At 51.0% G+C, this 70,257-nt stretch overlaps 1 protein-coding gene across 2 annotated transcripts; it reads left to right on the plus strand.

The window, feature by feature from the left end:
- Positions 1-7,345: 7,345 nt before the first annotated feature.
- On the plus strand, positions 7,346-37,047 carry AHNAK (AHNAK nucleoprotein). 2 transcript variants are annotated; one of them, XM_055415747.2, is made up of 5 exons: positions 7,346-7,506; positions 17,223-17,326; positions 17,626-17,782; positions 18,204-18,391; positions 19,303-37,047. In XM_055415747.2, exons 3-5 carry the CDS (start codon positions 17,626-17,628, stop codon positions 36,199-36,201), a joined length of 17,244 nt encoding a protein of 5,747 aa, XP_055271722.2. In that variant the 5' UTR covers positions 7,346-7,506; positions 17,223-17,326; the 3' UTR covers positions 36,202-37,047. The 2 variants fall into 2 exon arrangements, with proteins under 2 accessions (XP_055271722.2, XP_055271723.2); XM_055415748.2 differs by lacking the exon at positions 17,223-17,326 and having other exon boundaries at positions 7,348-7,506.
- The last annotated feature ends 33,210 nt before the right edge of the window (positions 37,048-70,257 follow it).

A 70,257-nucleotide genomic window follows, 5' to 3' on the forward strand; every position in this document is an offset into this window, starting at 1 on the left:
GAGTCCCTTTCGTGACGTGCTAGGGAGGCTCGCGCAGGAGCTGGCATCCCCGCGCCCAGGGTGCGGCTCAGGCCGGCAGGCGCTGGGGTCGCGGGGTGGAAAGGGATGAGGGCGCTGCGAGTGGGTCGAGAGCTGAGGACAGGGCAGGGTCTTGGAGAAAAGGGATAGGATGGGGGAAAGAGGAGTAATCCATCCGCTTACTGGACAGATTCTCAGCGCCTCCAGAGAGGGTGAGAAACTGGAGAGGGGCCAGGGCTCAAGAGGTGCCTTTGACTGCAGATAAAATCTTTACAGAGGCTTGAGTGTCAATGGGAGGCCGAGCCTTGGTTTAGCTTGTAGATAAACCAGTAGATACTGGTCAAAGCAGCTATTTATTTTAGCTTTGTTGGTGCTTCTGCTTAAGTCACTTATTAAAAAGTCAAAAGCCTTTTAAGTTCTTCCAAGAAAGACCTAGATTATCTTTTTCTTATGTCCAGGTTGGAGCTGGAGCTGGACAGCTGCTCGCACTGGGTCGGACCCATCCCACCAGCTGCCCACATGCCCCAAGTGTGCCAGTTCCCCTTTTGAAGGGTGGGGGAAGGGTCTAGAATGTTGAAGGGAGAGGCATGAAGTGCTTTGAAGACTCCACCCAGTCATTTCTGAAACTGATACCGTGGTTTTCATGGCAACCTTTCATGGCACGTCCTCAGAATGCAAACTTTCCCTCCAAACATCAAATGGGTTTTCCTGGGTGAGTGTGGCTTCCCTGGTTCACCCCATCAGCGGTACCTCCAGGACACTGTAACCTCCCCCACGTGATTTGATCGGTTCTCTGTATGTCCGAATGTCATTCTGGGGTATCCACTGTCTTTGCCTAATGCTATGGAGCTAAAATATTGGCGCTCCAGAAAGGTTAGAGAAACTATGCCACCTGCTCTTGTCTGTTTGCTCTAATCAGGCTGGCATGGCTCCCAGAGGAGGCTGTGTTTTACTCCAGTGGACTGACTGGGGTGTCCCAGTACCTCAGCACCCAAGGGATGGGTGGAGTGGCAGGTGATGGCGGTTGCTGGAGAGCAACCCTATATTCACTTGAATCTCTTTTAAGAGGGAGAATGTCTTGGGCAGTTAGGGCTGGGTCAATGGCAAAGGTATCCTTCGTGACCCTGGATCTCTAGACGTTCCCGGATTTTTTTCATTCTTGTAGCCCCCTCCCCTGCTGTCACCGCCCCCTTTTGTTTTCCTAATTTCCTCGGGATTCCAAAGACAGCCTGTTGACCTTACTTTGTTTTATACAATGGGCAGGCTTTACGCTGAGCCAGAGCTGGATGGTCATTCAGGGTTTGGGGCTATTTCTGATCAGATCTCCCGTGGAATGTGCCTCCCTCTACTTCCAGCTGCCCCCTCCCCTCCGCAGCAGGAACAGCTGTCATGTGAGGGCCTCTCCCGCTGGCTCAGCCCTTTTGCAATCATCTGGCTGGCTCTGCCAGGATGGGGGTGGATAGTGAGGATGGGCAGAGCCAAGGGGTAAGCGAGGGGACATGGCAGGGCAGGGGAGCCATTGGAGGGTAGGGAGGCCTATGGAGTGGAAGGCAGAAGGGTTGCCAAGGCCAGGCAGGAGGAGTGGGAGCCGGGTCGGGGAGGTTAGGGCACTCATCAAAGGGACGCGAGGGCCCACACTGGGATTGGAAGCTTTCTAAGTTGTAAGGGAGAGTTGGTTATAGCGGGACCTTGGCTGGTCATTCTCCACGGAGATCTGCATTTCCCTGACTCACAGGGGAGCCGCGGGGTGCCTTCCTGCCTGTCGCCCTCTGTGCGGGGAACTGAGTCACCGAGTTGCCTGGGGTGTTGGCTGCCCTACGGTGGCCTTGCCTGTGCCCCGCCCACTCCTACTGTTAGGACAGGGGTTAGCAAACACACCCCTTTTATCCCACTGCATTCAATAGAGACTCCCCATCTCTTTGACTCAGTCTTACAGAATGTACCTCCGGGAGACCACAGCACGTAGTCCCTTTCTTTCACCCAAGAGGAAACTGGAGTCCAGAGAGGGGAAGTGACTTATCAGGGGTGCATGCTTCTCTTTCCACAGTTCTTCCAGCCACTCAACTGAGTCACTTTTGCTCCCCCAAAAAAAGAGCAGAAGGGTGCTTCCCCCAGAAGTGGTGGACAAAGCACACTAGGTTTCGGAAGCCAGGAAGAGGGTGGTATCAGCCCGAGTAAGGCTCGTGGAAGTGGAGCAGGTCCTAGGGCAGGGTCAGCCCCAGCGATCCAAGTCCCTGGGGCGGCGGGCAGAGGGCACAGGGTGTAGCAGAGGCGGGACTTCGAGTGACAGGAACCTCAACTATGTGGTGACTCAGGCTCTGGGCAGCCTAGGCCCTTCCTTCCCCGCTCAGTCTGATCCCCTTAAACTGGACTTGGGAAGTGTAAGCAGAGGACAGAGAGAGAAGCCCGGGCTGGTCTCCCCTTCCCCGGGGAACTGGGGGGAAAGCAGAGGAATCTGAAAAGTGTGGGAGAAAGGCAGAGTCCAAAAAAGGGGAGAGGAGTCTGGTGCTCCCCTCTCCCGGCGCCTCCCTCGCGCTCCCCGCTCCCTGCTGGGGAGGGGAGCTGGCTGGGGCGTTGGCTGCTCCGTTCATTCCAGCTCCCTCCCTCGGCTCCTGTTTACAAGTCCGTCTGCCCAGTCCCTAGCTCAGCTTTGGGCTTTTTTTTCTCTCCCTCCCTCCCTCGACAGCCTCATTCAGTCCTGTTTTGCTACTTCTCTCCCTTAATCCTGGGTCCCCATTTCCTGTTATCCTTTTGCTCCCCCAGCATCCTAGCCCCAACAACGCAGGGCCATCTAGGAATCCAGTTGTCACTGTGCGTCCTCCCGCCCCGCTCTCCCTGCTCCCTTTTCACCCCCTTCACTTGCCTGGACAGCATTTCTTTGCCTTCTTACCTCCCAGTCTCTCTACTCAGGGCCCTGGGTCTTGTCTCTTGTTCTCTAATCAGCTTTAACTTGGGTCTGCTTGGGCCTGAAGATCCCAATTAAGACTGAGTGTAACGGGAGGGTTTCCGGTATCCCAGCTGTCTGATCCAAGCAATTCAGGAACTCCTTATTTGAAGCCTGAGTTTTAAATACATGCTGGGATTTGAATTGAGCTGGAGAAGGATGGGTTGACTCAGCTTCCTATGTTGAGTTTGAGTTTGGAGTTTGAGAATTGCTCAGAAAATAATGTTTGGATCCCAGAATCACCCAATAAGCTTGCTGCTCCACTGGGGAAGATGATAGATTAAGAATCAAAAGTGAGAGAACTCCCTGGTGATCCAGTGGCTAAGACTCTGCTCTCCCAATGCAGGGGGCCCAGCTTTGATCCCTGATCAGGGAACTAGATCTCACATGCCAAAACTAAGATCTGGTGCAGCCAAATAAATATATATTTTTACAAAGAATTGAAAGTGAATGGAGAAGGGCTTGGTGCTTGGCAGGGATGTTCATGTCTGAGCTGGTGTGTTGTACGGGGTGGGGAGGAGGATCTGGGAAATGCCCCGTGACTCAAAGAAGGGGTGACAGTAATTTCTGTGCTCCTAACGCTGACATGCCAAAGGGCCCTCGACTGTTTTCAAAGAGATCGCGAACAGACTGCACCTTTCACTTCCTTCCTGGGATCAGAGTTTAAAAGCCATGATGACTCGTAGAGCAGTCGCATCTTTTCTTCCTCATCATGCACTGATTTCAGAGAAGGGGACTGTGGGGAGAAGGGAAGGGAAGGGGAATCCCCTGGCATGGGGCCTGCCCACAGAGCGCCCCTTTGCGGTTGCTATGGAAACAGGCATAATAAGAGCAAAACAGAGGCACGTTGCCTGGCAACACAGGAGCCCAGGGTTCATCACACACATACTACCTACAAATCAGGGAACCCCCGGGGAGGGAGTGGCACTCTGGCAAAGCTGGGGTATCCCAGTGATGACGAGTCCTAGAGCTGACCTTGCTTTTCCAGTGGGTCTGGAGGACTGTGTGGTGTGGAATGCTTCTGAAGGGCAGTGGAGCCCCAGCGGGAAGGCTGAAGTCCTCTCAGATCCCTGGGTAGCCCTTACTTTGATGGGGAAATCTGAAACAATGTTCAGATGGAGGGAACTCCTTTTAACTAAAAAACAGCGGGTCTTTGTAGGAGGAGTAAGATATGGGTGTAAAAGATCTGGAAGAAAAGATGACATCCAGTTTTTCCAAAGCATGGACTCACAGTACAAGGTAGGGTAGCATCAGAGGCTAGATCCTTCTGGACTGAGCACCTGGGGGCAGGGATTCCATCTTGTCAAGGACTCTGTTACCTGTACCACCGCCACCACCATCACCTACCCCTGGCCCAGTGGTGGGCCCAGTAAATGTTTTCTCAAAGCTGCATGAGAGAACTACACGTGGGGGCCGAGAGCGAGGGGAACCTTGTAGGGTACAGGATGCTGTTGTATAAAGAACAAGAACTTTGGGGGGACTTCTGTGGGCCATTGGTTAAGACTCCAAGCTTCCAATGGAAGGGGCACAGTGCAGGTTCGATCCCTGGTCAGGGAACTAAGATCCTACACGCGTGGCCAAAAATATTATTTAAAAAAAAGAAGAAGAACAAGGGCTTTGGGGCCAGTCATATCTGCAGTTCATTCGTTCATTCGTGTATTTTTTTAGCCAAGTGTTCTGGCCTGATTGCTAGGTGCCAGCCACTGCTGTCGACACAGAGTACACAGCAGAAAACAAACAATGCCTGCCCTCCTGGAGCTTAGATGCGGATGGGAGCTTTGAGTTCTGCTTCTGAAGGTTATGTGATTTTAGGTAAATCACTGCCCCTCTCCCAGATCATTTCCTTCCTGCGTGTGAGGATTAAATGGGCTGACACACAAGGTGCCTACAGCAGTGTCAGACAAGATCACCATGAAGGGAGCTCTTGGGGAGGAGGGGTGAAAGGTGGGGGCTACAGCAGTAGGCAGAAGGAGAAGGGGTGGCCCAAATCTCTAACAGTGTTGTCTCCAGTTGCACCATTGAAGACTGTTGAAAATATTCCCTTTCCCTGCCAGCTTTGGTGCAGCAAGTAGGATCATGGCTTTTTAGGGGGCAGAGTCTAGTTTACCCCTTCTGTATCCTCCTCGCCTGGAAGGGAAGGGGGCAGGCGCCACTCCCCAGGGCCACCTCCCACCAGGTATCCTGACATTCCTGCCCCTGAACCAAGTACCTGGACAGTAATCCCTACTCTGCAGCTGCTCCCCAGACCGGCCTCTCCTGCCTTCTTCTCTGTTGACCAAGAGGGTGGCCAGAACAAACAATGGAGCTGATAAGTTGGCTCTGAGCCCAGGACACCAGCCTCTGCTCTTTCACTCCTGAGGGGCTGAGGGAGTCCCAGCTGAGTTGAAGGCGCAATATCCACACCCTTCCACACTCTTCCTTTCCTGTTCCAGCCCCTCCCTCCAAATTCCCACGGCCCTTTGTGCAGACCCCCTATCTTGGTGGCATATGTCATATCATAGCTATCTTTCTGAAAAACCTAGCTGTTGATCAGCTCCCATTTTAACATGCATTGGAAACCCTCACACTTTCAAGGAACCAAATGATCCATTCTGTAAAGTTAAAACTCCTCTGATAAACTGTTAACTGTGGTTATTTTTGGGGAGAGGGACTAGCTTGGGGGTGGAGGGAATCATCTACTTTTTACTGTTCTACTTTTCTGTACTGACATCCTTCACCCTATAGAGGTGTTGATTTTATCTATGAAACAGCAACAAGGATTAATCTGACTTGTAGGGTCACAGGCCACTTTATCTGTATTCTTGGTCTATATTTAAAAAACTGAATACATGTTATTTCATATGAAATAAAATTTAAAAAACCATTGATACCGGAAATAATTAGTTCTTGGTTTTTATTTTTTCAAAGCATCCCACAAGTTGAATTTTTTTTTTTTCTTTAAACAAGGTAAGTGCTGGGAAAGAGGAGCAGACCACAGAGGAGGTGGAGGTGATTTGAAAAGTCTGGGTTTCTGACTGTGTGCTTGTGATACAGGTGGTGGAACCACCTCTGCTCTGGGTTTGAGTCACTGTGTGTGTGTGTGAGTGTGTGTGTGTGTGTGAGAGAGAGAGAGAGAAAATATGAGAGATTGCCGGTGCCCAAGTCTGTGCTTTGACTGTGTCTCTGCGTGTCTGTGCTGGTCTGAACGTCTGCACACGTGTCTCCACCTTTCTGTGTCCATTATCTGCCTGCCTGCCTGTCTGTGGTTCCCTCCCCCATGCCTGTACCCTATGCGGGTAACTGGACCTGGGACACAGCCCCCAGGGCTGGCAGCATAGTTGGCTGTTGGGTATTTTTAGCCTGTAAACATGTTTGCCATTTCAGAGGACAGGGCCGCTGGTCTCAGCCCCAGCCCACTCAGGATGGTACAGCGGGCCAGGTCTTCTCAGGTCTCCAGCCTGGGGTCTCACTTCCCCAGCATTCCAGAGGAAAGGAAAACTGGCTCCACGTGGGCAGTGGGTGGCCATCCAGAAGGGAGGATAAGAGGATTCATAGGGGAGAAGAGAATGAGGGTGAAGCCAGAAGGTCCCCCGCACCCCGTCATTAAACGTTTAATAAAATCTCCGTGTAGTTAGAAGTGGCTGTGGGAAATGGCTGTAAAATTGGAAACTCAGCGTCCAGGGAGTGGGGCGGTGGAGGAGGGGGTCCGAGTAGAAACGGGGAGAGGAAAGTGGGAGACAGGGAGGTAGGCAGCGCGGACTCTGCTCCTCCAAGGGGTGCAGGCCTGACTCCCGTGTCGCTGCAGCGGCCAGAGCGGCACGGTGGCGCGTGGGACGCTGGTGACCCTGACTCCAGCAGGTGGGACCAGCGTCTCCAGGCCGGTTCTGGGGGCGGGCAGGGGATGAGGGGCGCCCAGAAAGAGGGAGGGCGAGAAGTGGGCGCAGCTGCGTGAAGACCCAAGTGAAGAACCTGGGACCTAGGATTAGAAGTGTAGTGGGCAGCGTTGAGAGAAAACTCTAAGGCCCGCGTCAGGCTGGATCACTCAAGCCCCTCCAGCCGCAGTCCGAACCCCTTGGATCCTCCCTGCAAAATGGGCTGATTCGCAGGTCCAGCTTCCAAGAGTTTCTTGCAGAAGAAGCCATCCGCCTAAGTCAGGGGGCAAATCCAGGCCCGGCGGGGCCGGGGTGCGCAGTGGATGGGGGCAGGGGAAGGCAGCACCTCGGGTGTGCCGCGCCGCCGGGTCCCCGTGCGCCCCGTGCCCTCCCAGCAGCCCGCTCTCGGGTCCCTGCAGGGTCGGCCCGGCTCGCCCGTCCCAGCCCAGCTCCGGCCCCGCCCGGCCCCGCCCTCTCCACACAGCTCGGGGCAGACCCGCCCGCTGGAGCCGGAGTTACAAGAGCCGCCTCCGCGCGCAGGGGCCCGGCCACTCGGAGCAGCTCCGCCGCGGGGACTGCACCGCCCGCCCTGCCGGACCCGCCCCGACCGGGGCTCGCCGCCTGCAGCAGCCGCAGCACCGCGACCTCGGGCCCAGCGCCGGCTATGGCTGTGCCCTGGGGCTGAGCGCGCAGGTAGGGGCGGCCGGCGCACCTTGGCGCGATCGGGGAACGCGGCGCCGGGAACGCGGGAGGGGAGGTGGGTGGCAGGACTTGGGCGAGGCGCTTTGGGTGGGTGTCACTGTGAAGGCTCAACTTGGAGCAAGGTGGGAAGCCCCGGGCCGCCACCGGGAGGCCAAGCGTAGTGCCCTGGGAGAGGAGCTCCGCCTCCGGAGTTGGGGCGTTGGAAGGGGCGCAAGTTGGGCAAAGTTGGAAAATCGCTCCGAGGCGCGGTCAGTCTGTCTCTCGAGGGCTGATCGTTGTCCCTGCTGCACGGCCGGGCTCCGGTTCTTGGCCCGGTAACCCCGTCCCACCCCCTCCTTCTCCTTGGGGCGGTGGCTCGGCGAGCTGCTCCGTGCCTATTCCATGTTTACTGGAGAAGTTTCCGAGATCGCGGCGCGGCCCGTCGGCCCCTCCCGGCGCCCCTGCGCCCCCGCGCCGCGCACCCCGTCCGCCGTCCCTCCCCGCGCCCCACACCTCCGCCCCTGACTTCGCGTCCCGAGTCCTCCGGGCCCCACCCAGTTCTGCACCACCAGCCTCTCCCTTTCTGGCTCCCGGCGGCCCCTCAGCCTCCCTTCGGCTGCCCCACCCTAGCCTTGCCCCTCTGTGTTCCCAGCTCCAGAAAAAATCCCTTCTTCCTCTAGGGCGGCGGAGCCGGGAAGTTTGCAGCGCGCCCCGCGGCGGGCCGGGTGCGAGTGGGGGTGGGGGATATAATTGGGGAGATTCTTGCACTGGGGATGGGCGGGCAGTGGGGCTGTGCAGCGGCGCGGCCCTCGGGACCGCCCCTTCCCCTTCAGAGGCGGCGCTCTCTCCCCAGCCCCACTCCCAAACCCGTCCGGGCGGGATGGCCCCCGCCCCAGCGCCTGGCTCGGCGCCAGCAGCCTGAGGAATGTGGTGGTTGGAGCCGGTGACTAATTCAAACCAGAACTCGGGGAGGAGTGGCGAGGGGTGAAGGGGCGGGGGGCGACGGGGCTTGTGCTGGAGGCGGGGGCCGGAGTCCGGCGGGCGTAGGGGGAGGAGGGCTCAGCTCCCCTCCCCGGACCCCTCGGCTTCCGAGGCGCGCTCTAGGGGCGACGGCGGAGGGGCGAGGTCCTGCTGGGGAGTTGGAAAGTCTCCGGGCTTAGGGTGTGTTCGGAGAACTGTGTTATATAAGGCTTTCCCATGCCGGGAGAGGGTGTGCAGTGCGCGAGGGCTGGCCCTCCGCTGGCGGGCTCGGTGCCCCCTGCAGTGCCAGGGCCCCGGGATGCGGGGGCGCAGCCCTTTGGCGTCGCTGGCCACGAGGGACACGTGGATCTGAGCAAGGCTGACTCTGCTCCGTGGGTGGGAGGGGAGCCGAATGGGCAGATGGGGCATCTAACTGGACCCCTGCACCACGTGGGGAGGGCACTGGCGCTTCTGCACGTTGTGGCCCTGGAGAACTGTGAGCCTCGTGTGTGCCTTTCGCAGGGCGTGGCTGCCACCCGGGAGGTGGTGAGGTGCTGACCCCAGGGAGCCTGCTGCTGGGTGCCCTGTTCTGCGGAGTGGATCTCTGAAAAGGCACGGTGGGATCCTCCCCGTTGCCAGTGAGGTCCTTAGAGCAGGTCCTGGACCTTTGGAAGAAAAGGGACCCAGATAGTTACCTCCGGGTTTTGAAACAATTTCCTCGACTAGGATCCAGCCTCTGACTGCAGGGATCGTGTGCCCTGTGATGCTTAGCCATATGAGACCATGAGAGATTGATTTTGGGTGATACAGTGATGCTGTGGAGGGCTGGGGTGATGGAAGAAGGCAAGGGAGTCAGAGGAAAGGAGAGAGAGGTTGAAGATGCATTGGAAGGCATTTTAGGGCCCCCTCACCAGGGCTGGGTCTAAGTTCGGGGAGTAGATTCTCCTTTGGTGCTCCCTCTCTTCTGCCCCCAGAAGGGAAATCCCTGGGGCAGGGTGTGGCACTCACTTCCTTTCTGAAGCTCAGTGGGGAAGCTTCCTTCTCCTTGGCCCCCAAGGATGATGGGTTGGGCTAACCCTTGATTGGGGTGTGTATGCAGAGTGCGGAGAGAAGGGAGCCCGAGGCTGAGGGGTGAGCTGGGGGGAGAGGACGGGGAGCGGGGTGGGGGCATGAGAGGTGGGCTAGCAGAGGACCAAGGGTCTGGAGTATTGGCAACAGGGTTCGGAGGGTGTCTGAGGCCCTCCCCAGAGCCTTGTCCTTAAAGGTTATACTCAGGGACATTGTTCAGGGAACCAGGACATGTAGGGAACCACGTTAAGTTAGGTGGGGTTTACTGCAGATGCTGGGGGGTCCGCTGCAGTGATTTGGGGGTCCTTGTCGGGGCAACTTTGTGAAGAGCTGAGGACTTGAACCAGCCAGGCTCCAGTTGAGGGGGACGTGACTGCAAGTCCAGGGCTCAAAGTGGGACCCAAAAGAGTGACCCCTGGGAGACCTGTGAAGGGAGACGGCCATCATCAGTCAAGGGCAGGGAATGGGCTGGGGGGTCCTGGGGTCACCTTCGTCCCAGGAAGTCCTTGACTGGGGGTTCCCCAGGCACCACCGACCTGGATTCCTAGGCTCAGTTGGAATGGGCTGGCTGGCCCTGGCCGAGCATGCCACCCCGAGCCTGAGGAGCTGGTTTGAGAGGTTGGGGCGAAGCTGTGGGAGTGGAGGAGTGTGTGGGTCTCTGGGGCGTGGCCATCACCTTCCTCAGCTCTTGGGAACCGCCTGGGGACAGGCAGGAGCAGACTGGGAGAGCTAGTCCGACTCCTGCTGGTAACTCTCCCCTGCTGACTCTCCCCTCCCCACCACACCCAGGAAACCCCAGCTTCTCTCTCTCCCTGGAGCTGGGCTGACAGGGGGCATGTGCCCGCGAGGCAGGGAGGTCGCCCCTGGAGAGGGGTGGGAATGGGATGTTTCACCTAGTGGTCGCTAGGGCTTTCTGCTCTCCCATTGCCCCCCGATGGGCTTTGTCCAGGCTCCCAGGGAGCTGGCATTTCCCCAGGCTCTGACCATCCCGCTGGTCTCCCAGCCTTCCTGAGCTGACTGGTTTCCTCCAGGCTTGAGTGAGCCTAAGAGGCACAGCGGAGGGGGGGGGGGTCTCCTGGGTGGGCCACAGTGGGCTCAGCAGGAATGTGTGTGTTGATGGAAGCCCTCTTCCTCCCTTCAGTCTCCAGACGGCCAGCTGGGCTGTTGTAGGGGAGGTCCCAGCTTTCATGGTGGCCTTGAGACTCTGACTGCTCGTGTCAGAGCGGAGGAATAAGTGTTGTTACCTGTGAGAGGGCGTCTCTGACTGGCGTGCCAGCCATGGGACTCTACCTCAGTGGTGGTGGAGGTTTCATGGGGGCTGCGGGGGCTGTAGGGAAGGACTTCAGTGAGTTTCTCCGTCTTGGATGGTTCTAGGCCCTGGAGTTTGTGTCCAGAGCCTGAGGGAGGGTGAGCACAGGCCTGGGCGTGAGGCCGTGGCTGATGGAGACTTCAGGGAGGGGCATCCTGCCCTGTCCCCCAGGGGCCAGAGCGGAGGTTCTAGGGGAAGGGGAAGCGCCTGGCTGGGCTGGGGGTGGCTCTTTGGCAGCTGGACCGAGCGACCTGGCCGCGAACCCCTGCACTAGCGGAGCCCGGCCGCTGGGCGGAGAGCTGGGCCTTGGTAGCTCCCAAACTGTAATCTATCCCCCAGGGCGAGACTGGGCGAGGGAGTGAGCTCACCCCTTCTCAGCTCAGCAGGGCTCTTCCGCCCCCACCCTACATCCCTAAGCTGGTGTCTTCATCCTATAGCCGTCCTGGGTCAAGGCCCACTTTCTCTGGAGAGGTGGCCAGGTGTGGGGACTGCCTGCACGGGGAATGTAAAGCTGCCCAAGACCCCCGCCCCCCAAAATCCCCCCAGTCCCACAAGGAAGTCCCTCTGGGTCAGGGAAGGAAGATAGAATCTGTCTTCTGGCTGGAAGCTTGAACTTGGAGCGCTGGGGCTAGGGGAGTGCGAGGGGCCAGGGGACAGAGGTGGAAAAAGACTGCTGGGCCAAGCCCTGGAAGCAGCTGGCCCCCAGGGGTGGGAGTGGGGAGCTGCCCTGGAAGCCGAGGTGCGGGGAAACTCCAGCATGGTGGTGAGGGGCCAGGGAGAGGGACTGGAGGGGAGGCGAGGGCTGGGTGATGAGGCTGGAGAAACTTCTTCCTGGTGGGAGGTGTGGGCAGGGCCAGCGGCCCAGGCAGCCAGGGAGGAGCTTGCAGGTGCAGGCAGACTCTGGACACCAGGTTAACAGAAGCAGGCTCCCTCCATGATGGACAGGGCCTGGGGCTGCCCAGACTGGTGTCTGTTGTGAGCTGCTGGAGGCGGGGGCTGTGAGCCTGCTCTGGGCTGCGAGGGCCTGGGGACTCAGGAGTGTCTCCGCATGCATTGGGTGGGTCGTCTGTTGGCCTTGAGAGTCTTTGATCATCTCGTCAGTGCCCATATTGCCCATGTCTTGCAACATGTTGGTCAGATTCTTGCTGATAATTCGACCTCCCCTACACACACACCCTATCCTAGTTGAAAGTGCCCCTGGGGGTGCGCTGCCCAGAATCAGCTGACCTCAGAGTTCTTGGTGCCAGCATAGACTCGGGAGATAATTGCACTGTTCTACTCCATTTAGAATGGGACAGGTTGTTTTTCCAGACCGGGGTCTGGCAGCTGCATACATGGAAGTCTACTTGGAGGTTTTAGCACCCGGAAGAGGGGCCACCCGTCTCTTCCTCCTTGTCCTCTGACCTGGCCTCTGCCTGTCATGGCTGTTCCCATTTCCCAGTGAGTGGGAGTGTTTTCCTTAACCTTCTGGGGCCTATCTCCAGGTGGGCCTGCCTCTTGGTCTTCACCTGCTGGGGTCCAGAGAGTCTCCAGGTGAGCTGGGTTCTGGACAGCTCGGGACTTCTGAGTCCTGGGGACACAGTGCTGATGAGCCTAGAACCACAAGGGCCCTCAGATCCTGGGCTTTGGGATACCTGGGGCTCTGCGCATTCTGGGATTGCTGTCTCGGAGCTGGCTGGGGATGAGGCTGGTGTGTGGGCACAGAGGCTGGTGGCCGCTCACCTTTCCTCCTAGCTTGTGATGCTTGATGGCATCACTTCTTCCTGGGGGTCTCCCGCCCCTACCCGAACCTCAAGCCCTCTCTTTCCTGTGTTTTAACGTCCGCTGAAGCATCCTGGCCCCACTCTGTGGGTCTCTCTTTGGATGAGTCTGGAGGCCTGTCCACCTCCCTGTGGGTGTGTCTCTCTGGCTCTCACTGGGCCCCCCTCCACGTAGATCTCTCCCGCCTTTGTGTCTCCCTTGTGCATCTTTCTCCGTGGCTTCTCATCCTCTGTCCATGTTTATTCGTGTCTTCATCCCTTTCCCTGGTTAAGACTGTTGGCCTTGGAGTCAGAGATCCCCGGGCTTGCATTTCACTTCTGTTTCATACTCGGGCAAGTCATTTAACCTCGGGGCCTGTTTCTGCACTCTAAAATAAGGATATTAATTCTTAATCACATGGGATTGTTTGGGAAAGAAAGGGGACCCCAGGCATGGAATGAGCACAGTCCTAGGGCACTGTGGGAGCTTGGCAAAATTCTTTCTCTTCACCTGGGAGGGGTTGTTTCTTTTAATGTGGCTCTTTCTCTTCCTCTTTACTTCCTGGTGAGTGTTCACGAGAGTAGATGGCCTCTCTGGGTGTGTCTCTCTTTTCTCTGAATATCCCGGCCCCTGGCCCTTGGCTATATGTGTGATCGTGGCTTTCTGGCTGGTGGAAGTCTCAGCTCTGTTTGTGAGTCATCTTGTTCTCACCTTGGGGTACTGCTTCCCCGGGGCCTGTGTGTCTGGTGGGTCAATTTGCCCGTGTGCTGGGTAGAAGTTTCACTGCTGTCTGTGTCCTCCCCATTGCGGGCTGGCGTGCTTCTTTCCATCTTGGCATGTCACCTTCAATGTCCTGCCTGTGGCAGGCATATGCACAAACTCGGGTCCCTCTGCTATGTGTCTTGACTTCAGGTGTGGTGCGTGCAGGCACCGAGGCGTACGGAGCTGACTCTCAGGGTGTGTGTGTGTCTCAGTTCCTGTCATCTTGACACTGACCCTGGCTGCAAGGTTGTCTTTGACTGCTGCAGCAGTTAGACTGCGCCCCCTCCCTGGCTGTGTTCACACTGGCTCTTGGGCAGAAGGGATTTCCTGGGACCAGTGGGAGAACATGCCCTTCTGGGGGGTCACAGCTGGCGGGGACTATCTTCCCTGGACAAAGGGTCTGCTTCCTGGTCTTCTCCTGGGTCTGCCTGGGTTTTGGCCCCCCCAGGGCAGAGATCTGCAGAGATGGCAGGGACAGAACCCTGCTGCACATCCTCTTTGTGGTTTTGAATCATCAGGGCAGCTTCGTTCTTCTTTCGCTGCTTCTGGCCTGAAGGCAACTGCACTGTGTCCCTGCAGCCTCAGATGTGTGTCCTCTCTGCCTTGAAGCTGGATCGTCCTTGCCACATCACTCCTTTTTTGCCCTCCAGGCAGCCCTCTGCCTTAGAGGGTCTCCACTCCAGCCCTTACCGTCATGAAGGTTACTGTGAGCTGGTGTCAGGTGCCGGTGGGGAGCTGGCAGGCCTGGGCATTCTAGGGCCCCAGCACTCCCCCATTCTCAGGGCTCTGGACCTCAGTCTCCCCATCTGTCAGTAGCAGGCAGTGCTGTCCCACAGAACTTTCTGCAGTGGTGGCAGCTTTCTGTATTTGCACTTGTAATATGGTAGCCATGCATGGTTGTTGAGCTTGTGAAATGTGGTTCCTACAACCTATGGGCTAAATGTTTAATTGAATTTAAGTTAGGGCTTCCCTGGTGGCTCAGATGGTAAAGAACCTGCCTGCAATGCAGGAGGACCCAGGTTCAATCCTTGAGTGGGGAGGAGCCCCTGGAGAAGGGAATGGCAACCCACTCCAGTATTCTTGCCTGGAGAATCCCACGGATAGAGGAGCCATATGTGGCCTAAGGGTTCTTCCAGCTCCAAGGGCTTCAAGGGCTTCTGACACTTGAGGAGTGTGTAGAATTCCTCAAGGCTCCAAAGACTCTGCTTTGGGCAGCAGCAGGATGGATCCCCTAGCCCCCAGGGAAGCTGGCTTCACCTGACATGTGGGAGAAGAAGGAAGGACCCCCTGGGTTTGGTACAGGCCCCAGGGGGAGACCATGGGCTGGGACCCAAGTGCAGAAAATAGGCCCTTGCTACTGTGGCCTCGAATCCCCTGTCAGCACCCCTGTGTCCCGCTAGGTCAGATGGCAGGGGAAGGGAGGGGAGGCTTGCCTGGCTGTGCCAGGAGGTGAGGCCTGAGCCAGGGCAGGCAGGGTGGTTGGCAGCCCCACCTGGCTGGGAAGCCAGAGGGTGCCCCGCCAGGGTCAATCTTCAGCCTCGAGTCCAGTGTCTCCCCCTTCTCACGGGCTGTGGTCGCTTCTCCACTCATGATGTCCTCCTCATTAGCCCCTGGGGTGGAGGCATGTGGCTGATTCCTTCTGAACCTCCCACTTGGGCTTCCGGGGGCTCCGGGGAGGGGCCTCTGGGCCAAGCAGCTGGCAGGGAAGCCCATTGCCTCTTCCTGGAGCCCCAGCCCCTCTGGCACCCAGGGGTCTGGCCCTCGAAGCCGGTTTTAGGTGTGACCCTTGGCGTGTCTGGAGCTGTTGCAGCTGCAGTGACTCACTGGGGAAGGAGGGAGGGTGGGGCCGAGATGCGGGCGAGGGTGAGCTGGCTGGCTCTCTGCCCCCCTTGCTGGCTGCTGGCTCAGCACCAGGATGTGAGGCTGAAAAAAGGGGCCCTGCTCAAGGAGGAAGAGAGGGTGCAGCGCACTCGGTGGCTTCGGGGAGCTGCAGAGCCCTTGGGTGGAAGCCTTTTCCTTCCCTTCCTGGTCTGGCTCCCCGCTGTCTGCCAGGCTGGCTACTGAGTGCTGGAGGCTGGGGGAAGGCACCGCTGAAGTCCCAGCTCTTGCTGTTTCTCTGTGGGAAGGGTCAGCCGGACTTCCGGTAGGAAGGGAGGAGGTGATTGCCCCAGCTGACACCTGTGCCAGCAGGCTGCCCGCTGGCCTCCTGGCTGGCACCTGCAGTGACATAAATACCACATGAGCGAGTACAAGTGGTTGGGGAACAGGGTGTCTGGCTGTCTTCATCGGTATTATGATCTGCCTGACGTTGGAAGTCCTACGTGTCCATGAATTTCTGTCAATCTTATCCTCAAAGGCAAACTTGGTACCTTCAAGATCCCATTTAGATTTCATCCCCTCTCCAGAAGGCTCCCAAACCTTCTGGAACATTCTGAGGCCAGATTAGTCACGCCCTGAGCACCTTGCTCATAATTTATATCTGGGACAGGAATTTTTTTTTTTTTTGGCTGTGCCATGTGGCATGTGGGTTAGTTCCTTGACTGGGGCTGGAACTTGGCCCCTTGCATTGGGAGCTCGGAGTCTTAACCACTGGGCCATCAGGGAAGTTCCAGGAACTAGGTCTTTTAACTCTCCATATGTGACCTGTGGAGTGCGTTTGGAGGATTCAGCGGTGACGTTAGGTAATAGCCTAGTGGAGCATGTAATTCAGAGCTGGGCTGAGGGCCTCCGTCCCTCTCTGGTTTTCTCTGCAGCAGTCTGTAATGATATGGGACCGATCGGCCTCATGTATTAATTGATTGGTTGGCTGATTTCTGGATGTCCGCGATTTTCGACTTTGGGCGAAACTCTCCACGACTTAATAGCACCCCATCACAGTTTCACAGATGAACTTCTGGGTGGCTGCTGCTGCCATTTTGTGTGGGTGGCTGGAGGCTGGAGGCCCTCCTGGTGTCTCCCCGGGTGCCCCCGCAGCCAACAGCTGTAGCTGGAGGGTGTCTTTGCTCCTCACCTTGGGGACCTGGCTCCGGGCCCAACCGGGGCAGCCCAATGGGCCCTGACTTACCACGTGCCTGAGATGGCACAACTGGACTGCAGCCTCTCGGGCTTGGGCCAGTGCTGAGGGGCCCGGGGCTTCCGTTGCTCAGCCTCTACCTGTAGCAGGGCCCCTGGAGCTCCAGCTGGCGAGTGTCCCCCTGGACCCAAGGCCGGGTTAGACAGGGTGACCCAGCATCACTGACCTTTGGCCACCACCAGTCCAGCTTGCAGGTTGCCCATGACCCCCAGGGCTGAAAGCTCTGAGGAGGTGGGGGGTCTCACACCGGTTAGAGCTGCACGCCTGATGTGGTGTGTCGAGGGAAGAGTTAGGCTCAGAGCCCAAGCGTGTTGCTCTCCTATGGTGGACCCCGGTCGGCTGGCCTCTCTGAATCTCAGTTTCTCCATCTGCTTCGTAGGGCAGCAACATCTCCCTCCTGAAGCTGTTCGGAGGGACCCAGTGAGGACGTGGATGTTGGGAGGCTCCCATGGGCCAGAGCTGTCCACTCATGCTCTTTCTCCTTCCTTCGGTCCTCATGGGGATCCCTTATCGTCTCCATTTGCACAGATCAGGAAATGGAGGTTCAGAGAAGTTAAGTGACTTGGCCTGGGTCACACAACTGGTGAGACGCCGAGCCAGGACTGGAATCTGAGTCTGGCCTCTTCCAAAGCCCCTTCCCGTGATCCCAGCCTTGGAGCGTCACGTGTGAGCGGAGTTGATGACAGTAGCGGGGTTGGGGTTTTGGTTTGGCCCCAGCGGACAGGACATCCAGCCATCTCTCTTGCATAGCAGTCAGGGCGGGGCTGCGAGCGAGCCAGCTGTTGAGTGAGAACCTAATGGTGACCTTTCCCCTAGACGGTGTGACCGAGATTCCCAAGAGAGAGATATCCTGAGGAGAGAAGTGGAAGGAGGGGCGGGCTCCTGGCAAGGCGTCGGCTCCTGACCCAAGTCCTGTGAAGGTCAGGAGGAGGGAGGAGGAGGTGACCGGGTGGGGAGTGGGGAGGGTAAAGACCTGGATGTGGACTGTAGCAGGGAGCCTGGGGCAGGGAGGGGCGTGGAACGGGGTGAGGGGCTGGTTACCTCCGGTGTGCTTGCATCCATTAACCCATTTCCGATTTCTCCCTTGGGAGCTCGCCCACAGCAGAAGCCGGCACCTTGGAGACAGTGCCCCACTCCTGGGGGTGATCCCTGGCTTCCTCATGCCCCCCGTGGCCTCGTGCCCCCAGTGCCCTGAGCTCTGTTTCGTTACCCCATCCAGATGGAGAAGGAGGAGGAGACGACCCGGGAGCTGCTGCTGCCCAACTGGCAGGGCAGCGGCTCCCACGGGCTGACCATTGCTCAGAGGGATGATGGCGTCTTTGTGCAGGAGGTGATGCAGAACTCCCCTGCGGCCCGCACTGGGGTGGTCAAGGAGGGTGAGTCTTCTCGGGGTGTGGGCCGGTGCTGGGGTTAGCGGGCAGGCTGGTGGCGGGGAGGGCGGGGGGCAGCACAGGCGGGTGGGTGGCTGTGGAGTCCCCGGTCTCAGTGGCATCAGGATGGTTGGTACCCGAGCCCTGCCCTCCCCTGCCCGCTCCTTGTTGCTGGTTCATTCACAGTCCTCGTGGGAGGTGGTCCCGTGGGTTGGAGATGTTGTGTGTCCTCTGTTCCGACTCCACCACCCAGGAGCTTGGCCACTTTGGGCCAATTAGTTTTCCTCCCTGCCTCAGTTTCCTTATCTCTACCATGGGTGTGGTAACCTGTGAGTCAGTCCAAGGGCCCAGCACAGAGTGTTGGGTTGTGGGTTGTTTCCCCGAGACTCTGGGTGGCCTTACCCACGTCTTGCTCCTTCCTGCTCAGGGGACCAGATTGTGGGTGCCACCATCTACTTTGACAACTTGCAGTCGGGTGAGGTGACCCAACTGCTGAACACCATGGGCCACCACACCGTGGGCCTGAAGCTGCATCGCAAGGGGGACCGGTCCCCTGAGCCTGGCCAGACCTGGACCCACGAGGTCTTCAGTTCCCACAGCTCCGAAGTGGTTCTGGTGAGTTCCTGGCTGGCCGGCTACTCCCTGAGCTCCTCTGGCCACTCGGCTCCCTTTCCTGGGCCTCGCTTGTCCTTCCTTGCTTTTCTCTCCCACTCTTAGCCTCTGCTCTCTGTCGAGCCAGCCTGTTTCTCCTTTTCACGTGTGGCCGCTCCTGCTGCTAAAAAGTCTTCGTTGGTCTCCTCAGAGGCCCCTGTGTGTGGGGACTCACTGATCAGTGTGGTCCGAGGTGCTGGGAGGCAGGTCGGCTACTTTGTGAAGATCTTTGAAAATTATTTTCTCGGTGCCCAGCTATGCCTCTCAGACATCATTTTTCTGCTTCCAGAGGCCTGGACTCATCTGTGAGTCAGAGGCTGGGCAGCGAAGTGCCTGAGGGACGTTTCTTTGCTCCTTCTGATGGCTTGTTTATTTAACAAATAATGAGTCCCTCAAAGTGGAAGTGTTAAGCCCAGCACAACCGGGCTCCACGGATGCTGTCCGAAGGGTCCCTGAAAGGACTGCCCTCCGGATTAAACGAACAAGGCCAGGCAGTTGAGAGCTGAGAACTGAACTAAGTCAGCACAGAGCTGGTCGCCGGGGGGCGTCTGAGAAACCTGGTGGGCTGACTCGAATCTAGAATTGGTTGTGAATCCTTCTCCCAGGCCCCAGTGTCCAGGAGTCTACTGTCCTCAGTCTTTCTCATGGCTTTTGCTTGCCAGAGTTTCCCCAAATAATTTGTTTTCTTCCTGTGATGTGGCTGTCAGACCCTCTCTTTAGCTCCTCATGCTGGGTCTCAGAAGGCTCCGTGGCCCTCCCTAATGGTCCCGGCTTCTTTGGGGAGCAGGCGACCATGTTGTCAGCTGGGCTGTGGCCGGGCGTCTGTCACTCACGCAGACTCTGCTGCAACCTGTACGGGGCGTGTGTTTCTGCAGAGCGGGGATGACGAGGAGTACCAGCGCATCTACACCACGAAGATCAAGCCTCGGCTGAGGTCAGAGGATGGAGTGGAAGGGGACGCTGGGGAGACCCAGAGCCGCACCATCACGGTGACCAGGAGGGTCACGGCCTACACTGTGGATGTGACAAGCCGTGAAGGTGCCAAGGACATTGACATCAGCAGCCCAGAGTTCAAGATCAAGATCCCACGGCACGAATTGACCGAAATCTCCACTGTGGATGTGGAGACCCAGCCTGGGAAGACAGTGATCAGACTGCCCTCGGGCTCAGGGGCTAGGTCTCCCACCACAGGCTCCACCGTGGACATCCGAGCAGGGTCCATTTCCGCTGCGGGCCCAGAGTTGCCAGGGGCTGGCCACTCGAAGGTCCAGGTCACCGTGCCTGGGGTAAAGGTGGGAAGCCCGGGTGTCAGTGTCAATGCCAAGGGCTTGGACTTGGGTAGCAAAGGAGGGATCCAAGTCCCAGGGGTGGACGTTTCGTCCTCTCTTGGGGGCGGGGCAGAAGAGGGACAGGGCCCATCTCTTGATGGGAAAATTAAATTTCCCACTATGAAGGTGCCAAAATTTGGGGTCTCAATAGGGCCTGAGGGCCAGGCCCCCGAGGCAGGGTTGAGCGTTTCCCCCCCTGAACTCTCTGTGGGGCACAAAGGTGGCAAACCAGGCTTGACCATTGGTGGAAGCATCCAGACCCCTCAGCTCGAAGTCAGTGCTCCCTCTGCCAATATTGAGGGGCTTGAGGGGAAGTTGAAGGGCCCCCAGATCACTGGGCCATCCCTTGAGGGTGGCCTAGGCCTGAAAGGTGCCAAGCCACAGGGGAGTTTAGGGGTGGACATCTCTGTGCCCCAAATTGAGGGCAGCATCTCTGGCTCCAGGGTGGAAGTTCAAGCTCCTGACATTGACATTCATGGGCCTGGGGGCAAAGTGAATGTGCCCAAGGTGAAGGCCCCCCAGTTCTCTGTATCAGGTTCTAAGGGAGACAGGCCTGGCATTGATGTGACACTGCCCACAGGGGAAGTGATGCTTCCTGGGGTCTCTGGGAATGTCGACCTGCCTGAGGTTGCTTCTGGGAGTCTGGAAGGGAAGTTGAAGGGTCCTAAAATCAAGGCTCCTGAAATGACTATTCAGAAACCTAAAATCTCCATGCAGGATGTGGATCTGAGCCTTGGGTCCTCTAAACTCAAAGGAGACATTAAGGTTTCTGCTCCTAGGGTGCAAGGTGATGTTAAAGGCCCTCAAGTGGCAGTTAAAGGTGCCAAAGTGGACATAGAGTCACCCAGCCTGGAGGGAACCGTGACTGGCCCCAAACTTAGTGGTCTTTCTGGGAAAGCAGGAACCTGCAGGATCTCTATGGCAGACGTAGACTTGAATGTGGCTGCACCAAAAGCGAAAGGGGGTGTTGATGTTATGCTTCCAACAGCAGAGGGGAAAGTCGGTGTCCCTGAAGTTGATGTCAAAGGCCCCAAAGTGGATGTGAGTGCCCCAGATGTGGAAGTTCATGGTCCGGACTGGAATCTGAAAATGCCCAAGTTTAGCACTCCAGGAATCAAAGGGGAAGGGCCAAATGTAGATGTGAGTCTCCCCAAAGGTGATGTCAGTATTTCAGGGCCCAAGGTCAATGTAGGTGCCCCAGATGTCAATATCGGGGGCCTGGCAGGCAACCTTAAAGGCCCTGATGTTCAGCTGCCTGAAGTGAGTGTCAAGACACCAAAGCTCTCCGTGCCAGATGTGGATTTGCATGTGAAAGGCCCCAAAGTAAAAGGAGAGTATGATGTGACAGCACCAAAACTTGAAGGAGAGCTGAAAGGCCCCAAAGTGGACGTCAGTGTCCCAGATGTGGATGTCCAGGGCCCAGACTGGCACCTGAAGATGCCCAAGATGAAAATGCCCAAGTTCACTGTTCCAGGGTTCAAAGCAGAGGGCCCTGAAGTCAATGTAAACCTGCCTAAGCCTGATGTGGACATTTCTGGGCCCAAGGTGGATGTCAGTGCTCCAGATGTGAGTATTGAGGGACCAGAGGGGAAACTGAAAGGACCCAAGTTTAAGATGCCTGAGATGAATATCAAAGCACCAAAGATTTCCATACCAGATGTGGACTTACACTTGAAAGGCCCTAGTGTAAAAGGAGAATACGATGTCACAGTGCCAAAGGTTGAAGGTGAGATGAAAGTTCCTGATGTTGAACTTAAAAGTGCCAAAGTGGACATTGATGCTCCAGATATGGATGTTCATGGCCCAGATGGGCACCTGAAGATGCCCAAGATGAAAATGCCCAAGTTCAGCATGCCTGGCTTCAAAGGAGAGGGCCCGGAAGTGGGTGTGAACCTGCCCAAGACTGACATTGACATTGCTGGACCCAAGGTGGATGTTGAAGGTCCAGATGTGAATATTGAAGGACCTGAAGCAAAGCTAAAGGGTACCAAGTTTAAGATGCCAGAGATGAATATCAAGGCCCCCAAGATCTCCATGCCTGATGTAGATTTGCATATGAAAGGTCCCAAGGTAAAGGGAGAATATGATGTTACAGTGCCAAAGCTGGAAGGGGACCTGAAGGGGCCCAAAGTAGACCTCAGTGCACCAGATGTTGAAGCTCACGGTCCTGACTGGAACCTGAAGATGCCAAAGATGAAGATGCCCAAATTTACCATGCCCAGCCTTAAAGGAGAGGGCCCAGAATTGGATGTGAATCTGCCCAAGGCGGATCTCGACATTTCTGCACCAAAGGTAGATATTAGTGCTCCAGATCTGAGCCTTGAAGGGCCAGAAGGAAAGCTGAAAGGCCCCAAGTTTAAGATGCCTGAGATGCACTTCAGAGCTCCTAAGATGACCCTGCCAGATGTTGACATGGATCTCAAAGGACCCAAAATGAAAGGCAGTCTCGATGTGTCTGCACCAAAAATAGAAGGTGAGATGAAAGCTCCAGAGGTGGACATCAAAGGCCCCAAATTAGATGTTAAAGCACCAGATGTGGAAGTTCAGGGTGCAGACTGGAGTCTGAAGATGCCCAAGATGAAAATGCCTAAATTCAGCATGCCCAGCTTCAAAGGCCAGGGCCCAGATGTGGACGTGAACCTGCCTAAGGCTGACATTGATGTCTCTGGGCCAAAGGTGGATATTGAAGCCCCAGATGTGAGCCTGGAGGGGCCTGAAGGAAAACTCAAGGGCCCTAAGTTTAAGATGCCTGAGATGCACATCAAGACTCCCAAGATCTCCATGCCTGATGTGGACTTAAACTTGAAAGGCCCCAAAGTCAAAGGGGATGTGGATGTGTCTGTGCCCAAGATAGAAGGTGAAATGAAAGTGCCAGATATGGACATCAAAGGCCCCAAAGTGGACGTTGATGTTCCAGATGTGGATGTCCAGGGCCCAGACTGGCACCTGAAGATGCCCAAGATGAAAATGCCTAAATTCAGTATGCCAGGCTTCAAAGGTCAGGGTCCAGATGTGGATGTGAACCTGCCCAAAGCTGACATTGATATCTCTGGGCCAAAGGTGGACATTGAAGCCCCAGATGTGAGCCTTGAGGGACCTGAAGGAAAGCTCAAGGGTCCTAAGTTCAAGATGCCTGAGATGCACTTCAAGGCCCCCAAGATCTCCATGCCTGATGTGGACTTAAATTTGAAAGGCCCTAAAGTCAAAGGGGATGTGGATGTGTCTGTGCCCAAGATAGAAGGTGAAATAAAAGTGCCAGATGTGGACATCAAAGGCCCCAAAGTGGACGTTGATGTCCCTGATGTGGACGTTCAAGGCCCTGACTGGCACCTGAAAATGCCCAAGATGAAAATGCCCAAGTTCAGCATGCCTGGCTTCAAAGGAGAGGGCCCTGAGGTGGATGTGAACTTGCCTAAGGCTGACATTGACATCTCTGGACCCAAGGTGGACATTGAAGCCCCAGATGTGAGCCTTGAGGGGCCAGAAGGTAAGCTCAAGGGTCCTAAGTTCAAGATGCCTGAGATGCACTTCAAGGGCCCCAAGATCTCCATGCCTGATGTGGACTTAAACTTGAAAGGCCCCAAAGTTAAAGGGGATGTGGATGTGTCTGTGCCCAAGATAGAAGGTGAAATGAAAGTGCCAGATGTGGACATCAAAGGCCCCAAAGTGGATGTTGAAGTCCCAGATGTGGATATCCAAAGCCCTGACTGGCACCTGAAGATGCCCAAGATGAAAATGCCCAAGTTCAGCATGCCTGGCTTCAAAGGAGAGGGCCCTGAGGTGGATGTGAACTTGCCTAAGGCTGACATTGACATCTCTGGACCCAAGGTGGACATTGAAGCCCCAGATGTGAGTCTTGAGGGGCCAGAAGGAAAGCTCAAGGGTCCTAAGTTCAAGATGCCTGAGATGCACTTCAAGGGCCCCAAGATCTCCATGCCTGATGTGGACTTAAACTTGAAAGGCCCTAAAGTCAAAGGGGATGTGGATGTGTCTGTGCCCAAGATAGAAGGTGAAATGAAAGTGCCAGATGTGGACATCAAAGGCCCCAAAGTGGACGTTGATGTCCCTGATGTGGACGTTCAAGGCCCTGACTGGCATCTGAAGATGCCCAAGATGAAAATGCCTAAATTTAGCATGCCTGGCTTCAAAGGAGAGGGCCCTGAGGTGGATGTGAACTTGCCCAAGGCTGACATTGACATTTCTGGACCCAAGGTGGACATTGAAGCCCCAGATGTGAGCCTTGAGGGGCCAGAAGGAAAGCTCAAGGGTCCTAAGTTTAAGATGCCTGAGATGCACTTCAAAACTCCAAAGATCTCCATGCCTGACATTGATTTAAACCTCAAGGGCCCCAAGGTGAAAGGGGATGTGGATGTTTCTCTTCCCAAAGTCGAAGGGGATCTGAAAGGGCCAGATGTGGACATCAAAGGCCCCAAAGTGGATGTTGATATCCCAGATGTAGATGTTCAAGGCCCAGACTGGCACCTGAAGATGCCCAAGATAAAAATGCCCAAGTTCAGCATGCCTGGCTTCAAAGGAGAGGGCCCAGAAGTGGATGTGAATCTGCCCAAGGGTGACATAGACGTCTCAGGACCGAAGGTGGATATTGAAGTTCCAGATGTGAACTTTGAAGGTCCTGATGCAAAAGTAAAAGGTCCTAAATTTAAATTGCCAGAAATGAATATAAAGCCTCAGAAGATATCCATGCCAGATGTTAGTTTGCATTTGAAAGGCCCTAAAATGAAAGGAGATTATGATATTACAGTTCCAAAAGTAGAAGGAGAGATTAAAGCCCCTGATGTTGACATCAAAGGTCCAAAAGTGGACATTAATGCACCAGATGCAGGAGTTCATGGTCCAGACTGGCACCTGAAGATGCCCAAGGTGAAAATGCCCAAGTTCAGCATGCCTGGCTTCAAAGGAGAGGGCCCAGAAGTGGATGTGAACTTGCCCAAGGCTGACATTGACATCTCAGGACCCAAGGTGGACATTGATGCCCCAGATGTAAATATTGAAGGTCCAGAGGGGAAACTAAAGGGTCCCAAATTCAAGATGCCAAGCATGCATATACAGACGCAGAAAATCTCCATGCCTGATGTTGGACTTAATCTGAAATCCCCTAAACTTAAAACTGATGTAGATGTTTCTCTTCCTAAAGTGGAAGGAGACTTGAAAGGTCCTGGAATTGATGTGAAAGCCCCAAAAATAGATGTGGATGTTGGTGATATAGATATTGAATGTCCAGAAGGAAAACTTAAGGGGCCCAAGTTTAAGATGCCCGAGATGCACTTCAAGGCTCCCAAGATCTCCATGCCCGATGTGGACTTAAACTTGAAAGGCCCCAAAGTCAAAGGGGATGTGGATGTGTCTGTGCCCAAGATAGAAGGTGAAATGAAAGTGCCAGATGTGGACATCAAAGGCCCCAAAGTGGATGTTGATGTCCCAGATGTGGATGTCCAAGGCCCTGACTGGCACCTGAAGATGCCCAAGGTGAAAATGCCCAAGTTCAGCATGCCTGGCTTCAAGGGAGAGGGCCCTGAGGTGGATGTGAATCTGCCTAAAGCTGATATTGACATCTCTGGACCCAAGGTGGACATTGAAGCCCCAGATGTGAGTCTTGAGGGGCCAGAAGGAAAATTGAAAGGCTCTAAATTTAAGATGCCTAAGTTGAATATCAGAGCTCCCAAGATCTCCATGCCAGATGTGGACTTGAATTTGAAGGGACCGAAACTGAAAGGAGAGATGGATGTTTCTGTGCCAGAACTAGAAGGTGATCTCAAAGGTCCGCAAGTTGACATCAAAGGCCCCAGTGTGGATGTGGAGGTGCCTGATGTTGATCTGGAGTGTCCTGATGCAAAGTTGAAAGGCCCTAAGTTTAAGATGCCTGAGATGCACTTCAAGGCCCCCAAGATCTCCATGCCTGATGTGGACTTACACTTGAAAGCCCCCAAAGTCAAAGGGGAGGTGGATGTGTCTGTGCCAAAATTGGAGGGAGATTTGAAAGGCCCCAGTGTGGATGTGGAGGTGCCTGATGTTGATCTGGAGTGTCCCGATGCAAAGTTGAAAGGCCCTAAGTTTAAGATGCCTGAGATGCATTTCAAAGCTCCCAAGATCTCCATGCCTGATGTGGACTTAAACTTGAAAGGCCCCAAAGTCAAAGGGGATGTGGATGTGTCTGTGCCCAAGATAGAAGGTGAAATGAAAGTGCCAGATATGGACATCAAAGGCCCCAAAGTGGACGTTGATGTTCCAGATGTGGATGTCCAGGGCCCAGACTGGCACCTGAAGATGCCCAAGATGAAAATGCCTAAATTCAATATGCCAGGCTTCAAAGGTCAGGGTCCAGATGTGGATGTGAACCTGCCCAAAGCTGACATTGATATCTCTGGGCCAAAGGTGGACATTGAAGCCCCAGATGTGAGCCTTGAGGGACCTGAAGGAAAGCTCAAGGGTCCTAAGTTCAAGATGCCCGAGATGCACTTCAAGGCCCCCAAGATCTCCATGCCTGATGTGGACTTAAATTTGAAAGGCCCTAAAGTCAAAGGGGATGTGGATGTGTCTGTGCCCAAGATAGAAGGTGAAATAAAAGTGCCAGATGTGGACATCAAAGGCCCCAAAGTGGACGTTGATGTCCCTGATGTGGACGTTCAAGGCCCTGACTGGCACCTGAAAATGCCCAAGATGAAAATGCCCAAGTTCAGCATGCCTGGCTTCAAAGGAGAGGGCCCTGAGGTGGATGTGAACTTGCCTAAGGCTGACATTGACATCTCTGGACCCAAGGTGGACATTGAATGCCCAGATGTTAACCTTGAAGGACCAGAAGGAAAGTTGAAAGGTCCTAAGTTCAAAATGCCAGAGATGAACATCAAAGCCCCCAAGATCTCCATGCCTGACTTTGATTTACACCTGAAAGGTCCTAAGGTGAAAGGAGATGTGGATGTTTCTCTGCCTAAGGTGGAAGGTGACCTAAAGGCCCCTGAAGTTGACATCAAAGGCCCCAAAGTGGACGTTGCTGTCCCAGATGTGGACGTTCGTGGCCCAGACTGGCACCTGAAGATGCCCAAGATGAAAATGCCCAAGTTCAGCATGCCTGGCTTCAAAGGAGAGGGCCCAGAAGTGGATGTGAACCTGCCTAAAGCTGACATTGATATCTCGGGACCCAAGGTGGATATTGAAGGCCCTGATGTGAGCCTTGAAGGTCCTGAAGGGAAGCTCAAAGGTCCTAAGTTCAAAATGCCAGAGATGAACATCAAAGCCCCCAAGATCTCCATGCCTGACTTTGATTTACACCTGAAAGGTCCCAAGGTGAAAGGAGATGTGGATGTTTCTCTGCCTAAGGTAGAAGGTGACCTAAAGGCTCCTGATGTTGACATCAAAGGCCCCAAAGTGGACATTGATGTCCCAGATGTGGACGTTCACGGCCCAGACTGGCACCTGAAGATGCCCGAGATGAAAATGCCCAAGTTCAGCATGCCTGGCTTCAAAGGAGAGGGCCCAGATGTGGATGTGAACTTGCCCAAGGCCGACATTGATGTCTCAGGACCCAAAGTGGACATTGAAGGCCCTGATGTTCATCTTGAAGGACCAGAAGGAAAGTGGAAAAGCCCAAAGTTTAAAATGCCTGAAATGCATTTTAAAACTCCAAAGATATCCATGCCAGATATTGATCTTAATCTGACAGGTCCAAAGATAAAAGGTGATATGGATGTCACGTGCCCCAAGGTAGAGGGAGATTTTAAAGGACCTGAAATTGACCTCAAAGGCCCCAAAGTGGACATTGATGTTCCTGATGTGGATGTTCAAGGCCCAGACTGGCACCTGAAGATGCCCAAGATAAAAATGCCCAAGATCAGCATGCCTGGCTTCAAAGGAGAGGGCCCGGAAGTGGATGTGAACCTGCCCAAGGCTGACATTGATGTGTCAGCACCCAAGGTGGACATTGAAGGCCCTGATGTTAACCTTGAAGGACCAGAAGGAAAGTTGAAAGGTCCTAAGTTCAAAATGCCAGAGATGAACATCAAAGCCCCCAAGATCTCCATGCCTGACTTTGATTTACACCTGAAAGGTCCCAAGGTGAAAGGAGATGTGGATATTTCTCTGCCTAAGGTGGAAGGTGACCTAAAGGCCCCTGAAGTTGACATCAAAGGCCCCAAAGTGGACATTGATGCTCCAGATGTGGACGTTCACGGCCCAGACTGGCACCTGAAGATGCCCAAGATGAAAATGCCCAAGTTCAGCATGCCTGGCTTCAAAGGAGAGGGCCCAGAAGTGGATGTGAACCTGCCTAAAGCTGACATTGACATCTCAGGACCCAAGGTGGATATTGAAGGCCCTGATGTGAGCCTTGAAGGTCCTGAAGGGAAGCTCAAGGGTCCTAAGTTCAAGATGCCAGAGATGAACATCAAAGCCCCCAAGATCTCCATGCCTGACATTGATCTTAACCTGAAGGGCCCCAAAGTGAAGGGAGATGTGGATGTGTCTTTACCAAAGGTGGAAGGTGAGATGAAAGTTCCTGAAGTGGATATTAAAGGCCCCAAGGTGGACATTGATGTCCCAGATGTGGATGTTCATGGCCCCGACTGGCACCTGAAGATGCCCAAGATAAAAATGCCCAAGATAAGCATGCCTGGCTTTAAAGGAGAGGGCCCAGAAGTGGATGTGAACCTGCCCAAGGCTGACATAGACGTCTCTGGGCCCAAGGTGGACATTGATGTTCCAGATGTGAACATTGAAGGTCCAGATGCAAAACTGAAGGGTCCCAAGTTCAAGATGCCAGAAATGAATATCAAAGCTCCTAAGATCTCCATGCCAGATCTGGACCTTAATCTTAAAGGCCCTAAAGTGAAAGGAGAGGTGGATGTTTCACTTCCAAATGTAGAAGGTGATTTGAAAGGGCCTTCTCTTGACATCAAAGGGCCGAAGATAGATGTAGATGCACCTGATATTGACATTCATGGCCCAGAAGGCAAATTAAAAGGTCCAAAGCTGAAGATGCCTGACATGCATGTAAACATGCCCAAGATCTCCATGCCAGAAATTGACTTGAATTTGAAGGGCTCAAAACTTAAGGGAGATGTTGATATTTCTGGGCCCAAATTGGAAGGTGACATTAAAGCTCCCAAGTTGGAGGTAAAGGGCCCAGAAGTGGACATTTCTGGTCCTAAGCTGAATATTGAAGGCAAGTCAAAGAAATCACGTTTTAAGCTTCCCAAATTTAATTTTTCAGGCTCCAAAGTTCAGACACCTGAGGTAGATGTCAAGGTCAAAAAGCCAGATCTTGATGTAACAGGTCCAAAAGTTGACATTAATGCTTCTGATATTGAGGTCCAAGGAAAAGTGAAAGGACCCAAGTTCAAAATGCCTTTCCTAAGTATTTCATCTCCTAAAGTGTCAATGCCTGATGTGGAGTTAAATCTGAAAGGTCCTAAAGTCAAAGGAGACTTAGATGTTGCAGGTCCTAATTTAGAAGGTGAACTTAAAGGACCCAAAGTGGATATTAAGGCACCAGAAATTCATCTGGATGCACCTGATGTGGATGTTCATGGTCCAGACTGGAATTTGAAAATGCCCAAGATGAAAATGCCCAAGTTCAGTGTGCCTGGGTTAAAAGCAGAAGGACCAGATATGGCTGTGGATCTGCCGAAAGGAGATATCAACATAGAGGGTCCCAGAATGGACATTGAGGGCCCAGACGTCAATGTGGAAGGTCTAGACGGAGGCTTAAAAGGCCCCAAATTCAAGATGCCTGACATAAATATCAAAGCTCCCAAGATCTCCATGCCTGATGTTGATTTAAACTTGAAGGGCCCCACGGTGAAAGGTGATGTGGATGTTTCTCTGCCCAAAGTTGAAGGTGACCTCAAGGGCCCTGAATTTGACATCAAAGGCCCGAAAGTGGACATTGATGTCCCAGATGTGGACGTTCACGGCCCAGACTGGCACCTGAAGATGCCCAAGGTGAAAATGCCCAAATTCAGCATGCCTGGCTTCAAAGGAGAGGGCCCAGAAGTGGATGTGAACCTGCCTAAAGCTGACATTGACATCTCAGGACCCAAGGTGGATATTGAAGGCCCTGATGTGAGCCTTGAAGGTCCTGAAGGGAAGCTCAAGGGTCCTAAGTTCAAGATGCCAGAGATGAACATCAAAGCTCCCAAGATCTCCATGCCTGACCTTGACTTTAATATGAAGGGCCCCAAACTGAAGGGTGATGTGGATGTATCTTTGCCAAAAGTAGAAGGTGACCTCAAGGGTCCTGAGGTGGACATCAAGGGCCCAAAAGTAGATATTGAAACTCCTGATATTAACATTGAAGGTTCAGAGGGGAAATTGAAGGGGCCCAAATTCAAGATGCCAGAGATGCACCTAAAGGCTCCCAAGATCTCCATGCCTGATATTGACTTAAACCTGAAAGGACCCAAAGTAAAGGGGGATGTGGATATTTCTCTGCCGAAGGTGGAAGGTGACCTCAAGGGCCCTGAAGTTGACATCAAAGGCCCCAAAGTGGACATTGATGTTCCTGATGTGGATGTTCAAGGCCCAGACTGGCACCTGAAGATGCCTAAGATAAAAATGCCCAAGATCAGCATGCCTGGCTTCAAAGGAGAGGGCCCGGAAGTGGATGTGAACCTGCCCAAGGCTGACATTGATGTGTCAGCACCCAAGGTGGACATTGAAGGCCCTGATGTTAACCTTGAAGGACCAGAAGGAAAGTTGAAAGGTCCTAAGTTCAAAATGCCAGAGATGAACATCAAAGCCCCCAAGATCTCCATGCCTGACATTGATTTACACCTGAAAGGTCCCAAGGTGAAAGGAGATGTGGACATTTCTCTGCCTAAGGTGGAAGGTGACCTAAAGGCCCCTGAAGTTGACATCAAAGGCCCCAAAGTAGACATTGATGCTCCAGATGTGGATGTTCACGGCCCAGACTGGCACCTGAAGATGCCCAAGATGAAAATGCCCAAGTTCAGCATGCCTGGCTTCAAAGGAGAGGGCCCAGAAGTGGATGTGAACCTGCCTAAAGCTGACATTGACATCTCAGGTCCCAAGGTGGACATAGACACTCCCGACATTGACATTCATGGTCCAGAAGGAAAACTGAAGGGTCCCAAGTTTAAAATGCCTGACTTGCACCTCAAGGCACCCAAGATCTCCATGCCTGAAGTTGACCTGAATCTGAAGGGCCCCAAGGTAAAGGGTGATGTGGACATTTCTCTGCCCAAAGTTGAAGGTGACCTCAAGGGCCCTGAAGTTGATATCAAAGGCCCGAAAGTGGACATTGATGTCCCAGATGTGGACGTTCATGGCCCAGACTGGCACCTGAAGATGCCCAAGGTGAAAATGCCCAAGTTCAGCATGCCTGGCTTCAAAGGAGAGGGCCCAGAAGTGGATGTGAACCTGTCCAAGGCCGACATAGATGTCTCCGGACCCAAGGTGGATGTTGATGTTCCAGATGTGAACATTGAAGGTCCAGATGCAAAACTGAAGGGTCCCAAGTTCAAGATGCCAGAGATGAACATCAAAGCTCCCAAGATCTCCATGCCTGACCTTGACTTAAATCTGAAAGGACCCAAAGTAAAGGGGGATGTGGACATTTCTCTGCCTAAGGTGGAAGGTGACCTCAAGGGCCCTGAAGTTGACATCAAGGGCCCCAAAGTGGACATTGATGTCCCAGATGTGGATGTTCATGGCCCAGACTGGCACCTGAAGATGCCCAAGGTGAAAATGCCCAAGTTCAGCATGCCTGGCTTCAAAGGAGAGGGCCCAGAAGTGGATGTGAACCTGCCCAAGGCTGACATAGACGTCTCCGGACCCAAGGTGGACGTTGATGTTCCAGATGTGAACATTGAAGGTCCAGATGCAAAACTGAAGGGTCCCAAGTTCAAGATGCCAGAGATGAACATCAAAGCTCCCAAGATCTCCATGCCTGACCTTGATTTCAACCTGAAGGGCCCCAAAATGAAGGGTGATGTTGATATCTCTCTACCCAAAGTTGAGGGTGATCTCAAGGCCCCTGAGGTGGACATCAAGGGCCCCAAACTGGATATTGATGCTCCTGATATTAGTATTGAAGGCCCAGAAGGACAACTGAAGGGGCCTAAATTTAAGATGCCAGAGATGAACATTAAAGCCCCGAAGATCTCCATGCCTGACTTTGACTTAAATCTGAAAGGGCCAAAGGTAAAGGGTGATGTGGACCTTTCACTGCCTAAAGTAGAAGGTGATCTGAAAGGGCCAGAGGTGGACATTGAAGGTCCTGAAGGGAAGCTCAAAGGACCCAAATTTAAGATGCCTGATGTCCACTTCAAAACCCCACAAATCTCCATGAGTGACATTGATTTGAACTTGAAAGGACCTAAGATGAAAGGAGATTTGGATACTTCCATCCCTAAATTGGAAGGAGATCTGAAAGGCCCAACAGTAGATGTTAAAGGCCCTACACTAGACATAGACACTCCCGACATTGACATTCATGGTCCAGAAGGGAAACTGAAGGGTCCCAAGTTTAAAATGCCTGACTTGCACCTCAAGGCACCCAAGATCTCCATGCCTGAAGTTGACCTGAATCTGAAGGGCCCCAAGGTAAAGGGTGATGTGGACATTTCTCTGCCCAAAGTTGAAGGTGACCTCAAGGGCCGTGAAGTTGATATCAAAGGCCCGAAAGTGGACATTGATGTCCCAGATGTGGACGTTCATGGCCCAGACTGGCACCTGAAGATGCCCAAGGTGAAAATGCCCAAGTTCAGCATGCCTGGCTTCAAAGGAGAGGGCCCAGAAGTGGATGTGAACCTGCCCAAGGCCGACATAGACGTCTCCGGACCCAAGGTGGACGTTGATGTTCCAGATGTGAACATTGAAGGTCCAGATGCAAAACTGAAGGGTCCCAAGTTCAAGATGCCAGAGATGAACATCAAAGCTCCCAAGATCTCCATGCCTGACCTTGACTTAAATCTGAAAGGACCCAAAGTAAAGGGGGATGTGGACATTTCTCTGCCTAAGGTGGAAGGTGACCTCAAGGGCCCTGAAGTTGACATCAAGGGCCCCAAAGTGGACATTGATGTCCCAGATGTGGATGTTCACGGCCCAGACTGGCACCTGAAGATGCCCAAGGTGAAAATGCCCAAGTTCAGCATGCCTGGCTTCAAAGGAGAGGGCCCAGAAGTGGATGTGAACCTGCCCAAGGCTGACATAGACGTCTCAGGACCCAAGGTGGACATTGATGTTCCAGATGTGAACATTGAAGGTCCAGATGCAAAACTGAAGGGTCCCAAGTTCAAGATGCCAGAGATAAATATCAAAGCTCCCAAGATCTCCATGCCTGATGTTGACCTGGATTTGAAAGGATCCTTAGGCAAGGGTGATTTTGATGTATCTGTTCCTAAGATTGAAGGGACTTTCAAAGGCCCAGAAGTAGACCTTAAAGGTCCAGGTCTGGATGTTGAAGGCCCTGATGCCAAACTCAGTGGCCCACGTTTGAAGATGCCATCACTGGATATTTCTGCTCCTAAAGTAACTGCTCCTGACATTGATTTGCATCTGAAGACACCCAAAATTGGAATTTCTGGTCCCAAATTAGAAGGTGGTGAACTGGACCTCAAGGGACCCAAAGTTGACTTAGAAGCTCCAAGTTTAGATGTACATGTGGAGAGCCCAGATGTTAACATTGAAGGGCCAGATGTAAAAATTCCCAAATTTAAGAAACCCAAGTTCGGGTTTGGGGCAAAAAGCCCCAAAGCTGACTTCAAGGCACCTACACTTGATGTGACAGTTCCTGAGGCAGAGCTGAACGTTGAGGCTCCTGAAATTAGTGTTGGTGGCAAGGGCAAGAAAAGTAAGTTTAAAATGCCGAAAATTCACATGAGTGGGCCTAAAATGAAGGCCAAGAAGCAAGGATTTGATTTGAATGCTCCTGGGGGTGAAATTGATGCCAGTCTCAAGTCTCCTGACATAGATGTCAATGTTGCAGGGCCAGACGCTTCACTTAAAGTTGATATGAAATCTCCCAAGACCAAGAAACCTATGTTTGGGAAAATGTACTTCCCAGATGTAGAATTTGACATTAAATCTTCTAAATTTAAAGCTGAGGCATCTCTCCCTAGCCCCAAAATGGGGGGTGAAATCCAGGCGCCTGATCTGGATATTTCTTCACCAGGGATTAATGTGGAAGGTCCTGACATCAAGCTGAAGGGTCCTAAGATCAAGGCGCCAGGTGTCGATGTCTCAGGGCCAAAGATAGAGGGTGACTTGAAAGGCCCCAGGGTGCAGGCAAATCTGGAGGCACCTGACATCAACATTGAAGGCCCAGATGCTAAAGTCAAAGCACCATCATTCAGCATTTCTGCCCCTCAAGTATCCATCCCTGATGTGAATGTTAGCTTGAAAGGACCAAAGATAAAGGGTGATGTCCCCAGTGTGGAACTGGAAGGACCAGATGTAGATCTGCAAGGTCCGGAATCGAAAATTAAGTTCCCTAAGTTTTCAATGCCCAAGATCGGCATCCCTGGTGTGAAAGTGGACGGTGGGGGAGCTGAGGTCCAGCTACCCTCTCTTGAAGGAGGCTTGAGCGCACCAGATGTCAAGCTTGAAGGGCCTGATGTGTCTCTCAAGGGGCCAAAAGTAGACTTGCCATCAGTGAATCTCTCTACGCCAAAAATCTCTGGACCTGACCTTGACCTGAACTTGAAAGGACCAAGTTTGAAGGGAGATCTGGATGTATCTGTTCCCAGCATGAAGGTGCATGCCCCCGGGCTTGACCTCAGAGGTGCTGGTGGAAAGGTGAAGGTGGAAGGTGATGGTGTGAAGGTGCCTGGAATCGATGCCACAGCAGCGCTTGACATTGGTGTGCCGGATGTGACCCTGAAAGGACCAAGCCTGCAGGGCGACCTGGCCATCTCTGGTGACATCAAGTGTCCCTCGGTATCAGTAGGTGCTCCTAATCTAAGCTTGGAAGCACCCGAGGGTGGTATTAAACTTCCCAAGATGAAGCTGCCCCAGTTTGGCATCTCCGCTCCAGGGTCTGACGTGGACATCAATGTCAAGGGGCCACAGATGACTGGAGAACTCAAGGGGCCTGGTATGGACATGAACCTCGGAAACCTGAACCTGAAAGGGCCTCAGATCTCTGGCCCTCAAATCTCAATGCCAGATGTGGACTTGAACTTGGAAGGACCAAAAGTGAAAGGCAGCCTCGGGGCCAGTGGTGAGATGAAAGGCCCCACGGTTGGTCTTCCGGGCATTAGTGTTCAAGGCCTGGAAGGAAACCTCCAGATGCCTGGAATGAGGTCATCTGGATGTGATGTGGCGCTGCCAGGTGTGAATGTGAAACTCCCAACTGGGCAGATTTCTGGTCCTGAAATCAAAGGGGACCTGAAAGGTTCAGGGATAGGTTTCCGTGGAACTGCTCCCGACATTGGCGTGAAAGGGCCTTCATTGAACGTGGCATCTCCTGTGTCAGATTTCGGTGTCAGCTTGAAGGGCCCGAAAATCAAAGGAGGCGTGGATGTTTCAGGAGGTGTCAGTGCCCCAGATATCAGCCTGGGCGAAGGGCACGTGAGTGTCAAAGGTTCCGGCGGGGAGTGGAAAGGACCCTCTGCTCTCAACCTGGATGCACCTACGTTTGCTGGAGGACTTCATTTCTCAGGACCAAAGGTAGAAGGAGGTGTCAAAGGAGGCCAGGTTGGACTTCAGGGTCCTGGACTGAGCGTGTCTGGGCCTCAAGGTCACTTGGAAAGTGGATCTGGAAAAGTAACATTCCCCAAGATGAAGATCCCCAAGTTCACATTCTCTGGCCGGGAGCTGGTGGGCAGAGAAGTGGGAGTGGATATTAACTTCCCTAAAGCGGAGGCCAGTGTCCAGTCTGGCGCTGGAGAGGGCGAGTGGGAAGAATCCGATGTAAAACTTAAAAAGTCCAAAATCAAGATGCCCAAGTTCACCTTCTCCAAACCTAAAGGGAAAGCTGGCGTCGCCGGCTCACCAGAAGCATCCGTTTCGGGGTCCAAAGGGGACCTGAAGAGCTCCAAGGCCAGCCTGGGTTCCCTGGAAGGCGAGGCCGAGGTTGACACGTCTTCACCCAAAGGCAAATTCTCCTTATTCAAAAGCAAGAAGCCAAGCCACCGCTCAAATTCCTTCAGTGACGAAAGGGAGCACTCTGCCCCTACCACCCCCACGGGGACTTTGGAGTTCGAGGGTGGGGAGGTGGCGCTGGAAGGCGGGAAAGTCAAAGGGAAACACGGCAAGCTGAAATTTGGTACCTTTGGTGGATTGGGGTCAAAGAGCAAAGGTCATTATGAGGTGACCGGGAGCGATGATGAGGCAGGCAAGTTACAGGGGAGTGGAGTGTCCTCGTCCTCTAAGAAGTCCCGACTGTCATCTTCTTCTAGCAACGACAGTGGGACTAAGGTTGGCATCCAGCTTCCCGAGGTGGAGCTGACAGTTTCCACAAAGAAAGAGTAGCCGGCCTCTGTGTGTGTATATATCTGTATAGAACTCCATCAGCCTTGGGTGTGTTTGTATATAAACTCCAAAGAGAAACACGCCAACAGCCTCAGCAACAGTGCAAAGATCTGGCCTCTGCCAGGGGCAAGTGCTGAAAAGCCAGCTGCCTTTAGGCTCCTCCTCGAGCTTTGCAGATAGGTTCCAAGTTCTTCGTCCAGCCCACGTGCAAAATCAGCAGTATTTGCCTTCAGATTTCAGGTTTTTTTTGTTTTCTTTTTTTGCATTGAATGCTGAGAGCTCCTGTTTACTAAGCCAGCTTTTGTGTTTATTATCTTCATTTTTACTGAACGTTGTTAGTGTTGGAGTCATGGAAACCCACTTTTTTCACTGTCATGACTTTTGGGGGCTTTTGTTAGTAAGGGTGGGGTGGGGTAGAAGGCAGTAGAGGGGGGCCAGACCTTTATTTCTCCTACAGTTGGATCTACTCAAACAGCAAACACCCAAAAATGGCTGAGAGGAGCCGGCCGGCGGGGTGTGTGGGTGTTTCTAGAACTGTGTATCATTGCTTTTTGTTTCCCCAGGGGTGGCGGCCGGTCCCAGCCTGTTCGGTGCTCACGGGGGAGAGGGAATTAGAATCTCTTGGTAAATTGGGCCACCCACTCACTCCACACGAGGGCCTTCCATTCTGTGTGTTGTAAGAGAAATGTTTTCTTCGTGATCGCCACGTTCCTGATACTAGTTCTGATTTCCTTTAACAAATGTTATTGTGATTAAGAAAATTTCCAGCACTTTAATGGCAAATTAATTGAGAATGTAAGAAAATTGATGCTGTCAAGGGCAAATAAAGCTGTTTATTAACCCGGATATCCTGTGCCTTTGCATTCTGTGTTGGGAGGATGAGGCCTGGGGAGGCTGCAGGCCCGGTCCTGACAGGTCAGACTGGCCACTGAGTGGCGTTGCTGGTTGCATTAGTGGGTAGTGGGAGGGATTCTTTGCTTCTCGAGTCTCACAATGAGGCTGGTTGCACCACCGCTGAGAAATCGAGAGAGGCTGGGCATGTTGGCAGCCCAAACCTCAGGACCTGCCCGCCAATTTGGCATCCTCAGATAGGAATATACCATACAGAAATGATTCAGACATGAATGGATAAAAAGGCCTGTTAGAGTGACAGAAAAGGATCTGGCCATGGGTCACAGGCCTGCCCGCTATTCTTGACCTGGCTGCAGGTTTGCTGACTGGCCTCATTACCTGCCATCCTGGGCCTCGGTGTCCTCTCATTTGAAATAAGGGTGCTGATCTCATGTCACATATCTTCATGATTCCTTCTAGGCCACGTGAGGGCTAAACTTTATGAAAAATATATTCTGACAAAAGTCCCCCCGCTCCTTTTCTTTTTGGTTACCCCATGCAGCACTGTGGGATCTTAGTCCCCTGACCAGGGATCAGATCCGTGCCCCTTACATTGGGAGCACAGAGTCTTAACCACTGGACCACCAGGGAAGTCCAAAAGGCCCCTTTTGATTTCTAGTTCTGTGGACAATACATGGTGGAGGAGCCTCCTAGAAACTGGTTTCTGACATCTGTCATTGCTGGGCAGAGGGCAGTGCCTTCTTAGATCGAAATGATTGAACCAAGCTCAGCCCCCTGGCCATGTCTCAGAGTTGCCATCTTTCTGCCAGCGGAGGCAGCTCTGTTCCTCTCTGGCCACCCCCGGAGTGGAGATGCCGGCTCCCACCCCTCCCACCCTCTCCAGAGCCAGTTTGTCTGTGGGTCTCTGTGCAGAGCAGTGGGGTCTCCTGCCCAGAGTGAACTCCACCTGCCCTTACTTGGATTGCAAGTGGGCCTCGGCCAGCTTCACCCATTGACACCTCAGCCAGCAGAGTCTGTGTCCTTGGGGGTGGTTTTCGGAGCTCAAGGGTGAGTCTAGGTTTTGGGAAGGATAGGTAATAAGGGAGGCACTTGATTGCCTGTGGTTTTTAAATTTTTTATTTTTTTAAGTATTGCTGATTAACAATGTCGTGTTACTGTCAAGTGTACAGCAAAGTGAATCGGTTATACACATATATTCTTCTTCAGATTCGTTTCCCCTATATAGTTCCCTGTGCTATACATTAGGTTCTTACTGGTTATCTATTTTATATGTAATAGTGTACATCTGTCCATCTCAAACTCCTAATTTCTCCCTCCCCTCCGTGGCTTTTTTAAAGCTGCTTTTGTGAACTGGGCAAGAGTTTCTTCACCTGTTAAAACAGGGATAGCATCCACAGGACCAGAGTCTGTTCGGGTATTTGAGTTGTCAACCCACTCCAGTGTTCTTGCCTGGAGAATCCCAGGGATGGGGGAGCCTGGTGGGCTGCCGTCTATGGGGTCGCACAGAGTCGGACACGACTGAAGCGACTTAGCAGCAGCAGCTGTGCAGGGACACCACATTTAAGCATGTAGCATTCGTGTCACAGCTGTGTTTGTTTATTGGGAGCATGAGGGTGGGCATGGAGCCCTAGAGAGGCAGGCGTGAGTCTTCGCAGACACTGAAAAGCTAGAGTGTACACATGCCCACTGGCACACCCACCTATACGTACTTGTCTTCTATCCTAACTGGGTCTGGGCATCACACAAGTGTGCTTCTTACAATCACAGCTCAAAAACCAGTGCTCAATTCTTCCTTCATTCTCAAGCTGACACTGGTGTGGGGGTGGGACAGAGTATGCATGCTACCTGAGATATGTGGCCCTGGTGTTTGGAGGGAGGTTAAGAGGGTGACAGTGGGGTGCCCTTGTGTACACAGCCAGGGGGATGCTCACTGGGATGCTGGAAAAATCTCCTAGGCAGAACTAAGCATGTTGTCTAATAATATAGCAATTAAAAAAATTTTTTTTTTCTCTTGAGGAAGGGGTGATGTAGGCTAGGGTGGCCCCCATTGTCCATTCACTCAACAAGTAGTTTTTGAGCATTATGTGGTTAGATGCTGTCCCAGCCCCACCTGGTCTCAGAATCCTCTGCCAACCTCCACAGACCTAATGCTGTGATGGATGTGGGATACTGGTCTGCTCTGAACACTGGAAATATACACACTGGTAAGCGAGGCTTCTACCAGGGATGATATGGGTGATGGTGATGAGGCCTGGACTTTCATGGCGAGATCTTATTGGCTGGGACAGTCAGGGGTGGTGGGTCAGATGGATGACGAACATGGCAACAGGCCAATCAAAAGTGAGAAACTTCTCAGCCACCCTCCTCCCACATCAGGCCCAGGGTGGAGGCAGTAGTGGCCCCAGGATGGGATCCGTCCCCTCTGCAGTGACTGTGACCACAGATGAGGAGGCATGTAGGAGGTGCCAGGGGCTGGAGAAGCACACGGAGGGCCCATCCCAGCAGACTTTTCTTGGCTTGTCCTGCCCCATCACTCTGAGTTCCCCCTTTGCACTGTTCGTCTCACCTTCTCACCATTCACCCCTGCCCTCTCTCAGTCCCTGATGGAGATGGTCCAAGGTATTCCCCAAAGTCCTGCGGGGCCCAGGTCCAGGAGGTCTTCACACTCTGCGGTCCCAGTGCCGGCATTCTCCAGGAGTGGCCTCAGGAGACTTGGAGGGGGCGGGCCTGGGTTCCTCGGGGTCCTTGGTTGGAGCTCCAGGGCTGAGTCACAGCCCAGGGCCTGCAGCCTGTCAGTGTACCTGGCTTTAGGCGGTGTGACTGACTGTGGATGTGGTTCAGGGGACACTGGAAAGTTCACATTTTGAAACGCATCCCATGCTCACAAAAGACAGTAAATATTTTTCAGCTACTCAAACACATTTCCATATGTGTCAGGGGCCCTCCTGGAAATGTAGTTGAAGATAGTTCAGCTACAGAGACTTTAAAGGGGGCTCTTTATGCAGTAGTGGGCCAGGACCAAGAAGTCAACAAGGGGTGTGAGACCCCCAGGGGCAGCAGGAGGCTGGTGTTACCCCTGGACCTGAAGGGGCCCGGGATGAGATGGTGTTCCTGGAATCCAGCCATGCAGGACCACAGCATCTGCCAGAACTGCCTGCCATGAGAAGCAGGAAGAAACACCCTGAGTTTTCTCCCTGCTGGTGCCTCGTGCTGGAGGGCAAGCGAGCCCAGGTGTTACAGGTAGAGCGATCAGCCTCCTGGAGGCACAGGGCAAGGCAGAGACACAGGAAGAAAGGGTCTGAGGGTGGAGGGCTAGATAGAGAACAACCAGGACAATGTCTTCATCCTCATTTTTATGTTGGGCGAGTTTGACCTTCTATATATTGAGATTTCTTTGAAGAGCCACAATTATGTGGGATACATCTAAGATATGATCATGAAATACTATGGCCGTTTTCCTTTTAAGCACACACAGTTATACTTGGGAGATGCTGCACTTACTTCTGTGAAAATTTTACTGTTAATGTTTTAGGCCTCTCTCTTTAGGAAATGCTCTCAACATCACTCGTGCATTTAAAAAATACCAGTTTCCTTGGAGAAGTACAAATCTTCCTTCTCTTGAGGGCTGCAAATAGCCAAAGGGCCTGGAAGATACTCCAGGGCTCCTAGGACAGAATCCTGAAAAGAACACTGGGCCTGGGAGTCAGTGGGATTCTCCAGGATCCTGAAGAAATGAAGCTCCTCCCGCCGCAGGCTCCTTGAGCCTCGGTTTCCTTATTTGTAATGTGGATAAGGCATATATTCTCTACAGCCCTTGCCAGTTCCAAGAGTCTCTGATCTTTACAGAAGCAAGGCTGCTTAATTAGGTGGATAGGGCTGTTTGGGGTCAAAAGCAAAGCATGATTATAATGTAGTGCAACTAATTTTCCCATGTGGCCAGTAAATTGTCTCAAACGTTTTGAGCAACAGCACTGTTGAAATGCTATGTTCGCAGTGTCCCAAAGTCAAAGTATTGCACCCCCAAGACTCTGCATGTCGCTGGCACATGTGTCTCATTTCTTGAGTACCATCTTAGCTCTTTGGCATCACGCTTTAGCTGTGATGTGAGAGGTGCAGCTAAACATGTGACTGATTTTTTTTAAGTCGATTTATTCACTTTAAACCTATACGGAAATTGCAAGAATGACACAGTGAATATCCATATAACTGAGGCTTCGCTGGTGGTCCAGTGGTTAAGACTCTGGGCTTCCACTGCAGGGGGCATAGGTTCAGTTCCTGGTTGGGGGAACTAAAGATCCCACATGCCACGGTGCAGCCACACACACACAAATATATCCATATAACTTTCATTTAATTTCCCAGTTTCACCTTGTTGGTTTTAATCTCTTTCTCTCTTTAGATATTATAATTATTGTTGTATCTGCTGACTCATTTGAAAGTGAACTGCAAACACCATGACCCTTGACTCCTAAGCCCTTCAGCATATATGGACATTCTCTTCCATAACAATATCAGTGCCAAATTTAGGAAACTTAGCATTGTGGGCTGCCGTCTATGGGGTCGCACAGAGTCAGACACGACTGAAGCGACTTAGCAGCAGCAGCAGCATTGTTATTTATTATCTGACATATTGCCCATGTTTAAATTTTGCCAGTTGCCTCAATCATTACAATTTCCATCCAGCAATGAATATTTTCCCACTGAGGCCTCAACCATCCATAATCCCACGTGACATATAATCACCATGGTCTCTTTAGTTTCTTCGACCTGGAAAGAATTCCTCCTCCTCTTTTTGCTGTCATTTGGACACTGATTTTCGAAGTATAAGGGGCCAGTTGTTTTGCAGAAACACGCCCCCAGTGTGGGTTTGTCTGAGGACGTTTCTTCACGCTTTGGTTCAGGTTTTGCCTTCTAGGGCAGAGATCGCACAGAAGTGGAGTAAGGTCCCCGCTCAGGACCCTCAGGACTCAGGTCCCTTGATGAAGGAGGAGATTGCCTAGTTTCTCCATTGTAACAGTACCGTGCTTTTTTCCCCCTTTGGAATTAACAAGTAAACCCAAGTTTTCAAGAAAAAAGTCCAAGTTTGGGCAAGTTTATTTTGCAAGCATACTTGAAAGAGCTGGTGGCCTGCACGCCTTGGCCTTGGCAGGCTCTGCAGCCGGGGTTTGGAAACCGGAGTTCTGGCTTCGGGCTCTGCAGCACAGAGCAGCTCTCTGTCCGTCCTCCCAAGGACAAAGAATTCGGTGCATGAATGCTTGCCATCATGAGGTGGGAATGCCAGAGTGTTTACCAGCCTCTGAATGGCCGGGTGTCAGGCATTTCATTCCCAAGGCTGACCGATCCCAGCAGAGGCGCTGCCCTGCATAGGCCGAAGCACTTGTGTGCGGAACATTCTGCTGAGCATGGTGATTTCAATTCCCTTTAAAATCCTCTGTTGTTTTCCGCCACAAACATGAGGCCTGGCCTTCATGGAAAAACTTGCCAGCAGTGAGGCCAAGGATCAGAAAGGGTTAAGGATGAAAAGACCTTCTCTAGGGACAGGGCCTGCTGGCCCACAAAGTGCCCCTCTCCTGAGATTTCATGCTGGCTTCTCCCTGTGCTTAGTTGCTCCAGTCATGACTCTTTGCGACCCCATGGACTGCAACCGGCCAGGCTCCTTTGTCCATGCAGATTCTCCAGACAAGAATACTAGAGTAGGTTGCCATACCCTCTTCCAGGGATCTTCCCAACCCAGGGATCGAACCCAGGTCTCTTGCATTGCAGGCAGATTTTTTACCATCTGAGGTACCAGGGAAGTCCCCTAGCCCCTGGCAGGAAGGCTGCAGAAAGGTGAGGTTCAGAGAAGTGAAGTAATCTGTCTCACCTCTTATGGCTGGAAAAGGTGACTCTGTCTAGGTCAATCGAGGCTTCCTGATTTTTAAAAAATAAACAAAACAATTTTCCCCCTTTCCTGTGATGCCACTGCTGCTTCTCTGAGGAAGTTGGGAATTAATTCTTTTTCTGAGGAGGTTTTAGGAAATGACAGCTGTCTTTCAAATTTTGTAGGGTCTTGACCTTTCCAGAACTGAAATGTGTGTGCTAAGTCACTTCAGGTCTATTCTTTGTGACCCCATGGACTGCAGCCCACCAGACGTCTCTTTTCATGGGATTTCCCAGGCAAAATACTGGAGTGGTTGGCATGTCCTCTTCCAAGGGATCTTCCTGAGCCAGGGACTGAACCCTGGTCTCCTGCAGCTCCTGCACTGCCGGCGGGTTCTTTATCTCTGAGTCACCCAAATATTGTGTGCAAAGCCCTTTTTCTCAAGGAACCTGCAGTCTAGTAGAGGAATAATAATAATGATGATAATGATAGCCCTCAGTTCTGCTGCTTCCTAGCTGTGTGATCTTGGGCAAATTACTGCAACTCTCTGTGCCTAGTTCTCTTATCTATAAAATGGCAATGATATGTTATCTCTCTCATAGCTTTCTTGTGAGGATGATGTAAGTTGACACATATAAGGTGTTTGGCATATAGTAAATACTGGAAGTGTCAGCCATTTCTATGGAATACTTAGTGTTAGGCATTGTATATGTACTGTATATGCTTTATCTCTTTTGATTTCTACAACATCTCTCTAAGGTGGGTATTGTTTTCCTCACATCGAAACTGAGGCTCAGAGAGGTTAAACAATTATTTTCAGGGTAATACAGCTAGTAAGTGGCAGAAACTGGAGAACTCGGGGCAGCTTGGCTGGTTTCTGGTCCAGCCCAGAAAAGGCTCTTATTCATCTAGGGAGTAAGAGGAGGCTCCAGGCTTCAAAAAAAGTCAACTCTTGGTCTGGGTTCAACCTCGTCAGCAGCTGCCAACCCCTCCCACCCAGTATTACCCTAGGTCTTTTCCCCTTTGGAGTATTCAGAGTATTCACTCTTCTGGATGATAATAAACAAGGGAGAGTCCACAATCAAAGCGTTTGCATTGTAACTGGCCCCACCCACTGTCCCTGACCACAGTCCAGGCAGCCTGGAAGCCCCTTCCACCACCCTCTCCAGTGGAAGGGTTGCCCCCAGCTGTGGGAATGCAGGCCAGCTGACGCCTGCTGGGCACATCTCTGGAGGAGGCTTGAGAGCATGAGGGGACTCCAGAGAGTAGCTTTGGGCAGGGCGTGGGTGTGTGTACTCAGTTGTGTCCAACTCTTTGGGACCCAGCGGACTGTAGCCCACCAGGCTCCTTTGTCCATGGGACTTTTCAGGCAAGAATACTGGAGTGGGTTGCCATTTCCCATTCCAGGGGATCTTCCCAACCCTGTATTGGCCGGCGGATTCTTTACCAGCGCACCACCTGGACAGTGGCTCCCAGAGTGAACAGTCTTTCTTATCCCTTCTCCTGTCAGCTTCCTGGGCTCCAAGGCTGAGGCCTCTCGGAGCCCAGCCTGAGAACTCGCTAACGGTCATCTGTCATCCGTCATGGGAGTGAGCCAAGGACTTGCTCAGTCCCACCCACCCACCACCGGCGCCCCACCCAAAGGGAATGGGAAGGAACTGGAGGCTCCTTGAGGTTGGACCACTGGCTCTTTACTGTGGAGACTATGGGGGTCCGAGGGAAGAAGGAAGCAAAAAGCAATCTATAAGGAATAGAAGCGCGAGCCCGGGAGAGGACAGAGGTGGATAGGGCGGCGAGGCGGGCGGTGGGGGCCGGGAGGGAGAAGCCAGCAGGGGTGGAGCGAAGCCCCAGGAAGAGGGGAGCCGAAAATGGGGAGGTTTGGAATGAGCAGCTGGGAACGTGACAGGGCGTGGTGACGGAAGGAAAGAAGTGAGGCTTTACATGGAGCAGGGACTGCGCCAAAGGGCTTTGAGGGGATTTTAGCCCTGCTCCCCATCTCTCTAAGTCCCTCCTAGCGCCTCAAATGAATTTACGACCTAAATAAAACAGCACCCTTGCAATGTCAGGTTCTCCCACTCCGACCAGAAACTAGACGACACCCCTGAGCTCCCCATAATGTAATCATGAGGCCGCTAGCGTCCAAGGAGTGAGAGAACCACGCCGAGACCCGCGATCCGGGAGAAGTGAGAGGGAGCGAGGGAGTGAGGCACGCGGGGAGGAGGGCGGAGGGCAGTTTCCAGGGAGCCTCTGACGCCACGCCCCCTTCGGCGGAGCAGCCAATCGTCAGGCTGCATCCTGTCCTCGTGACTCGTTGCCAGGCAGATTTTTAGCCGCCTCTGGGCTGCTGTGAGCCCCCAGCCCAGCTTTGGATGAGGAGGGTCGGGCGCGGGGCACCGCGGGCAGGGAAGAGGTGGGGAGAGGCTTCGGGAAGTTGCTGGAGCCCAGGCTCACACCTCCCAGGGAGGGCGTGGCCGCAGGTGCTAGCCCCCTCTCCCTGGTGGGTCCCTAAGCCCGAAGCCTTTCACGTAGTCAATCGACAGCTTTGTGCTCTGAGAAACTCCTGTGCTGCGGAGAGCCAGGGTTAATACTTAAGTAGGTTAATACTTCGGAATATTTACATTTAAAAAGAGGACTTTGGGGCCCTGAGGGGTGGGTCCGTCTTGGTGGTTATTTCAGGCCTTTGGGCAGGTCAGCTCTGAGTATTTTGGGAGAGGAGAGCTTTTTAGCAAAGCCTCACAAACAACGTGAGTAGGTGCCCTCGTGCCCGCCTTACTTTTTCCCCAGGGGCCTGACATGGCTTCTCGCCTGTAACCTGGAATTTGACCCCTGCGTGCTGCCTTTTTTGTTTTGTTTGACCACACCCCATGGCTTGTGGGGCCCCGACCAGTGGAAGCTCAGAATCTTAAACATTGGTTGTTGCTATTCAGTCGCTCAGTCCTGTCCGACTCTTTGCGACCCCATGGAAGCATGCCAGGCTTCCCTGTCCTTCACTATCTCCTGGAGATTGCTCAAACTCATGTAGGTTGAGTCGGTGATGCCATCCAACTTATCTTATCCTCTGTCCCCCGCTTCTCCTCCTGCCCTCAGTCTTCCCCAGCATCAGGGTCTTTTCCAGTGAGTCAGCTCTTCACATCAAGTGGCCAAAGTATTGGAGCTTCAGCTTCAACATCAGTCCTTCCAATGAACATTCAGGACTGACTTCCTTTAGGATGGACTGGTTTGGTCTCCTTGCAGTCCAAGGAACTCTCAAGAGTCTTCTCTGGCACCACAGTTCAAAAGCATCAATTCTTCATCACTCAACCTTCTTTATGGTCCAACTCTCACATCCTTACATGACTCCTGGAAAAACCATAGCTTTTATTATATGGACCTGTGTTGGCAAATTGATGTCTCTGCTTTTTAATATGCTGCCTAGGTTTCTCATAATTTTTCTTCCAGGGAGCAAGTGTCTTTTAATTTTATGGTTGCATTCACTGTGTTTAGCCACTGTACCACCAGGGATTCCCATCCCCTGCTTGTCTTAAGGTGCCCCACTCCAACCCAGGTGAGGGAGAAGGCTTTTGACTACCTCTGGCTTTCCAGCCAGTGCCCAGTGGGTTTTATCTGGGGGTATGGTCTCCTTCAGGGCACAGGGCTGGATCCTGGCCTCCAATCTCTGTCTTAGTGGGCAAGCAGTGGGGAGGGCTGGAATGTGAGCAGGCAGGAGAGGATAATGCCAGGGGCCTTTTCTGCTTGTAAGAGTGCAAGTTCGCTTACAACTTGAATTTCAAGTGGGCCCTTCAGGCAGATTAGGGAGGTCAAGTGAGAGTGTGGAGGCAGCCGGTGTGGATTGTCTAAATTCCTAGAAAATAAATTCTAGGAATTTAGCTTCAGGAGGGAGGCATGCCAGGTGGGTACTGCCAGTGCCATGTATGGCTGGGGTTAGAGTTGGTGGTCCAGGAGGACTGGAGGGGAGGAGGTGGCTCTTTGCTTCCCTTCCTCTATTCTAACACTCTGTATTCCAAAAATTACTTGTTTCTTGAACAGTATCTAAGAGACAAATGAATGCTTTTAGCTAAGGGCTTGCTTTAAAAATTTATTGCTTTTTTTAATAAAAAAATAAATAAAAATTGAGCTGCAATCCTCTTATGAAGGAGAACCAGTCCCTCTAAATACTGTTTTTGGGACTGCCCTTTGTTTGAAGTAATTATTGTCCCTAAAAATGGGAAATTACACATACTGTTTAAAGGAAATAAACACCTTGGACTAACAGGGTTCTCACCACTGGATGGTGATTCCAAACCTTGCCAGCAACCCAGGGAAACGGCCCTCACTGCACATTGGGCTCACACACACTTTTGGTGTTTTGCATTTTTTAAAGGGGAAACAGTTGGATTCTGTGTGTCTCTCGAAGGCTGCTTGCCCTGTTCTTGTTATGTGATCATGGAGAACCTTTGATTGGGCTTTTCTGGATGCCAAAATAAGTCCAGGAAAAAACATGGGGAGTGGGGCATGCTCCCATTCGCTTTGCTCTGACTCGGATTGGCCCCTTGGTTGTTTTGTGTTCACGGGTGTTTGGTGAAGGATGCTTTATTGAGACAGCATGTGGGTTCACACAGGGAAGAAAAGGTCTTGGAGGGGGCTCCGGGTGTGCCTCAGCCTTTCCTGCTCCACCCAAGGCCCCAGGGAGTGCTCCAGTGCTCCCCGACTTTTGACTCTGGTCATTGTCAGCAGAGGCAGCCTCTGGCCGGCCTCTCCAGCCACACCCAGCTCTTTCATCCCCTGCTCGCTCTAACTTCTTGGCTTTCAACAGACTTCTCTTCCTCAATGCTTCGAGTTTCAGCTTAGGGAATTTCCTCCTAGAAGTCTTCCTCCCCGAACACACAAAGGCCCCTCCACCCCACATCCTCCCATGGTCTGTGTGCCCATGTTGCTCTGCACTTTTCTGTTCTCAGCACTATTTGCATTAGATCATCAGTAACTGGTTGCTTGTCTGGCCACCTCCCCCATCGGACGGTCAGCTCCTCGAGGGAGGAAGGCAGTTGGCTTGTTCACCATCATATCGCCAGCACATTGCCAGGCACGTGGTATGTGACTTGTGGCAGAAACACCATTAGCCCTTCTATCACTGTCTTATCACTTAATACACTTCCTCTTATCAACATGGGCTCCTATTCTCCTTCTGTCCATTGCTGGTAGTTCCTTGATCTCCAAGGCATTTGCTTAGACTTTGGGTGAAAACCAACCAACCAAAAACAAACAAAACAAAATCCAAAAGCAAACAAAAGAAGCAAACACCAGAACTGATTCCCTAATAGGTTATTACACAAGTTGTACAAATCAGCTGCTCTCCTGGAGCTATTGATGAGCCTGACTTAACTTCAGTAAAGGAGGGAAAGTCAGCGGATTTCAAAATCCACACTTTTCCAGTGTGCAGGACGGCCTTGTTAGGGGTGGAAAAGGAGACAGAGCAAAAGCTTGGAGAGTCAACCTTGTAATAAACTATAATGTAAAAGAATCTGAAATATATATATATATATATATATATATATAACGAAATCACTTAGCTATACATCTGAAACTAATATGTTATAAATCAACTATACTTCAATTAAAAAAATTTTTTTTAATTAGGGACTGGAAAGGTGAAGAGCTGATCTAACCTGTGGGGTGGCAGCCTCAGAGGGATGCTGAGTGGGGAAGACATCTGTGGGGATTTCATAGGAGACAAAGCCAAGTCAGGGGTGGGTTGGAGATGGCCCCCACCAGAATTATAGCAGAGATTTTAAAAAATATTTATTTACCTTTTGGCTGCAGAGGCTCTTCACTGCAGCACTCGGGCTTTCTCTAGTTGCAGTGAGTGGAGGCTACTCTTCATTGTGGTGGATGGGCTTCTCATTGCAGTGGCTTCTCTTGTTCTAGAATACAGGTTGTAGAGTGCCCAGCCTTCAGTGGTTGCAACACGCTGGCTCAGTAGTTGTGGCACACGGGCTTAGTTGCTGTGAGGCAGGTGGAATCCTCCCAGACCAGGGATCAAACCCATGTCCCCTGCATTGGCAGGCAGATTCTTGTCCACTGCGCCACCAGGGAAGTCCAGAGATTTTTTTTTTTTGGCCGCACTGCATGGCATGTGAGATCTTAGTTGTCTGACCAGGGATTGAACCTGTGTCCCCTGCAGCGGAAGCAATGGAAGTGCAGAGTCTTAACCACTGGACTGCCAGGGAAGTTCCTACAACAGATACTTAATGGCCAAGAATTGCAGTTGAGGAAGGGGGAGGGGAAGAAAGCTGGGGTAATGAGGAGGAAAGGACTCCCCAAATCTGATCGGTTTGGTCCAGTACCTGTGACTGGTATCTGAAATGTCACTTAAGACTGGGAAGTATGACTTTTGACTGTTCTGTTCCCAATTGATTACTTTGTTTTTATTAATTAAAAAAAATACATCTTTCGGATGAGATTCTGATGCCCTGACCAATTTGTTTTATTAAGGGAGTAATACAAAGAAAGCACCTTCATTTTTCTCCCTCGTCCCTTCCTTCCTAGTGAGATCTGTGACCAGAAACCCCAGCCAGGATGTGCAGAGTTGTGTTTGCCCCCTGAAGCAAGTTGTGTTTGTTGTGGGGCCGACCCTCTCTCCGTGGCAGCTCACTGCCACCCTCCACCCGGCTCCCACTCCATTTTGAGCCGGACAGACACAATGATAGTGGCTCCGATGCCAGTGCAGACTGTTGCAGGCTGAGACAAAGCCCTTATGTATTTTGCTAGGAGGCACTTGGCCGTGAAGTAGTGACATGTGAGCAGGGGCACATATTTGGTGGCCAAGCACACAGCACTCACATCCACGTCTTTTGGGTCTTTGTTTCTAAGACTTCTTTGAGGACAGTGAGACTGGGGTTTGGCAAATATGTTTTTCTTTCTCAGGTTTGGGCAAAGTCCTTCTAGAAGTAGATCTGAAAAAGAAGATTTGGAGGCACCAAGATCAGATATTTCCTGGGGAAGTGGTAGGGAATTGTGTGTTTTAAAGCAGTGTTGTGTGTTTGAGCAACGTCCACCTCCTATTGCTAAGAGAGAGAGACTATTGTCCTATGCAGATCTGTGCAAATGGCAGCTGACCCAGGTGCCCTGTGCTGGTTCCTTGTCCACAGAGCAGGGTCATGAGTTGGTAAGGACTCCTCAGCTGAGGGTGGGAAGGAAAGATTATTACTTTAAAAATTAAAAAGGAAATTTATTCAAATTCAAATAGTTGATTAAGAATGCTGTGTTAATTTCTGCTGTATAGCAAAATGTTTCCGATACATTCTTTCTCATAATGGTTTGTCATAGGGTATTGAGGATAGTGCCCTGTGCTATACAGAAGGACTTTGTTGTTTATCCATTCTCTACTGAAAGGATTATTTGCTATGTGAAGTGGTGGGTCAGGAAACTCCCGGTTTATTCTCTGAGTTCAAAGTGGAAAAGAAATGAAGTGGAGGTGGTTGTTACTTTGAGATCCAACCTGGGCAATTGGGCATGGCAGTTTTAAACCCACTAGGATCTTCAGAACTCTGCAAAGCTGCTCAACCCGCCCTGTGTGTCTCCCTGTCCGGCTCCCTGAGGGACAGCACGTAGATTTGGGAAGAACAGGTTCAGACCTGTCCCTGATCTTTAGCAGAGTCAGTCTTCACTAGCACATGTGACTCTCCAAGCCAATCACACAACCTCCCTCTCCCAGGACCCGTGTGAATTCGTATCGCAGGAAGTTGGCTGGGCTGGGTTCAGGTGGGGCAACCTGGGGCCTCTGAGGGCTGATTTGAAGGCCTCAGGAGAGGCTGCCAGAACCTGAAATCTCTCCCTTGCTGGCTCGTCAAGGATGTCTGCCATTTCACTATTACTGAGTCATTCCTTTGTTTGTATCATGAGAGCCCCTCCTTGCCATCCTTCCGTGAATACGGGTTGGTCTGGGATACAGGATTCCCTTAAACTTTCCCCCTTCCCCTTAATTTTCCTTAACCCTTTCCCCTTAAACTGTATATTTAATCTCTTGCATAGGCTTCCTGGGTGGCTCAACTGGTAAAGAATCTGCCTGAAATGCAGAAGACCTGGGTTTGATCCCTGGGTTGGGAAGATCCCCTGGAGGAAGGCATGGCAACCCACTCCAGTATTCTTGCCTGGAGAGTCCCCGTGGACAGAGGAGCCTGGCGGGCTGCAGTCCACGGGGTCCCAAAGAGTCAGACACCACTGGGCAACCAAGCACAGTGCCATCTCTTGTGTAAACCACTAATGCAGTTCCGCTTTTACTTTTCCCAGCTTTATTGAGATGTGATCAGCATATAACATTGTGTTAGCTTTAGGTGTACAAAGTAATGATTTGATCTGTGTATATACTGCAAAATGATGACTCCGTATTAGTCTCAGTTCTGCTTTTTCACGTTGGGTCTCTCTGGAGTCACTTCACCGACCCTGTTCCCTATACCATTCAGCTTAGACAGGAAACAAAGGGAAGCCAGGTGGCCTGGGGTGGGGACAGAGGAGTGGAGGGAGGGGAAGTGAGGATGCTGGGAACTGGCAGGTTCTCTCATGGCTCCTGCACAGTCGGGGCTGCTGGGTCTTGCTCTGGCGACAGATGACACACGAAGGGAGAGATGGTCTCCCCGCTTTCGGCCGAAGGTAGAGCACCGGCAGCTCCTCCGCGAGCTCTCCTCTCTAATCTCATTTCCTTCCACTCACTGTCCTCTTCCTGTCTGTCCCTCTGTCCCCCTTCCTGCTGGCTGTCAGCCATCGGCATCCTTAAGTGGCCCTGTGCGGGCAGGAAGGGAACTCTCCTTGCTGGCCTTGAGCACCCAGGAGCTCCTAAGTCAGACCAGACTCGGCTGTCCCCTTCTTCCCTCTGTAGTTTGCTCTCAATCCCTCCATGAGGCCTGGGCAGTGGCATTGCAGCTCACCAACTGCAGACACCTTTTCCTCTTTCCCTGGCCTCAGAGAGCTGACCCTGACTTGGGCATATTTTATCAACCCCTGCCTCTCTCCCAGAGACCCCTCTGCCGTCGACAAAGGAGATGATGCTATAAACTCCTCCATAATGTAAACTTCATGAAGGCGTATATGTAAGTGTGTATATATATAATAAATATATATGTTAGTCACTGAACTGGGTCTTTGTTGCAGAGCATGGACTTTTCTTGCGATGGTCCACGGGTTTAGTTACCCTGTGGCATGTGGGATCTTAGTTCCCTGACTAGGGATTGAACCCATGTCCCCTGCATTGGAAGGGGACCATTGGACCACCAGGAAAGTCCCCTGAAGTCAGATATTTTGAAGATTCCCCAGAGTCTAGGACAGTGCCTAGCCCTGCATCTGGTCCTCAATAAATATCTGTTGAATGACCCTCCTCTTGTTGGAATAATCACCCTCCCAATGCTGATGGACATTTGGGTGGGCAGGTAGACATTTTTACAGCTAACATTTCCAAAGCTTTAATTTTTAATTATGTCGTGTAGCGATTAAGTTTTGTAAAAATCTTAAACAAGGGACGTTCTCCTTGTCTCAAACCCGTTTGCACAGTCCTCTGTAGTGCTGACCGCTGTCATCACCTTGGCATGCTCCCCTTGCAGACATGGCTTGAAGTTTTTTTGACATATCTGTTCAATAATCCAGATGTTTACAGTTTGGTGGGTTAAAAGAAATCATAAATAAGACCATACCATATTGTCTTGCAATATGTTTTTTTTCTGCCTTAACAAGATGTTTTGGAGGTGTTCTGTGTAAGTAGAGGCAGATCTGTATCATTCTTCTTCACTGTTGTGAATTATTGCATGGCCCAAATGAAGTATTGTATATTGCATGGCATTTCCTGTGTCTACAAACAGCCTGGCACGTGCCATTTTGAGCACACACAGAAGGATTTTACTTGACTACCTAGCGGTGAAATTGCTGGGCAAAGGAGCACGTGCATGGAGCATTTTAATAGCTGCTCCCAATCACCCTCCCAAAAGACTTGTGTTCTTGTACATTCTGGGTATGAAAGCCCATGCTTTCTCTATACCCTTATTGATTTTTTATTGAGCTTTGTTATTTTTCACCAATCTGTTGGTCAAAAAAACATGATCTCATTGTTAGAATAAAAATTTCAGTTCAGTCTTCTTGGCCAGGAAATTGTGAGTGATTCACATTAGTGACATAATCACATGTGTAGTAATGGCACTATTTAACCTCTATGTGCTTGGTTGCTATTTTACAGTGAGTGAGTAAGGAGGTCTCTACTCTTTTGCCCGGGAATATAGTTATGTGTCAGTTTTCTCCACACAGTTCTCTGCAGTCTTATCCATGTGAAAAAACCAGCCTCTGGGGTCTTGGAGGCACCCTGTGGAATGACTCCCCTCCCCCGCACCGCGTATTCTCTCTTCCCTGGAGCGGCTCCAGCGAGTTCTTTGGTCACAGCTTGCCCTTCCTCCACGTCCTTTCCTGCCACACAGTGGTCATGTCCTGGAATGACGAGGCTGATTGTCCGGTCTGACACAGCAGTGCATTCTCCAAGCCTGGCCTCCCAAGTTTCTCCTTTGATCAGCGCCGGACACGTCAGCAGAAGTCATTAGTTTGTCCCTTGCTTGGCTTAGATGATGTCGGGCCTATCTTCTGGTACATCAGAAGCTGTACCACTGGCTGGACCTTGTCTTAATCTTTCCCAAGCTCACAGGTCACCTAGTCCACTGTTTTTCACAGAGGATTCCCTTTTATTTATTTATTATTAAAAAAAATGTTTGGCCATGCCATGCAACATACAGGATCTTAGTTCCCTGACCAGGGATTGAACCCAGTGTCCCCTGCAGTAGAAGTGTGGAGTCTTAACCAAAGGACCACCAAGGAGGTCTCGAGGAGTTCCTTTTATTTTATTATTATTATTATTTTTTATTTTACAATATTATATTGGTTGGTTTTGCCATACATTGATATGAATTTGCCCCGGGTTTACATAAGTTCCCCCTCCTGAACCCCCCTCCCACCTCCCTCCTCCCTTTATCCTCCCTCTGGGTCATCCCCGCATGCCAGCCCCGAGCATCCTATAACATGCATTGACCCTGAACTAGTGATTCGTTTCACATATGACAACATACGTGTTTCAATGCCATTCTTCCAAATCATCCCACCCTCACCCTCTCCCATAGAGTCCCAAAGACTGTTCTATACATCTGTGTCTCTTTTGCTGGAGGAGTTCCTTTTAAAAGGAAACCTTTTTGCAGCTTGAGGCAGTTGTAAAATAACTTAATGTAGCTTTTTGCAACTGTGTATTCTATAGTATTTTTTTCATTTGGTGATATTTTAACTATTAATGTTTATGGCATTGTGCTTTGTACCATTTATTAAATTTTATAAATAAAAAAATTTAAAAAAAAGGAAAATCTTTAAGAGCATTTACATTTTTACACCATTTAATTTCATGACTCTTCCCTGTGCCCACCTCGACATCTTGGGTTCTTTCTTCTATTTTCCCCATCATCTGTATTCAGGAAAGTGCTGAAATGGTGGCTGTGAAAGGATTTTTCTCCCTGAAAGTTTTCTCTGGGCTTGGTTCTCTGTTACTAACATGATACAGCTTAGAATCATTTAGTGCCTTAATACATATCTCTGGGGATTGAATTGGACTCACCACTTAGTACGGCTGGATTTAATAATGGTTTCTGCCCGAGATTTACAGTTTTTAGAGAGAACATAGGATTTTAAGGCAGTGTGACTTGTTTTGATGGTTTCAGATTAATTTCCTATTTGTATCAGAAATTCATTTGCTGGATGATTTGATTATTTCCTTTCCTAAAGTCAGTTGAAAACAAATTTGTTTTTTACCCCTTTATCCAGTCCAACTGCTACAGAATCTTTTTTTGATGGTTTATTAATAGTAATATTATTCTGTTATTTCTAAAGCACTCTAGTTTTGGCTACGAGTTTTGCCAACAAGACACAGCGATGCAATCTATGTAATTAGCTTAGGACCATACTTTCTTCAGGATAACTTCTTCTTTTGGATATCTTGATAACTTTGCCTTGGACTTTTTTTTTCCCTTTCTAACATATATTTTCTAACATATGCTGCAAAACATGAGTGGATGGTTTGATGGCTTTGAGTGTGGGGTCATGAACCACATGGCCTGGTTTCAAATCCCAGCTCTACGGCTTCCCAGCTGTGCGATCATGGGCAACTTAAGGTCTCTGTGTCGCAGTTTTCACGCCACTGGTTGTTAAAGAAATGCAAGTACAGCGGGTCCCCTACGTAGGAACCTTCAAGCTGTGAACTTTCAAAGACGCCAGTGTGCTTGCCGTCTCCTGATGCTGACGACCCTTCAGCTCTCCCGTCTCCCACGTCCTCCCCCTCCTCCGGTCAGTAACTCCTCTTGCCTGTTCACTCAATGCCAGCCCCTGTGTGCTAGCGGTTATCCTGCAGTACTGTACTTCTCAAGGTGCTTTACTGTAGGATCAGAACTTTTATTTCTGTGTTTTTTTTAAATATATTATTTGTGTGAAAAGTAGTATAAACCTATTACAGTCCAGCACTATATAGCCAGTCGTGTTAGTTGGGTGCCTAGGCTAACTTTGTGGGACTTGTGAGTGTGCCCTTGGAAAGGAACTCGTTTGTCTGTAGGGGACTTACTGTCATTTAACTGAAAGAGTGAACGCATGAAAAAAACAGCGCGTGGAGGCTATTGATGTTAACGGTGTTCTTCATACACTGGTTTCCATGTTGTGCCGGACAGGATTCTGACATTGGCCAGGGAATCCTGCACTCACATAGGCTTTCTGTCCTGATGGGATCCCTACTTCAAGATGCTGGGACCCCTGCATTGGAGATCATAGATTTCAGGGACTCTTTTCACAGAATCCAATCCACTGGTTAGCCCTCCTGTTCCATGGTGTCCGGTTCAGCGTGGTACAGAGAAAAGATGCACAGTGGACAGTAACTGACACCTTCCTTTCTACATAGTCTGCACTTGACAGCATCTTGTTCCGCAGTGTTGAATTGCACCTTATCCCTTTTCTTTTGCCACTGCCAAATCCTTGAGGACAGGGACTGGGTCTGCTGCACTGAGGCGCCTGAAATGGATTGTCCGTCCCCATTATACAAGGGTCACTGGGCCATAACAGAAGGATGTCTTTCAGCGGATGCCAGCTCCCTTCTTAAGATCCTGTTTTCTCTTCTACAGACAGACCGTCCAAGCAAGGGGTGGGCTAGACTGGGATGCGGTGGGATATAAAGGTGGGCCCCTGGTTTTATTTACGCATTATTATTTTTAAAAATCTATTATTCATTTCCTTTGTTATTGTTTTTAATTTTGACCGAGCTGGGTCTTCGCTGCTGCGTGCGGGCTCTCTTCAGTCGCGGTGAGTGGGGACTGCTCTTCCTTGCGGTGTGCGGGCTTCCCACTGCGGTGATTTCTCCTGTTTCGGAGCACAGGTTCAAGGGCGTGTGGGCTGCAGCAGGTGTGGTACCTGGGCACAGGAGCTGTGTTGCCTGGGCTTATCTGCCCCATGGCTTGTGGGATCTTCCCGGGCCAGGGATCCAACCTGTGTCCCCTGCATTGGCAGGCGGATTCTCAGCCACTGGATCACCAGAGAAGACCTGTTTTTTTTTAACTATAGTACGCATTTGAGAAACATCTGAGAAACTGGTTGGATGACTTGATGTGCGACTGGTAACAACCCCTGTCCTTGTTGTTAGAACCCACCACAGTCATCAGTCCTGGAACGCAAAGAGCAGAATAAACCCGAGGAAGCCACCAGCCAAGCCCAGGCAGAGCCAGTCTCCACCCCAAACACAGGTGAGAGAAGGTCATGGGGACTGAAAGAACGATGACTTGAATCGTAATAATGACACCTCCATCCAGACATGAGGCTCACGGGAGCCTCCACAGGTCACCAAGCCTTCCTGGACCAGAAGCCACTCAGCAGAGAGCTGGTTCGGGACACCAGGGACCCCGCCCCTCCCTCTCCAGGACCTGGAAATTCAAGTCCTCCTCTCGCCTTTTAGCTGTTTGAAAAGTCAGCGGAAAATGCACTCACTCTGGAGGAATAATTGACTCCTTCCATAGGAGTCTCAGGGTTTCTTGGTACTTAGAGCTGTTAACACTCATGGCGTATATGGAATGTTTACACGGTTATAGGACAGTATCTGGGCATCCCTGGTGGCTCAAACGGTAAAGAATATGCCTGCAATGCGGGAGACCCAGGTTCGATCCCTGGGTTGGGAAGATACCCTGGAGAAGGAAATGGCAACCCACTCCAGGATTCTTGCCTGGAGAATTCCATAGACAGAGGAGCCTGGTGGGTTACAGTCCATGGGGTTGCAGAGTCTGCCACAGCTGAGTGACTAACACACACAGGACAGTATCTGTTGAACTTGGAGCTCAGAGTGGGCAGACACCTGAGATTTAGAACTTCAGGTTAGTATCTACTGGTGGAGATCCACCCAAGTTTAGGAAAAAGGCTTTTGGATCCTGTAAAGGAAATGCCTTCTCCAGAAGGGAGATGCCCACATGAAGGGCGAGATGAGAGGAAGAAGTAACTGTGGGAAGAGGAAGTCCTGCTTTCAGGGAGCTTAATTTGGGCCGCAGTCAGGTCTTGGGCTTACTGTATTCGAGGTGGTTGCAAACACTTGAAAAATAGATTTCCAGAAAATCGGGAATGCATTCAAAAGGAACAGCCTAGCTTCTATTGAAATGTTGAAATCTTTGCCCAGTCTGCATCTCACGTTTCACCACCAGCTGCAGCAGAGCCACAGCCTATCCCTGGGAAACTGGGGTTTCCTGTTCCTTTGTCCCATGGACACCCCTCCCTCCCCGAGTTAGCCTTGCTTCCTGAGCCTAATCCCTCCAGGGGTTTCGCGCTTCCCCCTCCCTCACCTCTTTCAGTCGCCACTACTCTCCCTGGCACCCCACCTCTATCCTGGCATCTCCCAATAAATATGCACGCTCCCCTCCCCGCTTGAAGAAACCCTCCTTCAGCCCCGCCCCCTTCTTACCGTGTTATTGTCCCTGTAGCACCAACCTGTTTGAAAAGGTCACCTGCTTTTCCCATCACCTCTGCCTCCCATGCCACTCACTCTGGCTCCCCGCCCACTGCCATGGGGCTTCCTCCGTCTCCACCCAGAGCTGTGCTTGCTCATCCTTCATTCCGCCCAGGGTGGTCTCAGGGCGCTTGGCGCTCTGCCTTCTCCCTCCTGGAAGCCCCCTCCTGCCTTGGTTTCGTGATTTCTGTCTCTTTTTTGTGGGCTCTTAACAGAGAATGAGATGGCTGGATGGCATCACCGACTCTGTGGACATGAGTTTGAGTGTACTCCGGGAGTTGGTGATGGACAGGGAGGCCTGGCGTGCTGTGATTCATGGGGTCGCGGAGAGTCGGACACGACTGAGCGACTGAACTGAACTGAACTGAGGATTTCCCTGGTGGTTCAGCGGTAAAGAATCTTCCTGCAATGCAGGAGACGTGGGTTTCATCCCTGGGTCAGGTAGATCCCCTGGAGGAGGAAGCAGCAACTCACTCCAGTATTCTTGCCTGGGAAATCTCACGGACAGAGGAGCCCAGCAGGCTACAGTCCATGGGGTTGCAACGAGTTGGACACAACTTAGCGACTAAACAACAACAAAGTTCCCTGGCTAGGGATCAAACCTGGGTCCCAGCAGTGAAAGTCCTGAGTCTTAACCACTGGATGGCCAGGGAATTCTCTAGTGATTTTGCTTCTGTCTGCATGGTTAGGACCACGTCATCCTCCTTTCCCAGGCCCCTTATGGCCTTCTCTTTTCCCAAAATCTCAAAAATGGCAGAATTTCTTGAGCACTTATCCTGAGCTCTTAATTTTTCCTGCTGGGGACTCTCTGGACAACCTCTTGGAGATGCTGATGCTTAAACCTGCTTTCCAGCACTGGGCCCAGCGCTGCCTCCCCTCGGAAAGAAGACTCAGACCCCCGTTGAGTTTTCTTTGCCTCTGATCAGCTCTGTAACCTTCTGCTTACCACAACAGTCACCCCTGCCACTCCTTAATATCCCCAACATCTTAAATTTTCATTATTTACTGCTGTTGTCTCCTAATTGGTTCGCAGTCTTAAACCTTTCCTTCCATGAATAGAATGGGCTTTAAGTAGAGGCCAGTCTAAAATAAAAATCAGATCATGTTACTCCCCTCCTTAAAATTCTTCAGAGGCTCCTCTTGACTTTCAGGGTGAAGTTCACGTCCTTGACTTAGCACCCAAGGCTGCCATGACCTGTTTCCATCTCATCACCCCTTGCTTGTACCTTTCATCCCAGCCATACCCAAGTGCTTGCTGCTACCCAGGTTCATGATGCTGGTCCCTGCCCCTGTCTTCACAATGCTCCTCCACACTCCTTCTGCCCTCTGTTTATCTGGGCCTTCGAGTCACCACCCCAGACACCCCTGAGCCTCCGGGTTTGGGCTCTGTGCTCCTCCTGTGTGCTCCCCAGTAGTGCCGGGCACCCCTGTTTCAGCTCCAACAGTACTGGACTTCTGCCAGACTTCACATCCCCTGAGGACCCAGGAAGGTCCCCAGGATGGCATGCCTGGCATGTCAAATAAAGAGATGATGGCAAGAACTTCTGGCTGGCTTCCCAGCACTCACATGGCTGTGTACTCCTCTCTTGTTTTCTTGGGAGCAGCTTCTAGCCTCTCAGTGTTTGCATTTTCAGCACAGTATTTTTTGTGGCATGGTGCACCTTGACGTTTATTAAGTGTCTCGAGATTTAAAGATGATGGAGACTTAACCCCTTTCCCTAAAGGATTTGTTACACACTGGATGAATCTATCACATGTCTTCATTCAGTGAGTATTTATCAACAGCCAGCACGGAAAGAGGTAGAATTAATGCAGCCAGGCACAGGGATTCATGTAAAGTCTGCGGAGCTTAGAAGAACTTGCTGTGGTTTTTCATCTTCACAAGCTTTGCTTTAAACGACGGGAGAAAGATTACAGTTACTCTTGCCAGGCACTCCTCTATCAACCAGGTCACAGGCTTTTCCCTGATCACAAATGTTTCCTTTGAAACCTGCTTGCATGGCCCTCACTTGCATGGACTTTGAAGTCGGCGTTTTGTGTAAACATGACTTCACCAGAAACGAACCTTTCCTGCCCCTGCTATTGGCCTCCAGCTTTCTCTGCATCAGCTTCTCAAGAGAATTCTGCCGTGTCCCTTCATAGTTGAGCACACAACAGAGCTTGGGGCTGGCTTTCTCACGGCAACACTGCCGTCCGCTCTTGCCATAAAGTCCCTTTTTGTAAATAAACAGAAAATCAGTGTGTCTGATCTGAGAGCCATGGCTGGACTTGGAGATAAGGCTGTGGAGTTCACAGCAGTGGGGCTTTTGACTGGAGACATCTGGCCCCATGGTGTTTTAAATGCTTAAGAGGGTTTTAGAAGATGAACTGCTGGAAAGTGCAATGCAGCACGTCACACTATCTGGCACTGAGAGCTGGGTAGCCTAGTGGTTAAGAGCTCCACTCCGGAACTGGGCTGCTTGGGTTTGACTCCTGTTTCTGATACTCTAATCTTCTAATGGGGGGTGAGTTCTAGTTTCCCCATTTGTGAAATCAGGATGATTTGAGTATTTCCCTTGAGTGGTGGTTGTGAGGATTAAGCCAGTTAGTAGCCGTGCAGGGCCTGGACACAGTAAGTACTCGGTAATGTGAGCTCTTGTATAATTACGCCCTTTTATCAGCTTCTCAGGGGAAGCGCCATGACTTTCTCTGGGTCACCGAAGCTGTCATCAGGTCTCCCCGCTCTGGTGGCCCACAGCGTCTCTGAGCCTGTTGTCACTCCTCTGTGCTCACTTTGTACCTCTGACCATCTTATTCCAGTCCTTTCTCTCTCTTTTTTTTTCGTTAGTTCCCTGACCCGGAATGGAAACTGGGCCCCTGGCAGCGAAAGCCCTGAGCTCTAACCACTGAACCACCAGGAAATTCCCAGTCACACCTGTTCCACACTGTTCTTTGTGCCTGGAATAGGCTTCTATTCCATCTCTTCCCCTCCCCCAGGGCTCTCCTTCTTCCTGAAGCCCTCTTGGTGGATTGGGTACAGGAACCATAGGGAAACTCTAGGATGATTTGATTTTTTTTTAATTTATAAATCTCTAAAGCCTTCTAGAGCCCTTGCCAGTGGACTAACCTGTGAGACTGCCATCTGTTTAATTGTAAAATATGAATAAGATTTACTGTTCTACCCATCTTTAGGTGTACAGTTCAGTGGCATGAGTACATTCACATTTGTTGTGCAACCATCACTGCTCTCTGTCCCCAGAACATTTTCATCTTCCCAAACAGAAGCTCTGTACCTATTAAACAATAACTTCCCCTTTCTTCTCTCCACTTCCTGGCAACCATGGTTCTGTTTTCTGTCTCTATGGATTTAACTACGTTAGGTTCCTTGTACCAATGGAATCATACAGCATTTGTCCTTTGGTGGCTGGCTTACTTCACTTAGCATAATATCTTTAAGGTCTATCCATGTTGTAGATTGGGTCAGGATTTCCTTTCTTCTAAAGGCTGAATTGTATGTAAGTTCACATTTTGTTTATCTGTTCATCTGTTGATGGACATCTGAGTTGTTTCCACTTTTTTTTTTTTTTGCCACTTCCCACAGCATGTGGGATCTTAGTTCCCTGACCAGGGACAAAGCTTGTGCTTGCTGCATTGGAAGCGTGGAGTCTTAACCACTGGACTGCCAGGGAAGTCCCTGTTTCCACTTTTTGGCTGTTGTGAATAGCGCTGCCGTGAACACTGGTGTACAAGTACTAATATCTGTATAAGTCCCTGCTTTCAGTTCTTTTGGGCGTTATACTTAGCGGTGAAATCACAGGATCATAATGGTCCATCTTTTATGCACGGTTGACTTTACAAATCAAGATAAGAGTTTGAACACCTATTGGGAGAATTCTCTTGACCTCCCTTCTCCCCACCCCCACGCGGCCCCAGGCCCTCCCATGGGCTTTATCTCCATCAGTGTCAACTCTACACTCAGCTTCTTCCGCTAAAGCTCTGGTGTCATCCTGGACTTCTCGAATTCTCTTACATGTTTAGACAATGAGCAGTTTCCATTCGGTCCATCTTCTGTATCCAGAACTGAGTCACTTCTCTCCATCCCGCCTTTGCTGCCTGGATCCAGGCCCCACGGCTCTCATCTGGATCAAGACGATGGTTTCCTGACTGCTCTCCCTGTTTTGATCTTGGTCCCCCTGAGGTCTCTTTACGAGCACAACAATTGATTCAACCTTTTTAAGACATTATCGGGCTTCCCTGGTGGCTCAGTGGTAAGGAATCCACCTGCTAACGCAGGAGATGTGGGTTCGCTCCCTGGGTCAGGAAGATCCCCTGGAGAAGGAAATGGGAACCCACTTCAGTATTCTTGCCTGGAAAATTCTTCATGGACAGAGGAGCGGGGCAGGCTACAGTGGCAAAAAGACGGACAGGATTGAGCAACTAACACTTTTAAGACATTGTCAGGTAATGTTATTCCTGCTGACCTTCCAGCATCTCACTGTCCATCTCACTTGAGGCCAAATGTAAGTGCAAAGGTCTGTTAGTCCTCACTGCTCTTCTGACCCTATTTCTCCTTCCCTCCTCAGCTCAGGTCAGGAGTGTCCCCTCACTGTTCTGCCTCAGGGCTTTGGGGTTTTTGGAGAACTAGCCTCGAATGTTCTTACCTTGACAAACACTTCACCCTCCAAAGTCGCTTCTGGAGAGCGCCCTGCTCTGAAACTTTAAGGTAACAAGCTTTCACTGTACTGATTCCAGGCATCACTCATATCTTTTACCCACTTACTTAGCACTTTCTGACATAGATTCACTCCCCAGTTTGTTCATTTCCTTCCTCCGCACTAGAATGTGTGTAGTGTATATGTGTACCCAGTTGTGTCCGACTCTTTGGCGACCCCATGAACTGAAGCCCGCCAGGCTCCTCTGTCCATGGGATTCTCCTGGCAAGAATACCAGAGTGGGTTGCCATTTCCTTCTCCAGGGGACCCAGGGATCGAACCCATGACTCCTGCTTAGGCAGGCCGATTCTTTACCACTAGCACCACCTGGGAAGCCCCCTTGTAAGCTTCGTCATGTCATGATGTCATGGACTTTGGTTTCCTATCATATTCTCAGTGCCTATAACAGTGCCAGGCACATAATAGGTGCTCAGTTTGTATCTGTTCCATGAATGGATGGATGGATGGTGCTGTGAGGTCCCCACTCGAATGGCCCACAGGTGTTCCTAGTCTCTGAGAGATCTGCAGACACATCAAAGTCCCACTGCTATCAGGCTCCAGTCTCATCCTTGTGGCCCAGGGCAGCTTCAAAAGGAAGCAAACTGGGCTGATCACTTTTTGCAAATCTCTTTAGCCTTAGCAGTTCTTATAAATGCCCCTGATCGCTGCAAAGATTTATCCTATAACAAACAGCTCTTCAAAAACCTGTATCATATTCAGGTTCCCCAAACTGGACTCCAAGTTACCTTCTCAGGGGCTCAAGGAGTCTTTGTGTTAGTCCTGCTCAGTCCTGTCTGACTCTTTGCCCTCCAGGCTCCTCTGTCCATGGAATTTTCCAGGCAAGAATACCGGAGTTGGTTGTCATTGTCTTCCTCAGGGGATCTTCTTGACCCAGGGATTGAACCAGGTCTCCTGCATTGCAGGCATATTCTTTACTGTCTGAGCTCCTGCCACCTATACAGATCAGCTATTGTTTTTACAACAACCTAAGCGGGGAAAATGGAAACAAATTCTTGGTCTTTTAACCACTGAATTACAGCTAAGGAATGTCATGTGAGTAGTGCCAGGGTTGTGTGTTTGCATTTGTGTGTGAGGTATGCCTGGTGCCCAGGGACCCCCTGAAGTGATGGTCTTTAACTCTAAGTTGTTTAAACTGGGGTCACTGGTTCATGGAAGTCTTCTTGCAAATCCATGATAATTTCTTCCCCTGTAAGTGTGTCTGAATGAGATATATTCAGACTGCACAGCTAATAGCCATGAGCTACAGTGCAGACTGAAATACAATACAGGAGAGAAATCTTCCAGGTTCCAGGCCACAATTTCACATGGGTCTGAATCAGCCTGGAGCAACAGGGTATGAAGCAGAGAAAAGAACATGGTCTTAGAGTCAGGAGACTGGAGTTGGAATCAGTCTTGGCTTCTGAACTAACCGTGTGAACCTGCGTTTGTTGGCCCACTGCTTTCTGGGCTTCATTCTTCCTTGATAAAATGAACCAGAGAATCTCTAAGTTCTCTTTCAATTCATACTTCTCTTTTATGAGGTATGTTGGACAGAAATGCTCATTTGGACACCAGGAAATGTACACTGTTGGCACCAAGCCCTGAGTACTGGCCATGAGGATAATAGTGACATTTACTGAGGTGTCCATTCAAGGCTTATCTTCTCTGAGTGGCCTTTGCTAGGACTGTACCTAGAAATCACACCTCCACTTCTATCCTATTTACCCTAGTTGATTTTTTTTCATATTCGTCTCCTGCACTTTTGAGGAAATCTGATCTTTATTAAAGTTCTTTCTTATTACCTATCTTCTACTTCTAAAAGAAAACTCTATAAAGAGGGTTTTTTGTTTTCTTTTTTCTCTCAAGACTGTGCCCCAGTGCCTTGGAACAGTATCTGTCTCTTAGTGGGTATCTAATCAACATTTTTGGAATGATTTGGGCACCTCCTCTGCTTTGGGTACTGTGCAAAGTGCTTTATATTTTAATCAATAAGTGCATGAAGTATTATATTAGCCTTGTGTATTGGCTGAGAAAATTGAGGCATCACAAAAATCAGATAACTTGCCTGTAAGTATCAGAGCTGAAACTTGAACCCAGGTAATTGAACACCTTGCTAGATTCATCCTTGACCTTGGCACCTCTCAGCCAAGAGGGCTCTAGTGCCAAGTGCATCAGGTTGTACTGTGTCTCTGTTTTTTTCCTGCCATTCTTTTCTGCAGCTCCGTGTATGGGGATGGGGAAATTAACCTCTCATTTATTGAAGAGCCTATCCTTTCCCCATTGTATATTCTTGGCTCCCTTGTTGTAAGTTAATTAACTATAAAAGGATTGTTTTGTTTCTGGGCTCTCTATTCTGTTTCATTGATCTATGTGTCTGTTTTGACTATTACAGCTTTGTAATATAGTTTAAAATCAGGATGTGTGATGCCTCTAGCTTTGTTCTTCTTTCTCAGGATTACTTTGGCTATTTGAAGACTTGGGGGAATTTTTTTTCTCCTATTTCTGTGAAAAATGCCTTTGGAATTTTGGTAGGGATTGGATTGAATCTGAGGAGTGCTTTGGGTAATATTGACAGAAATCAAACTCTCAGAGTCCTCCTTGACTACATTTGTCTACTCTGACTGTGCAGAGAACTCACTGTGCAGGATTATAGAACTGAGTGGTTTGTTAGCTCTCCTCTGGTTCCAGCAACCTCTTCGTTTTAAAGTTGAAGAAATAGAGACCTGAAACAGCTGAGTGCCTCTTAACTCCCATGTTATCTTGATCTATGGACTGACTGATTCATGAACTTTCAGCAGTCTGGGTGGTAAACCGGAAGTCCCTTGGCAGTCATGCCAGGAGCCTGCACAGTGTTGGGGGCCTACCCCATCCTGATGCTCTCACCATCTGCTGGCCCCCTGGGCCCTGGGCCTTTGAGATCTTCTGGTACTGGAGGTGCAGTTCAGTTTCCGGGAGTAGATGCTGGCTGAGGGCCCTGCCTCTGGTCGGGCCACTCCAAAGACAGTGCTTCTTGATGTGAAAACCACATCTGTCAAAATCTCATCTTCTTGGTGTTCAAATGCATTAGTAGGATGGGTTTCAGGACCATTCTGTGGGCATTTTTGCATCTTCCCGCTCCTGATGATTTGTCCCCATCTTTTCCCTCCTAGGTCTCTTAGGGGTTAAATGCTACCAGGAAGAAGCAGGGCAGTTTCTCCCCCCTTATGCTGCAAGTTAAGAATGAGGAATTTTTTATGTTCATGAATAGGCTATTGCCTATTGGTGTTCTGATCATAGATAAACTGTCTTTGTTCCTGTTTGTTACACATGGAATCACAGCGAACAGTACAAGACCGACTCTATTAAGTACTTGAGTGATGTCTCTCAAGAGGGATGATGTCTCTCAGAGTGATGTCTCTGCCATACCAGGTGTAGAAATTCAGGGGAAAGAGTACTGGAAAGGATGGGATGATCAGGTAATAATACAAACGAAATAAGAGCCAACGCTTATCAAGTGCTTTCTGTGTGTCAGGCACAATAAAACGCTTTCTGTGTCTTAACTCACTTAATCCTCAGATAACCCTGCAAACTCCGTACATCCCTGTTTTACAGTGGAGGAAACTGAGGCCCAGAAAGATGAAGTAATTTGTTCAAAGTCATCGAGAGCTGGAAGGGCAAAGCCAGGGTTTAAATTCAGACAGCCTGATTCCAGGGTCTTTTCTCAAATATTGCACCTGACGGCCTTGATGAAAGTTTTGCGAAGCAGATGAGACTTGAACTAGACCTTGAAGAAGGAGAGGGCCAACAGTGTGGGGACAAATCTGAGAGATGGAGTGGGCATGGCAGATTCCAATCGGAGAGAAGGGACTGCCTCGCTTGTCAAAATACACGTTTTGGGGAACAGTGGGGGAGATGTTGGGACAGTAGGGTGGGGACATATTATAAAAGGTCTTAGCATCAAGGCAGAGCGTTTAGACTTGATCTGGAAGGCCTTTGTCTTTGAAGAGTGTTGAAGGGTGACTTGCAGACGTTTTGGGACGCTTTCTGATGGCAGTGGTAGATCTGAGGGTAGGAGGTGTGCAGGCATAACAAGGAACTGGAGGGTTGAGCCTAGAATGCTGGTCTCCGCTGAGCCAGCTCAGGAGGGAAGATGGATGTGGAGTGGGGAGTATGAGGGACAGCCTGGGAGAGCTCTCACCACCTGTGATCTCCATGATACAGCTACCTGCAGGGCAAGCCAGGGCTCCGCACCCCAGAGTTGCACACACCCGGCCCGGAGTGGAGGGGCTGTCCCACCACCAACGTGTGCCTGAGCCACCCTGCATCTGCCTGCCCTGCTCCACCCTCAGCGCACAAAAGGGTTTGCTTTCTCTGTGCCCTCCAAGTCCGCACACCTTCTTCCTGTGGTAACCCCAACCCAGGACCCCATGGAGAGGGGAATTCTGGGAATTCCATGTACAGGGTTGGCCAAAAAGTTCATTCAGGTTTTCTATTACATCTTACAGAAACATGCAAACATTTTGGCCAACCCAATACACAGTGGATTTCTTTCATTCTTCTCTTTTCTGCCTGAGCAGTTTGATCAGAAAGGCTTTCACAGATGCAGCGTAAACTCTCTTAGCAACTCAGTTGCAGCCAAACATCATGGCTGAGGAACTCTCGCCATCCCTGCAAGTCCTTAATACATCTCATCTCTTCTCTGAACCTCCCAAAGTTTTCCTCTGTGTCATTTGCGTGGGGGCACATGGTTTTATACAGCTGCATCTTCTGTACTAGTTTGCTTGGGCCTCCAGGACAAAGCGCTGTCAACCAGATGGCTAAACATCAGGCATTTGTTTTTGCACAGTTTGGAGGCTAGAAGTCCAAGACAGAAATGTGGCGGGGAAGGTTTCTAGAGACCCTTCTTCTGCGCTTATAAATCACAGTCTTCTGTCTCCTCATAGTTGTCCCTGTGTCTTTATTTCCTCTTGTTATAAGGACACTGGTTGTATTGTGTTAGGGCCCACCCTAATGACCTTATTTTAACTTAATTGCTTCTTTAAAGTAGTCATGTATGGGTGTGCGAATTGGACCATAAAGAAGGCTAAGTGCCAAAGAATTGATGGTTTCGAACTGTGGTGCTGGAGGAGACTCTCGAGAGTCCCTTGGACTGCAAGGAGAACAAACTAGTCAATCCTAAAGGAAATCAGTCCTGAATATTCTTTGGAAGGACTGATGCTGAAGCTGAAACTCCAATACTTCGGCCACCTGAGATGAAGAGCCGACTCACTGGAAAAGACCCTGATGCTGGGAAAGACTGAGGGCAGGAGGATACGGGGGTGACAGAAGATGAGATGGTTGGATGGCATCACCGACTCCATGGACATGAGTTTGAGCAAGCTCTGGGAGATAGTGAAAGACAGGGAAGCCCGGCAGTGCTGCAGTCCATGGGGTTGTAAAGAGTCAGACGTGACTTATCAACTGAATGTGTGATAAGTCCACACATTTAAAGACCATCTTCAGGGAATTCCAGGCTGTCCAGTGAAGACTCTGCACTTTCACTGCAGGGGGCCCAGGTTCAATCCCTGGTTGGGGAGCTAAGAGCCTGAACGATGTGGTGAAGCCAAAACAAAGCACCCACTTCAACTATAGTCACATTCTGAGGTACGGAGGTACTCCTACATATGGATTTGCAGGGCAGGAGACACAATTCAGCCCATAACACTTTCCTGCTCATCCAAGTTACCTCAGGGTGAAAGGTCACCCAGCAACTACCCATGCTGTGCCGTTCTTGTGTCTGGTTCCTCAAGGCAGGCAGCCTCTGGGCTTTCCTGTGAAGGTGCAGGGTGTTATTCACTGATGTGCAGTTTCCTAGGCTGGGTTGTCCTCCTCCAGGCGAGGAGCATTTCTCCATGCACACATTCCAACTTGGTCAGATCAGAAAGCATCAAATCCAGGAGGGATTTTTTTTTAAAACTGAGTGCAGAATTCCTAGCATATCAGAGAGCTCAGGAAGGAAGGCCCTGCTTGAGGACAGAGGTCAAAACTTTGGAGTTCAGAGCCTCTGAGAAAGGGTTAGGCCTAATCCTGTTTGCCTGATTAGTCTCTGAATGAATGCAATGATTTAATGCAGGGGTCCCCAGCTTCCAGAATCTAATGCCTGATGATCTGAGGTGGAGCTGATGTGGTGATAACAGAAGTAAAGTGCACAATACATGAAATGCACTTGAATCATCCCGAAACCATCTTCCATTCCCACCCGTTCACGGAAAACTTGTCTTGCACGAAACCAGTCCCTGGCGCCAAAAGGATTGGAGATGCTGATTTAATGTAACCCTTGAGCTTTATTTTCTTCCACTCTTAGAGTATCAGTCACTAGGGGATCTGGAAAGGAGCAAAGAGACAAGATTGGCAAAGGAGAAGGTCTGGTGGCTCTCGGGGCTCAGGACAGCTGGCCAGAGGGTCCAGCCTGCTCCCATAGCAGGTGTGAGTCTGGACAGAGGCCTCCCTGCCTAGCAGGAAGTGAAGGTCTGGGCAAGACTTTCCAAGGCCTGCCTACTGCCCTCCTGCTGGAAATGAGGAGGGGATGCTAACCTTCTACAGATCCAGCAAAATCAAGCCACAAGGACACCCAGCAGCTTCTCTCTGTCTTCTCTGGATCCCAGCTCCCAGGCACCTGCCAAATTGCCATCGCTTTTTATTAAAGTGAAAAGAAATATTCGAGCTAGAAATACTCCAAAAAGCCATTTTGGAAAACTTTCAAGAACGGTTTCACAGGCAAAACAAAGAAAGGCACAAGACTGCATGCAAAGCTGGATCACCTGCTTGGAGAGTCTGTTCTAGAAAGGCAACTTGGATTTTATGCAGAGAGGAGGGAGGGAGTGGGAGGGTTGGGTTGGAGGGCTGAGGCCTGGCACTTGCCCAGGGTGTCCTCCTCGGCACGTGACAGGCCCTTGGGGAGACATCTTAATAAATGGATCACAAGCCACCTGGCAGACTTCCAACTCTCCTGGTACCCGAGACAAAAGTGCTGGCCTGGCAAGACTGTTTAGGTAATTTCCTATCACATTTACCACTTCATAGACCCCGAACTACGCAAGTAAATAGATCTCCTTTTTAAAAAAAGGTATTAAAAACGTCCAACTATCTTATTATGGTAAGAGCTGAAGTAGGCATACTTTGTAATCTTAACTGTCGACATTAGAGAAATGCTTTTATCCCCAAAGGCCTGGGAGGCATTATTTGAAAGTGATTTTCTTACTGGCGTTAACTTTCTTCTTTTCTAAACATAGCTAAGGGTGGTCAATTTGGGAAAAGTAAAAGAGAAAAAATAAAAAGAAAAGATGTTTTTCTACTGGTGCGCGCCTGAGGTCTAGAAAGTGGTGGAAAGGACATGAGTGAAACCTGAACTAAATACCCTGGGTCTGTTTGGGAGGGGTGGGGGAGACTGGTGGCCGGAGGGGTCCAGTTTTGGTGTGAGAAGGCCTGGGACAAGAGCAACCCCACCCTTCCCAGGCCCTGGGCTCTTGATGAGAGGAATGGAATGTTTGTGTGCTGACCAGACCTGCCTGACTGAGTCTGTGGGAGGCACAGGCCATTGAGGAGGCTGAAGGCTTTGTGCTCTTAAGATAACACTGTCTCCTTGGAGGGGGGTTCCCTTGAGCACAAGAGATTCCAAGCTGGTTCCC

This window comes from Moschus berezovskii, chromosome 25 (genome assembly GCF_049115385.1).
Source record: "Moschus berezovskii isolate FMDL1 chromosome 25, NW_MosBer_1.0, whole genome shotgun sequence".
NCBI classification, from domain to species: domain Eukaryota; kingdom Metazoa; phylum Chordata; class Mammalia; order Artiodactyla; family Moschidae; genus Moschus; species Moschus berezovskii.

Coding starts and splice junctions, on each gene's coding strand:
- AHNAK (XM_055415747.2), top strand. CDS start 17,626: ATGGAGAAGGAGGAGGAGACGACCCGGGAGCTGCTGCTGCCCAACTGG. Junction 17,783..18,203: donor CACTGGGGTGGTCAAGGAGG/GTGAGTCTTCTC, acceptor CTTCCTGCTCAG/GGGACCAGATTGTGGGTGCC. Junction 18,392..19,302: donor ACAGCTCCGAAGTGGTTCTG/GTGAGTTCCTGG, acceptor GTGTTTCTGCAG/AGCGGGGATGACGAGGAGTA.